Genomic DNA, 72089 nt, shown 5'->3' with positions numbered 1-72089 from the left:
AAATTGAAAATACTTGTCAAAATTAACTATGATGTAAAGGATGTGACATCTCTGGCACTAGCTAGTGCGCCCACTGTGTAAGGGCCACTACTCTGGCATAATGTGTGTAAGGGGAACTATTGTGAAGCATAATGTTAATAAGGGTCTCTAGTGTGTGGTGTATTGTGACTAAAGGACACAACTATGTATTGTAATGTGAGTAAAGGGCGCTACAGACTGGTCGACCCGCCGCCAATACGGCAGACGGGCGACCTGGAGGTGGGTGGGGGAGAGGTGACGGGTGGAGTGAATTTTCTTCACTCCCCCCGTCACCCGGCTCTATAGCAGTGCATGCAAATATAGACGAGCGTCCATATTGGCCTGCATGCACAAGCGACAGAGCACTAACGATGAACGAGCGCGGGGCCGCACATCGTTCATTGTTGGTGCCTCCACACTGAAAAATATGAGTGGTATTTCGTTAATTAATGAACTAGATCGTTCATATCTTTCACTGGTATCGACCAGTGTGTAGGGCCCTTAAGGGGCAATTCTACTGTCTGGCATAATTTGAATTGGTTGTGCTCTTGTGGGGCCATGCCCTTTTCACACAAGACCACACCCCATTTTTAACACGTGCCTTTCCTTTTTCAAATATGACAGGGGGGCAGTCATCTACTGTGCCAGGTGCACTCCAACCTTTACATAATTTTATTTTGTTTCTGAAGATAAAAAGCTTTTTAAAGTGTTAACAGAAGCGGTCTTAAGATGGGAGGCATTTGATATAAATAGCACGGCGAGCGCAGTGAGCCTGCAAGGGACTCTTTTGTGCTCACCCTGTTGCCAGGATCCTGGCGCCGGTATCCAGAGTGTTCGCTTACCGTAGTAGACCCTTTAAGATATTTATCTAGTCTTTAAAAAGGCATAGGTAAATGAATGCATATTTCGATACATATACTAAAGATAGGTTATGTGCACATCTCTTGTGCAATTATAACAAAATTGTGTCTATTACAAAACTTTTTTTTGGAATATGTGACAAAGGAAATAACTGCTGGTTAATGTGGGCATTCACCGGTACAAGTGATCATTATCTGAAACTTGAACCTGACACATACCATCTGTAAATTATGCCGATTTTTGGCCATATATGCCTTATATTCAAGATTCGGAAACACTAGTACAAGAATAAGCCCTTACTGCTCGTGTCCAAGTACCCTTTTTAACACCGTAATTGCCTCTCCAGATGTAAATGTCAAAATGTTACAAATGTGAATATTGTTTTATGAGCAAGTTCTGTGCAAAATCGCACAAGAGATGTTTATGCAAATGTACAGAGTCTGAGTCATTCACTCAAGGGTGTTATGAAACAGACAAGTGTTTATTAAAGCTGATAGGTAGATAATGATATGATACATTTTCAAAAAGTGAATGACTACTTTAAAAAAAAAAATGTGAGGGTTTCGGCCTGTGAAACACATTCACAAATTCTTCAAGATCTCACAACAGTATTTATTAATGTTTTTTTTTTTTTTTAAGGTTCATTGTTTCTAGAGAACAGATACAATATTTGTGGGAACTAGGCTTTTCGTGGATTCGAATAGCAACTTGCTTAAACATCAGTGTTTCAACTTTGTACAGAAGACGACAAGAACTAAACTTGCCTACATCTTCTGACAACAGATTCAGTGATATATGTGATGATGAACTTGATCAGCATATCTTGAGTTTTCTAAATTCCACACCAAATGCTGGAGAAAGTTATATTCAAGGTAGTCTCAGAAGCCGAGCACTGAGAGTACAGAGGTGGAAAATTAGAAGGAGGCTGCAACTTCTGGATCCTGTTGGCCGAGCTGTTCGTAAAAGACGGGCTATTCAGCGTAGAGTTTATAGTGTACCAGGTCCAAATCATTTGTGGTAAGAACATGTTGTTGCAATCGCGCTCCCAGGGCTCGATCCTTCCCGTCAGGATCACAGAATATTATACCCGCTAGGGACACCAACACCTAAATCCTGAACAGGATCAGGACACCAGCGCCGGAATCCCGTCAGGATCCAAATCTCTGGATGCCAGAGGAGGTGAGTATGTAGCCGAGGGTAAGGGGGAGTGTTTAGGCACTTACTGGGGGAGGTTAGTGTTAGGTTGCGGGTTGAGGTGGTAAGGGTTAGGCACTAAGGGGTAGGGTTAGGTTTAGGCTGTGTGGAGGTAAGGTTAGGAACTAGGGGGTGAGGTTAGGGTTAGTCTGTGGGAGAGGAGTGTTAGGCTGCGGAAGGTGGGAGGTTAGGGTTAGGAATTAAGGGAGGAGGGTTAGGTTTAAGCTGCTGGGGTTTAGGGTAAGGCACTATGGGGGAGGATAGTGTTAGGCTGCAGGAGGTATAGGGGGGTAGCATACTTGCTGAGCCCGTCGGGATGCCAGTGTCAGGATATTTACTGCCGGCATCCTGATGGCCAGGATATTGTATATAATCCATTGTAATCAGCTGTGTGCACTTTCATTTAGGCTTAATAATCCAATAAACCAGAACCTATTTTTTTTTTTATCATTTTATTTTTTTGGTCTACTGTACACAATGTAATGGTGTGAATAGTAATTCTACTACTAGTATTATTTTATTGATATAAAAAGGGATTACTAAACTAAAAATATATTATATATCCCACCCATGTAATGTAAACTTTTCTTTTGTACTCGACAAATAAAGCATTAGTTGGTTTGTATATTAACTGTAGTCTGTCAGGGTTTGCTATTGATAATAACTTCAGATGGTAGAAAAAAAAACCTCTCCAAATCTGGTATAGTTGACACATTGTACCTCATTCAGATGTGATTGCTGTTTCTATCCTTTAGCTTTTTCCAATATATGCATATACAGGTTGAGTATCCCTTATCCAAAATGCTTGGGACCAGAGGTATTTTGGATATTGGATTTTTCCGTATGTTGGAATAATTGCATACCATAATGAGATATCATGGTGATGGGACCTAAATCTAAGCACAGAATGCATTTATGTTACATATACACCTTATACACACAGCCTGAAGGTCATTTTTGCCAATATTTTTTATAACTTTGTGCATTAAACAAAGTGTGTCTACATACACACAATTCACATATGTTTCATATACACCTTGTATACACAGCCTGAAGGTCATTTAATACAATATTATTAATAACTTTGTGTATTAAAGTTTGTGTACATTGAGTCATCAAAAAACAAAGATTTCACTATCTCACTCTCACTCAAAAAAAGTCCGTATTTCGGAATATTCCGTATTTCGGAATATATGGATATGGGATACTCAACCTGTACTTGCAAATGTGAACAGCAATCTGAGCATAGATCTGCCCACTGCTGCCTCCTAGCTGGCATACAAATACTGATAAATCAGTACCATAGTTTCATATGGGTGCGTCACAAAGATATAGTGCCTCTGTAGACATGCAGGCTATGCTTCTCTCCCCGAATGCAGCGATCTCTCCAGTAGCAAGGTAATTAATAGCTGATCATTTATGCATGACCAGAAAATGCATTCTGAACATCCATGACTCATGTGTTCACCCAATCACTCCAATTTACCACCACGAACACTGTCTAAATGGTGTTTGCGACTGTTATCATAATTCATGCACTGTGCATGCGCATTGCAGCTCTGAGGTATGCACATTTTGAAAAAAGAGACTGATGTGCCTGCTGCAGCTGTTTTGCAACTAGATAAGAATGAGAGCATTGTTCTTAACGGTATATACTTAAGGATGTATCCTTTGGTTAATTGTTCCACAATATTTAACCTAGTTACAGTATCACCTTTGTGTTAGTAGGTGCTCACAATTATTAAAAGCCCCTCATTTCTTAAGAAACGCATAAACTTAAATTAGACAGTTGTATAATTTTGAGTAGCAATATGTGATTTTGTTGAAAACAAGGTCATCATAATAACCATTATTTTTTTTCCTTTCTTTCAGGCATATTGACAGTAACCACAAGCTAATCTCTTGGAGATTTGTGTTCCATGGTTGCATAGATGGGTTCAGCAGAAATATAATTTATCTTAAAACTGCTACAAACAATAATGCATCAACAACACTGCAATTATTTCAAAAAGGTGTATCAAGGTTTGGATTACCATTACGAGTAAGAGGAGACATGGGTGTTGAAAATATTAACATAGCACGTTACATGATTAACTCAAGAGGACCTAATAGGGGTAGCTTCATAACTGGCCAGAGTGTTCACAATCAACGGATAGAACGCTTATGGGCAGAATTAAACAGAGTTGTCATCTACTACTTTAAAGATTTATTTTTATGGATGGAGCATAGAGGAATACTAAATACTAACAATGAGTGCCATCTCTTTGCTTTGCATTATGTATATCTGAGAAGAATTAATCATGCAGTAACAGAATTTGTTGCACAATGGAATAATCACCTTATGAGCACTGAAAGATACCATTCCCCAATGCAGTTATGGACAGCTGGAATGCTTCATAATCCAATGTTTGACACAGAAGTAAACATCGATGAGTATGGCATAGATAACTATGGCTCTACAGCCACAATAGAAACAAATAATAATGTTGTTGTACCAGACAATACCATTATATTGGATGTAGATGAGATGACAAACCTTTGTCTACAATTTGATCCCACAACAAATGATTTTAACCACGGAGTTGAACATTTTAAGAACACCTGTGATTTTCTTGAACGTCTAAATATAATTGTATAAAGATAATGATTTTTAAAAAAAAATTAAGAACTTTATTTGTTAAACATGATACTGTTACAACATTAAAATAAATTCAATCTCTGGAAGCACTTTATTTGCACTTTTATTCATTTACTAAAAACCTGCTTTATCAAAGGCACGCAATATTTTTTCACCTTGATCCTCTAGAGGACACTGGAGTACATACAGTACACTGGGGTATAGACAGGTGGATAAATATATCCTGACACTTAAAATTTCTTTAAATAAGTTTAGCTCGCTCCTCTCCCTCTATACTCCTCCAAGACCATTTTAGATTAGTGGTTTGAGTGAGCTGGATGTTTCCTGTGCTCCAGCCCCTTTTTATACTTTAATTTTTAATTGCTTCTATCAAGGCTGCAACAGGCAGATTGCAAGCTGCTGCTGTCTGTCTGCACAGTAGGAGCTACAGGCAGGCCCCGCCATGGCTTCCTGAGGACAGCATCCAGGGCCCTGACCACAGGATCACCGGACCCTGGTGACCCACCACAGCTTACAAACCCCTTGGGGGGCACAGACGCGTTCATTTGCCCAGTTAGTAGACACAGATACCGAGTTAGACACAGATACCGACACGGATACTGATTCCTGTGTCGACTATAATGATGCCAGATTGAATCCTAAACTGGCTAAGAATATTCAGTACATGATTGTGGCAATAAAGGAGGACCCTGAAGTTCCTGATACGAGGGTCTGCATGTATAAGTGTAGGAAACCTGAGGTAACGTTCCCTCCCTCTAATGAACTGAATACTCTTTTTTTAAAAGGCTTAGGAAAATCCTGACAGTTTTTGCTTTACAAGAGAATTCTGCTGACTTATCTATTTCCCTCAGGGGACAGGAAAATGTGGGAGTCAACCCCCCTCTGTGGACAAGTCTTTATCCCGTCTGTCCAAAAAGGTAGCTCTTCCGAGTCCGGACACGACAGCCCTGAAGGATCCTGCGGATCGTCGACAGGAAAGCACATTGAAATCGATATGTCTATACGGGGACGCTGCTCAGACCTACCGTGGCGTCGGCATTGGTGAGTAGCGCTATTGAAAAGTGGGCGGATAATTTATCCACTGAAATTGATACCCTGGACAGGGATAGCATTCTCGTAACTTTAAGTTACATAAGGGACGCTGCAGCATATCTGAAAGACGCTGCAAGGGATATTGGCATTTTGGTATCACAGGCCAATGCCATGGCAGTCTCGGCTAGGAGGGCATTGTGGATTCATCAATGTAATGTTGATGCGGACTCAAAGAAAGCTATGGAGACTCTGCCGTATAAAGGTGGTGTCTTGTTTGGTGACGGCCTTGCATACCTGGTATCTACGGCTACTGCGGGTAAATCATCATTTCTACCTTATGTCCCTTCACAGCAGAAGAAAACGCCTCACTATCAGATGCAGACCTTTAGGACCAATAAGTACAAAAGAGGTCGAGGGGGCTCCTTTCTTGCTACTAGAGGTAGGGGAAGGGGTAAAAGATCACTTGCGGTGTCAGGTTCCCAGGAGCAAAAGCCCTCCGCGGCTGCTGCAAAATCCTCCACATGACGCTGGGGCTCCTCTGCATGAGTCCACTCAAGTGGGGGCACGTCTTAGGCTTTTCAGTCAGGTCTGGATTCGATCGGGCCTGGATCCTTGGGTATTAGACATGATAACCCAATGTTACAAACTGGAGTTTCAAAACGTGCCCCCTCAACATTTTTTAAAATCAACCTTGCCAGCGTCTCTCCCGGAAAGGGAGGTAGTATGCGCAGCCATACAAAAGCTGTGTCAACATCAGGTCATTGTCACAGTACCACCGTCACAACAAGGAAAAGGTTTTTTTTCGAGCCTGTTCATGGTATCGAAGCCGGATGGCTCAGTCAGACCGATTCTGAACTTAAGGTCTCTCAATTTCTATCTGAAGAGATTCAAATTCAATGGAATCTTTTTGGGCAGTAATCCCCAGTCTGGAGGGTGGAGATTTTATAGTGTCAGTAGACATAAAGGACGCGTACTTACACGTCCCCATTTGCCCTCCGCATCATGCGTACCTGAGGATTGCGGTTCAGGATTGTCATTACCAATTTCAGATGTTGCCGTTTGAGCTTTCCACGGCTCCAAGGATCTTCACAAAGGTGATGGCGGAAATTATGGTCCTCTTGCGCAAGCAAGGAGTCACAATTATCCCGTACTTGGACGAACTGCTGATAAAGGCAAGATCAAGGTAGAAATTACTAGAACACGTCACACTCTCCCTGAAGATTCGACAGCAACATGGTTGGCTCCTGAATTTGTCAAAATCACAGTTGGTTCCGACAAAGCGGCTGTCGTTCCTGGGCATGATTCTGGACACAGAGTTACAGAGAGTTTTTCTCCCGGTGGAGAAAACTCTGGAAATCCAGAACATGGTAAAAGGGATTCTGAAACCGGCAAGGGTGTCGATTCATCAGTGCACTCAATTGCTAGGAAAGATGGTGTCGGCCTACGAAGCCATTTCCTTTGGCAGGTTTCATGCCGGGGTTTTTCAGTGGGACCTGCTGGACAAGTGGTCTGGGTCTCACCTGCACATGCACCGAAAAATAGGTCTGTCTTCCAGGACCAGAATCTCTCTCCTGTGGTGGCTGCACAGTCCTCATCTTCTAGAGGGATGTAGGTTCGGGATCCAGGATTGGATCCTGGTGACCACGGATGCAAGTCTCCGAGGATGGGGAGCAGTCACACAAGGGGAAAATTTCAAGCGAAAATGGTCAAGTCACGAGGCTTGTCTGCACATTAACATTCTGGAATTGAGGGCCATTTACAACGGTCTTCGGCAAGCGGAGAATCTTCTTCAAGATCTGCACATCTTGATTCAGTCGGACAACAGCAGAGGTGTACATAAACCGCAAAGGCGGAACAAAAAGCAGAGAGACAATGGCAGAGGCCACAAAAGTTCGCAGCTGTGCGGAAAGGCATGTAAGCGCTCTGTCGGCGTTCCTCATTCCAGGAGTGGACAACTGGGAAGCAGAACTTCCTCAGCAGACACGATCTCCATCCAGGGGAGTGGGGTCTTCATCAAGAGGTCTTTGCAGACGTGACATGTCATTGGGGAATTCCTCATGTAGACATGATGGCGTCTCGCCTCAACAAGAAACTTCGGATGTATTGTTCCAGGTCGTGGGACCCTCAAGCAATAGTGTTGGACGCCCTGGTGACTCCGTGGGTGTTTCCGTCGGTCTACGTGTTCCCTCTGCTTCCACTCATCCCGAAGGTGATAAGGATCGTAAGAAGAACAAGAGTTCCGGCGAAACTAATTGTCCCAGACTGGCCAAAGAGGGCCTGGTATCCGGATCTTCACGAGTTGCTCATAGGAGATCCGTAACCTCTTCCTCTACGAGAGGACCTGTTGCAGCAAGGTCTCTGTGCATGTTCCAGGACTTACCGTGGCTGCGTTTGACGGCATGGCGGTTGAACGCCATATTCTAGCCCGGAAGGGGATTCCCAGTGAAGTTATCCCCACTGTACTACAGGCTAGAAAAGAAGTAACAGCGAAGCATTACCACCGTATTTGGTGAAAATATGTGTCTTGGTGTGAATCCAAAAAGGCCCCTACGGAGGAATTGCAACTTGGGCGTTTTCTCCATTTTCTACAAGCTTGTGTGGATGCGGGCCTTAAACTAGGCTCCATTAAGGTACAAATTTCGGCCTTATCAATATTCTTTCAGAAGGAATTGGCCTCCCTCCCTGAGGTTCAGACTTTCATGAATGGGGTGCTGCATATCTAGCCTCCTTTTGTGCCTCCGGTGGCACTGTGGGATCTCAACGTGGTGTTACAGTTCCTGCAATCTCCTTGGTTTGAACCTTTACGGAAGGTTCAGTTAAAATTCCTTACTTGGAAAGTGGTCATGTTATTGGCCTTGGCATCCGCAAGGCGGGTGTCTGAGTTAGTGGCCTTGTCTCACAAGAGCCCCTATTTGATCTTCCATGAAGACAGAGCGGAGTTGAGAACTCGGCAGCAGTTTCTGCCAAAGGTGGTTTCAGCTTTTCACATGACCCAACCTATTGTGGTGCTAGTGGCAACTGGCGCCCTCGTGGACTCAAAGTCTCGGGATGTGGTCAGGGCTTTTAGAATCTATGTAGCCAGAACAGCTCAGATTTGGAAAACAGAGGCTCCGGTTGTCTTATATGCTCCCAACAAGATTGGGACGTCTGCTTCCAAGCAGACTATTGCGCATTGGATCTGTAATATGATTTAACAGGCTCATACTACGGCTGGATTGCCGTTACCGAAATTGGTTAAGGCCCATTCTACCAGGAAAGTGGGCTCATCTTGGGCGGCTGCCCGTGGGGTCTCGGCGTTACAGCTTTGCCGAGCGGCTACTTGGTCGGGTTCAAACACTTTTGCAAAGTTCTACAAGTTTGATACCCTGGCTGATGAGGAACTGTTGTTTGGTCAATCGGTGCTGCAGAGTCATCCGCACTCTCCCGCCCGATCTGAAGCTTTGGTATAAACCCCATGGTCTGTGAAGTGTCCCCAGCATCCTCTAGGACGTAGAAGAAAATAGGATTTTAATACCTACCGGTAAATCCTTTTCTCTTAGTCCGTAGAGGATGCTGGGCACCCGTCCCAGTGCGGACTCTATCTGCAGTAAGTGGTTGTAGTTTTTGCTTGTGTTACACATTGGTTGTGTTTGGTTATAATCAGCCTGTTGCTGGGTTTTTGTTCATGCTGTTGACTGGGTTTGGTTACAAATGCCATGTTGTACGGCGTGTTAGTGGTGTGAGCTGGTATATATCTATGGCGTTAAGTGCACATCTAAGCATGAAATTAGACTTCCTAAACTTAAACGTTTCGGTGGAACCCCTGTAGCTAGGTTTCCTGAAACTGATGTCGAATGTGATCATATAGTGATCACTGTTACCCAAAGTCTCCCCAACTTTAGTATTTGATATAATGTCCACATTATTAGTAATTACTAGATCCAGGGTAGTTTTACCCCTAGCTGGGTCCTGGACTAATTGAGACAAGTAGTGATGCCTAAACGTATTTAAAAACCTGCTGCCCCTCGCTTTAGCACATGAATCGTTACTCTAGTTTATATCCAGGTATTTAAAATCCTCAATCACAAGGATGTCCCCCAATCCCGCAGCCGTTTTGATTTGCTGCAATAGTTGTTCTTCCTCATGTATGCTAATATCCGGCTGGTTGTAGCACGTGCCTATGACTAGTTTTGCATAAATTCCCCCACTTGAGATTTCTTCCCATAGTGACTCTACATTATCGCCAGTTTCCTCATAGATAACCTCCTTTAGGTATGGTTTAACATAAAGACATACACCACCTCCTCTTTTGTTAGCCCTGTCCCTCCTAAAAAGAGAATACCCCTCTAAGTTAGCAACCCAGTCGTGGAGTCGTCCCACCATGTTTCCGTAATACCTGTCATACTCAGCCTTTGATGCTAACAATTCCAATTCCCCCATTTTACCTGCTAGACCAGGCATTTCCAACCACGGTCCTCAAGGCACACCAACCGTGCAGGTTTTAGTGATTTCCAGGCTTCAGCACAGGTGACTTTATTAGTAGCTCAGTTATTTTGATTTAACCATCTGTGCTGCAGCCTGGATATCACTAAAACCTGCACTGTTGGTGTGCCTTGAGGACCGTGGTTGGGAATGCCTGTGCTAGACTATTAGCATCTGCATACAGGTTGCTGAGTATACCACTGCATTGCTGTGCATTACTCTGCTGCATTGTCCCTCTCTAATGTACTGAGGATTTAAAGTTCATAGAAAATTCATCTGTATTACACTAGCATAGAAATGTTGCTGCTTAATATTAGCAAGTTACCGGTGTATCTGCTATATTCTACCCACAATGCACTCCTCTCCAGGTTAGCACAACTTGAAAAAAATTAATCGTTTATTTGTGTTATAACAGTGGGATCCATTCTGATGGTAATCTGGTTCCAAAGCGCAAGGTCACACAGTGTGTGAAACAGGACTTCTGCACTTTGGACACATTCTGTAGCTCCACATTTACTTCTTATACGATGTATTAGAGTTATGACCTGCACCCAGGACCTGACAATTGTATTTCTTGAAAATTTGCTGTACTTACGATGAAACTCCACATTCAGTAAATTACATGCACTGCACAGCTTCCACGGCGACCTTACAATGTATGTTCAGTAATATGTTTACTAGATTATAACACCACGGATAAGTATTTTGGTGAAACCATGGCTACCTTCTGTGGGGTAAATTGACTAAGATGGGGTTTGTTTTTTAGAAACATTGATGTTGCCCATACCAAACAGATTGTAGCTATTATCTTCATGTTACGTAGAATCTGGTTGCTATGGGCAACATCACCAGTTATATAAAATAAATATTAAAACATCTCCCATCTTCATAAATTTAGTCCTTTGCACCTAAATAGTGTAAGGGTTATCATTTAATGCCTCTTGACTCTGAAGTGATAGGGCCATGTGAGAGTAACCTCAACACCTGGGTGTATCAGCATTATTATTAGAATTGTTCTGTATTCCCTATGGAGTAATAAGCTGAGCTCTATCTGTTATAGGACTAAATTACCTTATATTGCGTTTGTGCCTTGACCTGTGGATACAACGTGCACATTCTTCTGTTACAGCGGTGGGTATACCCACCCCCTTGACTAGAAATGGAGGGGTGTTTCTTGCTAAACTTGCGAGTCCTCCATCCCAGTGCAATACTGTTAGGCAGAGGTATCCCACAGACAGCACTGTTATCCAGGTTTTGGATGTTATACTAGTGCAGCGCTGGATTCCCTATGTTGGCTGTAAAATTTCTAGAAAGTCAAATTTAAACTTGGTCCGGGGATAGAGGGTCAAGCTAAGACAGGGCGCAGCCAATCCATCCTGCACCACTGCTCGGATGGCTGTCCTGGGAGGGTTCCTTTGTATATCTGACCTCCCCATTGATACTGCCACCTTCGCTTTTGAAGGACAGCCCTTCACCTCGGGTGTAGTATGGTATGCCGACGATTGGACTCCCGGCGACCAGCATACCGGCGCCAGGAGCCCGACACCGTGCCGAGCGCAAAGGAGCCCCTTGTGGGCTCGCCGTGGGGACGGTGACACGCTATGCGCACAACGCTATTTTATTCTCCCTCCATGGTGGTCGTGGACCCCCACGAGGGAGAATATGTGCCGGTATGTCGGGATTCCATCGCCGGTATACTGTGCGCCGGGATCCCGACATTCGGCAAACTGAAGATCACCCCTTCACCTTATACACTAAGTCACTCCCACATGTGGGTAGCCTCATTTTATACTAGTTCCAGCAGTAGTGCACTGCTCAGCAATAAACTTCAATCTGCTTACCACTGCAGTTCTCAGATACTGTGAGGCAGCAACATATCAACAGTGAGACCTTCCTTGAAGCTCCATATGAAGGGGTCATGAGATGCACTGTGGAGGTCTGGTGGCTGAAGGAGTGTGGGGTATAGCTACTGCATGCGTAGGGCTGGATACACACTGAAAGATCATCTGCAGATGATTTGGCCATACACACTGCCCAACCTTTAATGACTGACTTCACAACTGGGTGTGCATTTACATGCAACCACCCAGTTGCATTGTCAAGCCCTGCCGGACCATATATATATATATATATATATATATATATATATATATACATATATATACATATATATATACATATATACACACACACACGGATATAGCTGCAGATATGAGGCATCTGATGTGCTGCCTGGCTATTGCGATATGTACACCATCATTCTGACATATCAGGGGTACACCAAGTCCGTTGAACCAGCAATATTAATTCAATTGACTGTCCAATAGATTGGCCACTGTGTACCCACCTTGGGACTTACACTGTGTATAAACACTCCCTCTCCCCTCCCCTCCCCCCGTAGCTACTGTATTCTGCCTCCTGTGTGAAATTTTTTTACTATATCGTGTGCCAAAAGCATTTCCATGACACACTAGCTATTTGTTGCTGCAAGCATTCTGCAGTCAGTCCCATTTTGACTTTAAATGTAAATACTTTATTTTTTTTATTTTTTAAGGAAGCACAAACATTACAATATAACAGCAGATGCAATTTGTAGGATGTGATAGAAAGGACACTGAAAAAAAAGCTACATTACAGACCGTACAAGAACTAAAGGAGATAAATGAGAAACATTGTAATGGACACAAATAGAACACCCACAGGAATAAATGTGTGATATACTGTGACAATTTAAATATCAGGCTTGGGTCACAATTTCTAAATTTTTATTACAAAAATATAGGCAAGACCAGCTGGTTTTGCAGTCAACTCCCTCCGTAAATTTTACTCTGCTCTAAATAGTATAAAAACAGAACAAACATTTAACTAAATATGTTGAAAAAACAGCAAGTTTTTAAAGCATCCCCATAATAAAAAAGGGTGGGTTGAAAAGGCTGCACATAGACTCTATGAATCAAATGTTTAAACATAATGAAAACTCCTAGTCACCTCCTCTAAAATGGACACCTGCACACTGAGATATTTTAACTATGAGGAATGGTGGGCTGCACTACTTATACTGTAGGTGAGGCCACCTTTGATATATATAATGCTGGGTACACATTAGTACAGGCATGTCCAAACTGCGGCCCTCCAGCTGTTGTGAAACTACATATCCCAGCATGCCCTGACACAGTTTTGCTGTCAGAGAATGCTAAAGCTGTGTCAGGGCGTGCTGAGATGTGTAGTTTCTCAATAGCTGAAGTGCCGCACTAGTAGATATATCTGCATATATATGTATGGACGGCCGGGCATTGTGTTGAGCAAACACACTGCCTGATCCATCGGGACTGACATCATCAACTGTTTGGGTGTTAACATGTGCCTGCCCATTCATTGACCGCCCATAGACACAGCGATGCACCAATAAAATCGACAGATATATTGGTAGTCGGCTGTACTGCAGGGCCAACGGACAGCATTCACAGATATATCGTTCGTACACACTGGCTGACTGACCCACAATATATGGGCCATTCAACAGAACGGCTGATATATCAGCCAGTGTGTACCCAGCATAAGAAGACATAAGTTAACTGAGCTCAAACCACTGGAGTTTGTGTTTTAGTGTATGTATATTTGGATACAAATACTATACATAGGTTGTGTGTCTCAATGTTAGTGTCAGTAGTAGCATAGTGTTATGCGGTGTGTTAGATGATTTGGGCAGAGAGATGTGACACTGAACATATATATATATATATATACTTTTTTCCATCAGCATCTAGCCCAGTTTTGGACAATACAAAACTATCCAGAAACTACATTATACAGAGGGATGGTCCTTTAAGTGTCATAGTCAACATCTATGTTCCAACTTCAAGAAACGTTACAAACGGTAAAGATGTAAAAAAAACAAAACATACTATGGTCGGCCAAAACCAGGTGAATTCAGAATACCAAATTCTAAGTTTTCTTTGAATTCTTTGTAACCTTTGGAAAATGGAAGTCTAAGCACATTGCCACAAGTGTTAGCCTCTGGATAGTTTGACGATCCATCAATAAATTCAATGGATGGCTGTGGGTCAAGTCCTATTGGTGGAATATGGTTTACGCCAGTCACAAACAACAGTATATCTTGTAGCTTGGTTCTGCATTCTCTCTCTGAAATAGTGAAACCAAATAAAAGCAAATGTTATCATCAACTTAAAAATCATTAGTACCGGCATTTGCACTTTTGCATATATGTAAGCATGTGAAAATAAAAGTATACTAACCTTCACAATCCAGAATAAAGTCTCGCCAGTAGCAAATAATTCTCTCTTCACGAATCCTTGCATTACTACCCACTGGACTATAGGATATTTTGAAGAGATGAGACACGACATCGGATGTCATAACATCCTTTTTCCATATAAATGCTTTTTTAAATAAATCCGGATGCGCATTCATTGCGTCAAGCACACCCAATGTCTTCAGTCCCTCTTTAAATCTAAAATTAAAACATTTAAATCAATAGAATATTGGGACATTAACAAATCGCTACAGATAAACTATAGGTAGTCCTTCTGGACTCCGGAAGGATGAAATGAAAGATCTAGGGGCAGTTGTGGAGGCTGCTGCAGGTGCCAAAATGCTGCTGAGCCCGCTCTAATGTAGCTCCGACCCCCACCATGGCAACGGAGCTACTGCTGTATGTTTATACTGGCCATGTTTCCCTGCATCTAAAAACCTCACATAAATGCTTGGTTTACCTTTTATTTAGCCAGTCTCACGCGGGGGCCATAGCGGGACCCCACAGGAGGGTTCTGCCCTCCACACTATGCTGTCAGCTGCACAGTAAACCAGGGGGTCACTCCTAGCTGGGCCCCCGGTTGGTACTCACCACTGACGATCACCCTCTGATGCTAAACTAACGCTGCCTGTTTACTTAGGTAAAATCTACACAAAATTGTGTGTGAAGTCTAAAACAAATCGCTGGACAAGCAGTGTGTTTTATGGTATCTTCAGTTTCTGGTGTCCAGTTTTAGTCAATTACATTGAGATTCCCTTATTTATGGGAGACATCAGTCAAATAGAGACAGATTATAAGGACGGCATAGCTCAATATCTGTGCATGCTTTGGTATATTATAGAATAAAGAGTTAAATTTAAACAAAATAAAAAATTGCGTGATTAACCCATCCTACAAAGTTTCTGAGCCCATTCTGGTTAATCAAAATTAGGAGAAAAATGGTGTGGGTACCAGTCTTATTTCTTTACAGTGATACTAGAGATTACAGCAATCCTACACCAGCAGCTTTGAACTTTTAGAACCACAAGGGCCAGCATGTAATGGGCCTATGGTACCTGTACCCAGACTCTAAAGTACTAGTCTAAAATTAAAATAAAAAAAAGATTTGAAATTGATTGAGGATTTAGTAAATATGTGATTTGTAAAATAACACTCAAATTTTTGAAACACTCCAAAAACAAATTGATATTTAGTAAATTTCTCTTACATCCTAGAGGATGCTGGGGTCCATATTAGTACCTTTAAGACTTTAATAGTGTGGGCTGGCTCCTCCCTCTATGTCCCTCCTACCAGACTCCGTTTAGAAAATTTGCCCGGAGGAGCCGTTCACACCTAGGGGAGCTCTATAGAGTTTTTCTAGTAAAGTTACTTTTTAGAGTTTGTTTTTGTACAGGAGGCTGTTGGCAACAGCCTGCCAGCAGGGGGGGAATAACGGGGGAGGAGTGTCCGCCCTGCGGGGTCTGAGCCACTGTCTCCACTGACTGGACATTGAGCTCCAGAGGGTATAGATCGCTCCCCGCCGCAGGGGAATGCTCACCCCAGCAGCAGGCCACCACCCCCTTGCAGAGCTGAAGTGTGGCGAGGGAGTCACCGCCACCACCTAACAAGCAGGGGGACGGTGTGAAGATGGCGGCTTCAGGGTAGGAGCGCAGTATTAAGTGCGCTCCCGGACGGCTCAGCGGTACTTTACTGCAGCGCTGTGAGGAGCATCCTGAACGCTCTCACTCTTCGGGAGGACCTTCTGGAACAGGGTCCATTCACTTATCAAGACTTACCACGACTACGTTTAACGACATGGAGGTTGAACACCAGATATGAGCTCGTAAAAGGCATTCCGAACAAGTTTATTCCTACCCTGATACAGGCTAGGAAAGGAGAAACGTCTAAACATTACCATTGCATTTGGAAAAAGTATGTATCTTGGTGTGAATGCAAGAAGTTTCCTACAGTGGAATTTCAACTGGAACGGTTTCTCCTCTTCCTGCAAGCAGGTGTGGATATGGTCCTGAGTTTGGGATCCATAAAGGTCCAGATTTTGGCCTTATCCATTTTCTTCCAGAAACTGGCTTCCCTCCCTGAGGAACAGACTTTCTTGAAAGGAGTTCTGCACATCCAGACTCCCTTTGTGCCACCTATGTCACCATGGGATCTTAATGTGGTGTTACAGTTCCTCCAATCGGATTGGTTCGAGCCTCTACAGGAGTTTGAAGTCAAGTTTCTCACGTGGAAGGCTGTCACTTTGTTGGCCTTAGCTTTTGCTAGACGTGTGTCGGAGTTGGGGGCTTTGTCTTGTTAAAGCCCCTTACTTAATCTTCCGTGAAGATAGAGCTGAGCTCCGGACACATCAGCAGTTCCTTCTAAAGGTTGTGTAGGCTTTTTGTATCAACCAACCTATTGTGGTACCAGTCGCTACTACTGACTCCTCTATTTCGTCATAGTCCTTAGATGTTTCAAGGTCTCTGAAAATCTATGTGAAGAGGACTGCTCGTCACAGAAAATCGGACTCTGTTCTGTATGATCCCAAGAAAATTGGGTGTACTGCTTCTAAGCAGACGATCTCTCACTGGATCAGAGTCACTATCCAGCATGCATATTCTACTGCAGGATTGCAGTGTCCCAAATCTGTTAAAGCCCACTCTACTCTAAGGTGGGTTCTTTCTGGGTGGCTGCTCGGGGTGTCTAGGCTTTACAACTTTGCCGAGCAGCTACTTAGTCTGGGTCTAACATGTTTGCTACGTTTACAAGTTCGATACTTTGGACAGTGAGGGCCTAAAGTTTGGTCAATCAGTTCTGCAGGTCCTCCGCGCTCTCCCTCCCGTTCGGTGAGCTTTGGTACATCACCATGGTACAAATATGGACCCCAGCATCCTGTAGGACGTAAGAGAAAAATAGGATTTTAATACCTACCGGTAAATCATTTTCTATTAGTCCGTAGAGGATGCTGGGGACTCCAAAAGAACCATGGGGTAAAGACGGGATACGCAGGAGGCATGGGCACACTATAAGAGACTTTGAATGGGTGTGAACTGGCTCCTCCCTCTATGCCCCTCCTCCAGACTCCAGTTATAGAACTGTGCCCAGGGAGACGGACATTTTGAGGAAAGAATTTACTGTTTAAACACGGTGAGCGTCATACCAGCTCACACCTCAAACATGCCGCAGAACGTGGCATTCAATAGAACACCAGCTGACGGCATGAAAAATATACAGCAATATGCTGACCGAAAATGTAACAACCTGTGTAAACACAAACAAAAATAGCATACCGCATGCCATGGCATGAATAACATCAGCAACGGACTGACTGAAAAGAAAAACAACATGAGTGTAACCATAACCGATAACTGCAGATACAGTACGCACTGGGACGGGCGCCCAGCATCCTGTACGGACTAAGAGAAAAGGATTTACCGGTAGGTAATTAAAATCCTGTTTTACCCTCTAGAGCCGTGGTACCCAACCGCGGTCTCAAGTACCCCCAACAGTTAATATTTTCCAGGTCCCCTCACAGGATTGCAAGTGAAATAATTTGGTCCACCTGTGGGTCTTTTAAAATGTGTCAGTGAGTAATGAATACACCTGTTCAACTGCTTGGTGACCTGGAAAACACGAACTGTTGAGGTTACTTGGGGACAGAGCTTGGGAACCACTGCTCTAGAGGGACTTTTGTTCATTGCAATTTACCAACACTAAATTTTAATATACATTTTTTCTACATTTTGCACACATTTAAATAGTTACGCTGTTTATCTCCAAAAAAAAAAAAAGAAAAAAAAAAAAAAAAAGGTATTTTCTTTTATGCAGCTAATCTTTATAGCATACAGAAGCAACTGGTTATGCATTCTACTCAACACTAAAGTATTCTATAAAGTCAGTATAATCCGACTGGAAAATCCAACAATTAAATAAACGTGGCATTATTTAAACTTTAAATGTAATAACCTCTCTTCAGAATGCATTGTTCTATCCCGTAGATACCAATGCAAGTAGTCTTGGACAATTTGGTGTTTGTCGTCAACTGTTTTAATTACACGGAGACAGCCAGCAAGATTAAGGAGCAGGTTATTTTCATACAACACGTCTTGAAGATTCTCAACTGAAGTAGCATTCATAATCTGAAATTTAAAAAAATATAAATGGGTAAATCTATAGGTCAACATGACATTACTAAATGTGAGATAATGAAATCACGACTCAAAATGAATATACAAAAAATAAAAATAAAATCATTGACACATAATTAAAAATAAATGCAGTAATTAAATTAACATTATGTATATACCTTCTGCATAATTTCTTTTGCTTCCACATCTACAAGATCTTGTAATACAAGTGGAGTATTTTTCCAGCCATATGTTAGAGCATTGTATAAGACAGGAGAAAAAAAATTTGGAGCGGGTCCACCGTGCACCAGTGATAGTGAAATGGATAAACCAGCCAGATAATACTCATCATTCCGCAAAGCTGAAAAACATTAAAAAAGTGCATAAAAAAAAAATAAATAAAAAAAAAAAAAAACCACACATACACACCAAAAAAATACACGTGATTTTGGTACTTACCGGTAAATCCTTTTCTTGAAGTCCGTAGGGGATACTGGGATGGCGAATTACAGCGGGGTATAGATGGTTCTATTTGAGGTGGTGCACTTTAAATTTTTTCAACCTAGTGTGTGCTGGCTCCTCCCCTCTATGCCCCCTTTCATCAGACCAGTCTCCATAACTGTGCCCGAAGGAGACGGAACATGCCTCAAGGAGGAGGAAAAAACAGAATAGAAGAACAGGAGAAACTGAGCAACATAACTTAAAAAGTAAAACAAAAAAATAGCGAAAGCAACGCGCATACGCTGATGCACAACAACACAAACAATATGCAGAAAAGAAAGCACAGAGGTGGGCGGCCTGTATCCCCTATGGTCTTGGAGAAAAGCATTTACCAGTAAGTACCAAAATCCAGTTTTAACTAGCATCCATAGAGTATACTGGGATGGTGAATTACAGTGGGGACATGCCAGAGCTCTCATTACGGGTGGGTGTGTGCCGAGATCCATGCAAAACCAAACTGAGCGCCCGACGCCAAGGTATCAAAACAATAGAATTTAACAAAAGTGTGGGCACTGGACCAGGTAGCAGCCCTACGCAACTGCAAGGCAGAGACTCCACGAGCAGCCGCCCAGGAATATCTCACCGACCTAGTGGAATGGGCGGTGACAGACTGTGGCAAAGGTAAGGACACAAATGAATAAGCCTGTTGGATAGTGAGTTTTATCCAATGGTTTGCTTCGAAGCAGGACAACCAATCTTGGTGGCCTCATACAAAACAAAGGAGTATCTGACTTCCGGGTACGAGCCATTCCGTTGACATAAATGCACAACGCTTGCACCATATCCAAACTACGAGGCGTGGAGGAATCGGTTACTACCTGAACTACAATAGGTGGATTTATGTGAAATGCCGAGACAACCTACAAGTCCTGAGTTCTGCACGATCTTCGTGAAACCCAAGATTTTCAGGACAAGGCCCCCCAATTCAGAGAGTCGCCGCGCAGAAGCAAGAGCCAACAAGGTGAGAGTCTTCCAAGCAAATACTTGGACTCCGCCTGCTGCAATGGTTGTAGAAAATCCAACACCAACTGTGAGATCCCAAGGGGTCGTAGGATATACAAAAGGTGGTTGCAAGTGGAGCACACCCTTAAGAAAGGTCTGAACCTCCGAGATCTAGGCCAACCATTTTTGTTAAAAGACTGACAAGGCAAAACGACCCAATTTGAAAACCGCTGGCAGATAACGATGACTGACACCAGGAGACATACATCTTCCATAGCCGATGGTAGTGCCGTGATGTGACATCTTTCCTAGCATGGAGCAGTCGGGATAACGGCCTCTGGAATGCCCTTCCTGGCTAAAATCTCCCTCTCAACTTCCACCCCGTCAAACATAGCCGCTGTAAGTTTGGATAGACGAATGGGCCTTGCTGAAGATCTTATCTCAGCGTCAATGGCCAGGGGTTGGCTACCAACAGGGAGAAGAGATCTGCGTACCAGGCCCGCCAAGGAGATTAAAATTGCCTGAACCTTTTCCCTCTAAGATTCGTGGTACTAGAGTGAATGGAGGGAACAGATAGATCGTCTAAAAGGTCCAGGGCGTAAAAAATGCATCTACAGCTGTCGCCTGTGGGTCCCTTGTCCTTGAGCAGTAACACTGAAGATGCGTGTTGTGTCGGGATGCCATCAGATCTGAGGCCAACCCCATAGGGATACTATCTGACAGAAGAATTGAGGGTGGCGACCCCACTCTCTCCGGGTGGAGATCTTGCCGACTGAGGAAATCTGGCTCCCAGTTGTCCACTCCCAGAATGAATATGGCAGACAGTGCCGTGGCATGTCACTCTGCCCAAAGGAGGATATTGGTGACTTCTCATAGCCACCTTGCCTTTGGTTCCGCCTTGTCGATTGATGTAGCCCACCGTGGTGGCATTGTCTGCTTGTACTTGAGTGGCGTGATTTTGTAACAGGTGGAAGGCCTGAAAAAGGACATTGTTAATCGTCCTTAGTTCAAAGATGTTTATGGGGAGGATGGTTTCGTATGGTAACCACTTTCCCTGAAACTGAGCCACCTGAGTCACTGCTCAACAGCCCAGTCATGCAGCAGGCTTGGCCAATTTGGAAGCAGGCTGACGGGCAGCCCAAGAAAGTTTTGGTTTTGACTTTGAGGATTTGGAAGCGCGAGCTTGTCTCGGGTACGCCTGACCATTTTCTTTACCTGGAGGTCGAAAGGATCGCAAAGTTTTACTCTTAGCCTTCGGAGCCGAAGGATTAGTACTTTGGAGACTTGCAGTCTTGGCAGACACCAAGTCAGTCACAATCTTGTTCCAATCTTACACAAATATTATAACCTCCCTTAATAAGGGAGCACCTCAAAGGTCTTCTTAGAGTACAGGTGCACCCACAAGGACCGTAAACACCGAATCCGGTGAGCCAGTATGGACGTGGTAGACGCTTTGGCCGCCATAACACCTGCATCAGAGGCTGCCTCATGAATGTAATGGGAGGCTCTGATAATACATGATAGACATTGTCTGGCATTATCTGGAAAATTCTGAGGTAGCTCTGCCTCAACTGCTTGAACCCAGGCTTCAATACCTTTTGCAGCCCGAGAGGCTGACAAAGTGGGACTATGTACAGCACCAGCAAGAGAGTGTAAATAGACTTAAAGCAGCCCTCCACACACTTATCCGTCAGTTCCTTCAGAGAGGTGACAGTAGTGACAGGCAGAGTAGATGACACAAGACGGGCCACATGCGAGTCCACTGGTGGAGGTGTTTCCCACTTGGTACTTAACTCTGCGGAGATAGGATAATGAGCTAGCATCTTTTTAGACAGGGAAAATTTCTTTCCTGGAGACTCCCAGGATTCCTGACGTATGTCAATTAAATGGTCAGAATGTGGCAAGACTAATTTAGTAACCTTCCGACGTTTGAACTTATCAGGTTGCTTAGACGTATCTGGAGGGTCAGTCTCATCATCAATCTGAAGAATCAGTTTGATAGCCTCCACTATATCAGGAACATCAACCTGCGTCACAGATTCCACATCAGAATCAGCTGTATTAGTGTCTAAGGGATCAGTATATTCCCCAACCCCATCGGATGAAGTATCCGAAACATGAGTAGATTGTGAGGAAGAAATGGCCCACTTAGATGACCCTTTGGTACCAGTAGGGCAAGGGTTAAGCTTTTAACAAAGGACTGATTTAATTGCTGTAAATGAGTAGACAGTATCTGCCCATGGCGAACTAACTACAGGGACAATATGTGGCTGTAATGGCACAGGAGGTCCCACAGGGGGTGTAAGTCGTGTTACAAGCGTAGTCAGCAAATTTGAAAAATCAGCCCAAGGTGATTCTTGGTGTGCCACCGGTGCTGCAGGCTGACTGGGGGATGCAGAACACCCAATACCTGAACCCTCAGCTGATATATTTTCCTCAGGTAAAACCATGGCGTCAGCACTGCCTGATGCATGAGCGTACGCGGAGTTCCCGCACTGTGCAGCAGACATTGAGAATGTAGCCATAGGGCGTGACAGAACAATATAGAAAGACAAGCACAATACCCGACAAAAACCACCTATGGTATGTGACTGCAAATGCTGAGCACAAACAGAGGATTTAAGAGGTATGAGGTGACTGAAATACACAGATAAAAATACAAAAAACAGTATATCCTGTGGAATACTATATGGTATACGAGACCCTGATGCACTTAGCCCCCCCAGGGTACAGAATATAGTGATAGCAATATGTGCGACATACACAGAATGGAAACCACACAGCAGCTATAGGCACACACAGTCACATGTACAATGTAGAAATTATTACATAACAATAAAACTGCACTGGATTAGTAATAGTACATATACATGTATGAATACAGATATAACAATGCACAGTAAACAATGGATGTATATCACAGGATACTTGTACTAAATATTCATACTAAACGACATGTAGAATACTTAAGTGTCCCGTAAATGCACAGCGCTCATGAGACAGGCGGCTTTACAGAGGAGACAGTGCCAAGCAGTCCCAGAATCAGCGCAGCTCTGTGAAATGGTGCCCAAACGCTGACAGGGAGTGAAGGAGAGATGCAGCTTCAGGGCGAGAACACCTGCTGTAGATGGCGCCTGGAGCTGGGGGATGGGCTACAGGTCAGTGCCTTATGCACTCTGCAGGACTTTACCACCGGGTACTATGGATCCTATAATAAACTGATTTTAGTAAATCCAACATGTGCTCCTTGCCCTGGTGGATATAGTGGGGTCCCTGCACGGCCAGAGTGACCACGCCGGAAGCATGGTCCATCTGCTGGGACCGCATCTGGATCACGATTTCAGTGGGTCCCACCTGGGGAACCCTCTTCCCTCCTTCATGAAGTGCGGCCACGTGATCCAAGAGAGCAGCAGCGGTGATGTGTACCTTATGGGAACCAGAGCGCTTCCGCTGCAAGTACCCGGCAACCAGGGCACAGGAGTATGCAGCGCCGCTGGGGGAGGTGATTGAGCCGTAGCTCGGAATGTCAGTGATATCCATGGCATCTAGTGCCTGTGCTGCGGCCCTTGAAGTCTTCTTTCTTCTTAGAAAAGCTCTTATTAGGGCTGCCTAATGCAGCCCATCCTGTTAGCAGCATGCACTGCAGGCACCAACTTACAAACTGAGCTCCAGTGCCTGGAAGCGGGGATATACAGGCGGCGGTGCAGTGCATCCTGGGAACAGTCAAAGCGGTGCCTCGTATCAAGATCCAACTCTACACCCCCTATGTTATTCCCTGTGGAATACCAGTGTACCCCCCTGCAGAAACAGTTTCTAGTGTTGCTTCAATCTTATGGTGTGAGGAGTCTTTTAAAGAAGTAGCCCCCGGGAGTGGAAGTGCAATCTTTAGAGAGACGAGAAACTGAAGAGTCAACCGTGGGTGGATTTTCCCAAAGCTTCCTGTCTTCAGGAGGAAAGAGAAAAGACAAAAACCTTTTAAGAATCTGGAATTTTTTTAACAGAATGCAATCAAGCTTCCTTAAATTAGGCATTTCGTTCAGAAGACAGAAGACGTTAACACTAGACTTTTGTGGTTTACTGAAATATACAGGTTCTACCAGAGTGTCTTTTTCACGTATTTCCATAACCTCAGTATTGCACAAATGAGTGACTCAACCCCTTGAGAAGGGTCCCCAATTTCCTCCTCCATTCTTAATCCATATCCTCTATATCTGGCATGTCTTCCCCCGTGTCATTCAACTGCAGGACCTGTGGGAACATGCATTTTTGGTGCATTTAGTCTGGGCGGATGAGTAGAGGATTTAATCCACCACTTTTTAGAGACCAATTCCTCCACAGACTGTCTAAGAGCTTGTCTGTTGTGGCCAGGAGCATCCAGTTCTGAGGAAATATCTGTCATGACACCTGTTAAAGTGTACAGCCACACTGGTGTAGACTCTTGTGACCTGCCGTCAGATTATTACCCAGACTCCGTACACTGGTCAAAAATATGTGATCCTTCAGATGTCTGTGTAAACTTATTAGAGCAGTCTTTACAGAATACTTTTCCCTGTCATTCTTACACAGTATAGATGACACACACACACACACAGGAAAAAGTACAGTGTGTCACCCCTGCAAGCAGTAGTAAATAAAACAGCCAACAGGAGAAAGCACATAGTGGGAGAAACCAGCACACTATGAGCTGTGTATAATATAGCCAGGCAGTACTGATTCCGGAGTCACTTAATAGCAACCCCAAGTGTAACCTGCTCCTCCCAACAATTAGCCCCCACTGCATACCACAGTCCCGGGAGACTTGTGAGGTCCGCGCTGGCTCTGGCGTCGCTGTAGCTGAACTCTGTACACGCGGTATGTATAATGGCGCTTGCTGTCCTGCTCTGTAAGCTCTGCCCCTCTGCTATGGTGCGCCTACAGCGGAATCTACACACAGTCTAATAAGGCATAGTAGCTCTATTAGAGAAGTGTGCCTGATCAATGATTTGACGCCTTGTGAACCGGGTATCCCGCTATTCGTGAACCAGTGCATGCTCAACAGTCTTGCATAACTTCAGCTGTTCGGGGGTGTCGGCAGGTTCTGAGGATCCAGCACCAGCCCTCCATACGGCTGCGGTGAGAGATCACCCCATGGCCGATGTCATGGTTACTAGGTATCCGGGGCCATACCTCTCTATAAGGTCTGGACGGGTCCACCCCTCCCCCTAAGTCCCTCGATGCAGACAGGCGCTTGTCTGAAAAATTAGAGAAATATAAAATATTTAAAGGAAAAACAACCCAAAAAACAAACACTGGAGCCCTACAGCATGTGACAAGTTCTGAGGGCATAGTTTTCTAAACTGGTCTGATGGGAGGAGGCATAGAGGGGAGGAGCCAGCACACACTAGGTTGAAGAAATTTAAAGTGCACCTGCTCCAATGGACCCATCTATACCCCACTGTAATTTACCATCCCAGTATACCCTATGCATGCTAGAGAAATTATAATTAATATGAGTAAACCAATTTGAATTTAACGAAAACACCATGTAAAAGTCTAACAATAAAAACCAAAGTAAAGCAATTAGGAGCCTCAAGCAGATATAACAATATACCTGTACCATGAATAGCATATTGGCACATTGTGCTTGACCCAGCGGATGCACATGCCTAGCATTAAAATTGTGTACATACTATCTACAGTTCCTTGAGTAGTATCTTAGGATACGGTGATACCCCTTTTCCACTAGAAGTCTCGGGTCTGACCCCGGGATTTGGAACACGGTTCCAAGCCAGGTCAGACACGAGAAGGACCCCTTTTCCACTATGGGAGCGAACCCGGGAATATCCCGTGTAGGCGCCGTTTACACTGCACCCGGATACAGTTTCTTCTGCCTGGCGATTGGAGATGAAGTTATCTCCAAGCGCCGGGAAAACCGGTAGATCAGGACCCCCGGGACATGGCCTCGTACCCGTTAGGCCACACCACCAATTCCATGCTGCCCACTGTCTTGCTGGGGGCAAGCCCGGCACTCTGGAAGCTGCTGAGCTGCCCCCAGCCTCCGGCACACAATTTCTCTGCCAGCGCTGCTGTCTGCATAGCAGGAGAGACAGCATGCGCTGCCCCCCCCCCCAACCTCGAGACTGCCCGCGAAAACCTGCGGTCAGGGAGGTATGGGATCTTCACATGCTGTAAACGGGTCCCGTGTCGACTGACATGGGTAACTTGTTTACACTACACCTTACACGGGTCATTCCCGCGTCCTACCCTGGTAGGATTCCCAGATCACTTGACCCGGGTTTTTTCAGAGGGAGACGTTTCCACTAGCCAAAAAACACGTGTAAATGCACACACCCGTGCAAAAACCCATGTTTTTGGACGAGGTGGAAAAGGGGTATAAGTAGCACAGTACAGGGAACACGTACAGAATTTAAACACGTAAATGGATTAGTAGAGGCAAACTTTCTTGAAACCTATACATAGTTTTTCTTAAAATTTTGTATTCCTGTATATTAGGGAGAAACATAATTAAAAACATACACTATAGGACTGCACAGTATGTGATATGGATATATAACTAGTGATATTGTTTATTAGTCTTCTACATTACTCCTCAATCATACCTAGATGCATTTAAAGCCTGGAATATGGTTTTCAATTAGCATTCTTTATATATATTGTATATATGATACAACTGATTTTTTTCTTCTTCCAAACATAAAGCAAGGAAATAACTAACCAATTAAGTTTGACGATCTAAACCAGGGCTCGACAAATCCCAGGGGCCAGGTAGCCATGGCCCCTAGCTTTTGCTGCCTGGCTACCAAATTATGCAAGGAGGGAGAGAGCGAGCAGATTCGTGGGCATGGCTTTATTGCGGCTGCCATTTCATGCACTGGAGTGCATGTGCTGAGTGATCGTCCCAGCCTATGCTGTGTGCAGTTTTCAAACTCCAGCTGCATATAGCTATCCAATAGGGGGGTCTATGTGTGGCCAGGGATTGTGCTTCGAAGGGGGCAGTGATATGGCCAAAAAGCGGAGGATTGTTTACTCGGGGGATTGATTCAGAGGGCTGGTTTGCCTGGGGGGCCCCCTTAGTTGTGTGGGAGGGGAGGTGGTGGCAACAGTAGTGGTATGGCTCCTACACTTTCATCTTTGCTCCTAGTATCTAGAAAAAAAATTGTCAAGTCCAGATGTAAACTTACCAAAAAAAAAAAAAAAAAAGAACATAATGATAATAACAGAGAAAACAAATGGAGAAACCAAAACAAATATAAAAATACCTTGAGCATCACAAGACAATGTCTTTGAATTTTCTGGTCCTTCAAATAATCTGCTGATTTGCAAAAACTGTAGAAGAAGTCTAAAAAATTCCCTCGTTGGGCCACCAAAATCTACAGCTCCTTCTGTATTCCCAAAGGAATCAGTGAAAATTACAGAAAGGCGATTTTCAGGCCTAAATGTTTGCCGCTTTAGTCCACGACATGCTCCGTCCCAGACTTCTCTGCGGTTTATGTTAAACTTTGAAATGCTTTCAGTATCAATCTGTACTGCCAGATTTGACAGAATATCCTTTAGATTGATATCACTACAACACAAAATGTAGATTTAAAATAATTTAGAAGGTCAATTACTAATATCAATATATTTGGCATTCATGAATTACCTTGTACACATACATTAATGTAAAATTACTATCTATCCACACACATGCACGTGATCAGCTTCATTGTAGGCATTGCAGTAACGTGATTGCAAACAGTGTGACCTCATTTGGATGTGCTGGTGCTATCACACATAATTCATGGTGCCTATGAATCCATTACTTTGTGAGCACAGACAAAAATACAGTAGTCAGTCAAATGCCGTGATGCAGCAAAGAGGAGGCTGAGCACACTGGAAACGTGTACCCGATAGGATATTCTAATGCTGAAAGACTTGAGAAAGGTCAACTGAATGGCATAAATTTCTACTTTTAAAAAGGATATATTTGGGTAAGTCTGGTGTGTGTCATCTTCTTACTACTTTTCACATGGACATATATTAAAAATAAAATATAAAACTTACAAAAATATATAATATACATGATATAGCAAGCAGGTTTTAAATGTACAAGAATAAAAACATAAAAGCTTATCTGTCCATCAGAATAATATAATATAATATAATATATATATATATATATATATATATATATATATATATATTGACCAGCACCTATTAGTCAACAGGTATTCAAAAATTCAAAGAAAAATAAATATTGGGTACACATCAAAGACTTAATAAGATCTTCGTGCATACGACCCGCAGTACTTCATGGTAACAAGAAATGGAAAATAAAAAAATGGTGAAAAAAAAGTGTGAATTCTTTTTTCAACACAAACCTATCAATACTGTGCTATTAGGAGTTTTTTTAGGTGCTGCAGTGAGTTCCAAATATAACACTCCTGAGTTTTATAAAAAAAAAATAAAAAAAAATAATACTACGAGCCCAGCAGGGTCCTAGTACATGGAAGCGTGTGGTGGCACTCTACATGACTGGATACAAAACAAAAAAAGGCCCGTTGTGATCAACATTTCAAAGCTGTATTTGTGCATTCTTTTGTCTTGTATCCAGTCGTCTAGAGTGTCGCTGCGAGATAGAGATAGAGATAGAGATATAACTGCAGGGGGTACCTTCAATTATTGTCCATAAAGAAGGAAACCAGGCGGCACTCCAAGGATTTGTTGCAGGCAAAATACTTTATATTAAAGTGACAGTGCAAAATAAATTAGTACAGCATAGTGCAAGGTGGCTTGCACTATGCTGTACTAATTTATTTTGCACTGTCACTTTAATATAAAGTATTTTGCCTGCAACAAATCCTTGGAGTGCCGCCTGGTTTCCTTCTTTATGGACAATAATTGAAGGTACCCCCTGCAGTTCTATATCGTTTGGAGGAGGGCCCCCAGGTGGATGACAGTATGATTGGGAGTGCCATAAAAATCTAAGGATAGATATATATATAGATAAAAAGGGGGAGATTATTGCGCCACTTGTGTACAATTTGTAGTCAAAATAAATAACACTCCCTATGGGTTAATACAGGGCGTCAGCTGTCCCCCAAAACACAGGGATGGTAGTTCCCTGTAGCAAAGGATTAATAACACACGGGGGGTGGGGGATAAAGCGACCGATGGTGTCTTAAAATATTTCAATAAAAGTGGATCTAGGAGATATATAAAAATATGTACTATATTTATAAAGTAATGAGTAACCAGATCGAGTGGATCTATAAAAAGTTAATTAATACATTAAAACAGACAGTTATTAAACAGCTAGACTAAAATATGAGCAGCAAATTTCTTAAAAAAATTGGGATAAAAACAACAGACACTATGCAAAATTAATACCAGTTAAAAATTAGGTCACTGCCAGGTAGCCCAAAGCGTTTCGTCATTCAGACTTCATCAAGGGGTGATGAAGTCTGAATGACGAAACGCGTTGGGCTACCTGGCAGTGACCTCATACCAAGTTAAGTTAAAATTGTTTTACATATTTTAACATACATTTTAATTTGGTATTAATTTGCATTGTGTCTGTTTTACTTTTTATCCCAATTTTTTTAAGAAATTTGCTGCTCAAATTTTAGTCTAGCTGTTTAATAACTGTCTGTTTTAATGTATTAATAAATTAACTTTTTATAGATCCACTCGATCTGGTTACTCATTACTTTATAAATATAGTACATATTTTTATATATCTCCTAGATCCACTTTTATTGAAATATTTTAAGACACCATCAGTCGCTTTATCCCCCACCGTGTGCATATATATATATATATATATATATATATATTTATTAATTATATATATATTAATTATATATATATATATATATTAATTATATATATATATATATATATATATATATATATATATATATTATATATATATATATTAATTATATATATATATATATATATATATACACACACATACACAATTTATTACCAGTTATTTATAAAGCGCACACATATTCCACAGCGCTTTACAGAGAATATTCACATCAGTCCCTGCCCCAGTGGAGTTTACAATCTTTATTCCCTACCACATGTACACGCACACACATTCATGCTAGGGTTACTTTTGTTGGAAGCCAATTAACCTACAGTAAATTTTTGGATTGTGTTAGGAAACCGGAGAAACAGAGGGAAACCCAAGCAAGCAAGGGGCGAATACACAAACTCCACACAGTTAGGGCCATGGTGGGAATATAAACCATGACCTCAGTGCTGTGGGAGGCAGTAATGCTAACCACTACACCATCCATGCTGATCTATATTATACATACATACACAACTGTACATACATATATAAAAAGACACATAATAAAAAACGTTTTGCTTGTTTCGGAAAGAACGCTAAAGAAAAATGTTACCTGTTCCACTCTGTATTTTGATTGTGATCTAGACTTTCTTCAGTGCATGCGATGTCTTCATCAGAATGCGGAAGGACATCGTTAAAAAGTTCTGTGTAATGTCTGCAAGAGGTAAATTTTATCACACTGCAAATGTAACAAATATAATAGAAAAATAAAACAAAATACAAAGCATGGTGAGCCTACAATAAGTACTCTATTTTATCAGCAAACATCAATAGTCTACATTGCCTCACAAAATAAAGGCATAACGCAGACTAAAAAACTACATGCAAAGATTTAAATACGATACAGATTGATTTAGATTTTTTTTTTTTTACATTTATTAGCTATTAGATAGCTGATTTTTGAATTGAGATTTGGGTTCAGACATCAAACAGTTCTGAATATGTGAATTGACTATAATACAGACTGTAACTAGCTGTTTTATGTAGGATTTCTCTGTAACCCCCACTGTCCCATGTGTCTCGCTAACCTTCCTCCATTTATCTTTTCCTGTGTCTTCCACTCCCTGTGGCTTCACAGTACCGGCCTAGCAGTAGGACGGTCTGTTTATCTGTCTTCTGCAGTCTTTAGATGTGCTCTGTCACCCCTGCAGTAAAGGCAACTGACAAGCCTCTGAGGTAAGGGCTCAACAAAGTATATGAATAGGTTTAAAAATAACAAAAAAAACTGCCAGCTTCACATACTATCATGTTGAACACTTACCTCTGAGGATTATCAGTTGATGTTACTGCAGGGAAGACTGAGTGCATTGGAAAATGGCAGGCAGTAGATGAACAGACTGTGCCAAGCCAGCACTGTGGTATCTTTAAAAGGAAAATTAAAGCACTTCACCTCACACCACCCCCATCCTTGCACCATGGGTTGGGGCCACCAGACACTGCCCTCCCTGGGAAGAATGACTAATTGTACATAAACAAGTGAAAAGGTTTAATTAAAAAAAATAATTATATATATATATATATATATATATATATATAATATATATATATATATATATATTTATAATAATAATAGAGTTTGTCATGTTTTTAAAACAACATTGCCTTCAGTACTACTACTATCCAATAAATGGATGCTTACCTGTAATTCTCTTCAAATGTTGATGGCACTAAATGGCTGACTGTGTTTTCATTGTCTTGGTAAACAATATTTTGAGTACCCTGGGTGGTCACACTGTTTGCCAAATTAGATGGCTCATAAGGAGTGTTGTGGGAGAGGACACTCTTCTCCAATTCTTCCACGGAGGATAAAACTTGGTCCTCAGGGGAAACGGTTTGGTTAATAAATTGCAGTATGGAGTCTTCATTTACAAATGTTTCACAGTTCTTTGCAGTATCTTCAGGCAATTTTTCACTTTGCTCAATTGAGCTTCTATCCTAAAATATAATTAATAAAGTAATGCAACATATCACATATCCCACACTTAGACAATAGGCATGCTTTAAATAAAAACTTACAAGTCAAATAACTTACATTGTCTTGATCTGAATTTTCAGTGTATATAAGTTCTTTGGAAGGCTGGATATAAACAGATTTCTGCTTGAAAATTTTGGAAATCATTAGACCTGTCAAACGCTGATTTTCCATTAGTAGTGGCTTAACAAGTTTGTTGTGGCAAGGCATCAGCATGTGTATTCTAAAAGACAATATTTACAATTAAAGTAAAACTACACATACAGAATGTTAATATTTTTATAATCTTCTCAAATTTAAAAGGATTATAATTTTCAAGCTCAAAAGGGTAAATTAAATGCATAATCATAAATATAATTAAACTAAAATCAAATATAACAAAATAAAAATATATAATATATATATAATATATATATATATATATATATATAAAATCTCATATATAGAGATCTGAATATCTCTTAAAGCCTGACGATAAGTTTGAAAAATATCAAAAATTATGTGTAATAAATGAAGTTTTTATATATTGAACTATCAGAAAGCAAAGGTGTTATTAGCTCAGTGTAGCTTAAAGAATTCTGTATTTCAGATTATTTGGAGTTATTTTTTTATATAAAAGACTCAACCTTTATTTGTATTTAATGCATGAGTTATTTGATTACCATTTAATATGGGATCAAAAAATATCTCCTATATAATAGCCCAGATCTGAGATCTTGTGATTCATTTGCTAACGCTTGGCGGAGTCACAACAGTGGGCGGAGTTAGTCAAATGAGTCACAGATCTGGCCAAATCTATAGGACACTAGGAGCAGCTGCAGAAGCAGATAGTATGGACATGGCACAGGCAGGGTGCATACCTCCCAGCTTTCACACACACACACAGCGAAAAGGGGGCGTGGCTTTGCGGGAGGGCCCCGTTTTCGTCAGTGAGGGGGCATGCCCAGCGCTCTGTGAGCTGCTGGCATGCCCCCAGGGGCTGATTATGAGTCCGGGGGGCACAGGGTACTTGAGACAGGGGAGCCCTATCTCATTGCTGTGCATGCTGTGGGTTGGGGCGTGGCCTAATCGTGGGACGCGAGGCCACGCCCCATTATGCAAATTCCGTTTTGTTTTTTAAATGGGATTTTGGCCCCTCAGCTAGGGGTAAATCCAGAGGAGGTGGTCGCTCCCCCTACACACCCGCCCATGCAGAAGAAAGCAGGGAGACTGCTGCCTCCCTGTAACACCACAGACCTGCCAATACGCAGCAGCGTGTGCTGACTGTAGCTCAATGCTGCCGTTGTTGCTGGCAGGACGGGGGAGCTTCTGAGCTGGGACAGAGCTACTCGAGCCGGGGGGGGGCCCCTACAACTGTGGGGCCAACGGTACGTACCGCCTGCCCCCCCCCCCCTTAATCCGGCTCTGCTGCTGGAACCCCCCCTTAATCCGTACCCCCTGATGCCCCCTCTCCCTCTGTTTCCACTATTCACCGCTGCTCTGCTAAGCAGAACAGCGAGTACAGGAGCTTTCCAACTGCCCCCCCCCCCCACCGCAGGACACTGCGACCCGCGGGTGGGACAGCGGGACAGACCCCAAAAAATGGGACTGTCCCGCGAAAATTGGGACATTTGGGAGGTATGGGGGTATGCCATACTTGACCCCCACATCAGCATACTCAGCAGGGTCTCTCTGGCGGGGAGGAGCGTCACATTCTGGCACACTCCACGCTTCTTAGCTGTAGTTTTGTGGTTCACCAGCCGCTGTGCACTTTCCGTACTGCCTGTTATCTCCAGCCCCTGCGACCCCACCGCTAGCTGCAGCACTGCCACCCGCAGTGAGTTGCGCCCAGCTCCTTCACACACTTTAGCCGGCGGGTAGCGCTGCAGAAGTCCGCGCTGCTTGCAGGCTCTGACTCCCTCCTCCCTCCAGATCAGCGTCTCCTGGGAGCTAACCAGTCACTCCCAGTCTCCCCTTACCATAGTGCCCAGCAGCCATGAGGTCCACGCCACGTGCATGCTATGACCCCCTCCTCCCTCCAGCCGCAGCATCTCCTGGGGGCTAAACAGTCACTCCCAGTCTCACCTTACCACAGTGCCCGGCAGCTGCGCGAGGTCTGCGGTGTGTGACTGAGGAGGGGGGGGGGGGGGAAGTGATGCGGACGGGCAGCAGCAGTGACTCCGGTAAGACACATCTGTCTGTCACCACTGTTCTGTCCCTAATACCAATCGCTCCCGTGCCCTGTGTTCTGTCATGTCCCTGTCACCCCTGGCCTTGACCTGCCACCCTTATCCTGGCCCTTTCACCCTTATCCTGGCCCTTTCACCCTTATCCTGGCCCTGCTACCCCTATCCTGGCCCTGTCACCCCTGTGCTTGCCCTGTCAACCCTATACTGGCCCTGTCACCCCTGTCCTGGTCCTGCCGCCTCTACACTGACCCTGTCACCCCTATCCTGTCCCTGTCATTTCTGTCCTGGCCCCGTCACCCCTGTCCTGGCCCCGTCACCCCTGTCCTGGCCCTGTCACCCCTGTCCTGGCCCCGTCACCCCTGTCCTGGCCCCGTCACCCCTGTCCTGACCCCGTCACCCCTGTCCTGGCCCTGTTACTGCATACCCTCCAACTACCTTTTTGGCAGGTACAGTACCCGCAGCACCTCCAGACTTCTCCCCAATGCACCACACCTCCGCACCTTCCCCTCCACCACATGCGGCACTCCACCCCTCCCCCACATGCTGTGCCTCCAGACACCCTACACCACCCGCGGCTCCCACTCCTCCGCCCCTTCACCACCCCCAGCAATCTCCAAGCCCCCTCCACCATTCACACCCCTTATATGTCTCCCCCACACCTGCCCTCCTCCACCCGCAGCATCTGCAGACACCCTCCTCCATCCGTGGTCCCCCCCTCACCCACCCCTCCCTCACCAATGGCACCCCCGCACCTGCCCCACCACCACCTGCAGCACTTCCGGACCTCCTTCCCCATCTGCCGCAACACCCGTACCTGCCCCTCCCCTACCCATGGCGCCTACGGACCCCTACCCCACCAGCAGCACTCCCGCCCCTTCCCATCCCACAGCACCTCCGGAACCCTTCACCCATCTGCAACATCCCCACACCTGCCCCTCCCCCACCCATGGCACCCCTGCCCCTCCCCCACCTGCAGTGCCTCCGGACCCCTCCCCCATCTGCATCCCCCACCCGCAGCACCTCCCAACCCTTCCCCATCCGGGCCCCACCCCCACTTCCGCCCCCCCTCCATCTGCAGCATCTACAGACACCATCCGCAGTACCCCCCGCACCCGCTACATTCTGTACATTGTGGCCTGCAGGTGCTGTTCACGCCATCGCAAGGGGCTGCGCCTCCTTCACCATCGCACACCCTTTCATTGTGCAATATTTAACCACTAACAAAGGAATGCAGGTAATAGTCCATATAACACAAATATTAAACCCCAGAAAGGCATGCAAGGGTTAAGGGGGCGTAGCCCCTTGCGACGGTGTGTGTGATGAAGCACCTAGTGTGTGTGTGTGTGTGTGTGTGTGTGTGTGTGTGTGTGTGTGTGTGTATATATATATATATATATATATATATATATATATATATATTTATTTTTTAGTATGTACACAAACTTTAAATCATGCCCAAAATATTAAAAAAAAAACATGTTAAATTAACTTCTGGCTTGCATAACTATGTATAAGAAACACATGCATTATGTGTTTAGACTTGCGTCCCACCAACAGATCTATGGTCAAAAATTTGGAAAAAAATAAATGCTACATCCAAAATACTTCTGGTCTCAAACTTTTGGGATATGGGAGACTCAACCTGTAATGTACTGTCATATATAAATTAAAACTTTTTACCTGGGAAATTAAAAAAAAACAAAACAAAAACACATACTCTATGTCGTCTTCAAGTTTCATGGAGAACGCCTTCCTCACGTTCTCATATACTTCTTCTTCACTCCAATACTTGTTGAATTCAAAAGCGTTTACTATGTGCCCCACTTCATGCAGTTCTTGTTTTTTTCCTTGCTTTAAAACATTATCGATATTGGGTCCAGAAAGCAGAATAAGCTCTTTGATGAATGTTAGTGGACCCCTGACATTGCTATTAAAAAAAACAACAAAAAAAAACACAAATGTTGATTTTCCAATTAACAATTTTTTAAACTTTAAAAACACAAACACTTAAAACTAACCTTTGCGTTGCTTTTGCAGGATAAGCATTTCTTTTCCTCACAGAACTTCTTGTATAATGAAATTGTGGACTTTTCCTTGAAAATAGACTTCTCACTTCATTTTCTACTCCATGTGACCTAGTTGAACTAGTGGGAAATAAATCTGCCCTAGGGACAGGCATTTCTGGTCTCTGGTTTCCTGTTTCAGACTGCCTTCCAGAATCCAGCATTTGCCCCAGCTCATTAACCTGATCAGGTTTTGACAGCAAAGCATGTATGATGTCACACACTGCCTTTGAATGATTATTCATTTTTGTACCTGTAAATATATGAAACATGCAGTAGTTGTCACAGAGTTGGCAACAGAGACCTTGGGGCACAGTACATGGCTATGTCTGGGCCCACCACACCTCAATCCATGCACCCACAAATACCTCCCCTGGCAGTGAGAGAGAAATGGTATCTGGGTAAGAGAAAACGTGAGAAAGAGGGAAAGGAGTGGGTCAGGGAGAAATAGAGAGGGTGTCAGAGCAATGGGGAGAGGGGTTAATGGAAAAAGGAAGAGTGAGAGAGGGTGTCGGGGGGGGGGGGGGGGGGGGGGGAGAGAGGGAAACAGTGTCAGGGAGAGAAATTCATTGAGGGAGAGAGAGGGAGATATTACCTAACTATTATAGCACACATCTCTCACAGGGATGTGCTTTTTGGCATGAAGCCCCTCTCAATAAACACATGCTCTGCCACAGTAATAAAACACCATGGTAATCAGTAAGGGTTGTGGGGGCATTGATAACTTTTTTTTTACCTCTGAACCTTTGAAACACACAGGTAATTGTGCCTGAGTTATCAGCTAATTCACAAGTTTTTCAACTATCAATAAAGTTGGAAGCACAATATACAATGATCAGCCTGGTATACTGTGCATGCACAGATGGGTGCTGATTATTGGTCACATGGTATAATCACGTTGGCTGTGCTTCATAAAGATATAATAATGTATTTGATCTAGTGTGTATGCTGTTTTGAACATGTGACCCAGGTTTTAGCCTGATATTTGCTTGCTATGTAGCAAAAGAAAGTCCACAGAACAAGTGGTGCAGGGTCTACACAATGTTCCCACTAACAGAAATATACGTTATGGTAAGAACTTACCGCTGATAACGGTATTTCTCCTAAATCCACAGGATAACATTGGATATGATGGAGTGACAGCGGATTGGCACCAAACGATCACTAGCTTTCAGGCCTGCCAGAATGCACCGGGCTCGTCCATATAATCCTGACCACCGACTCAGTCAAATCAGTTGTTTACAAAGCGTATACAGAAGCATTATGTAGAACCCTATTCAAGCAAAAAAAACCACATGCACACTCTTCCATGCAATAGGGAAGAGTTTAGTGAGTATACAGATTCTCAAATCAGGTGCGTCAGGGTGGGATCACTGTGGAAACCTGTGGACTTAGGAGAAATAACGTCATCAACGGTAAATTCTTACCAGAACGTACATTTCTCCGGCAGGGTTCACAGGTAATCCACAGGATAACATTGGGACTTACCAAAGTAATTTTTAGTGGTGGGGACACTCCAGGTTTAATAGGAGAACCATACGCCCGAATTGAGCATCATGAGAGGCAGAGATATCCCAGGCATAATGTCTGATTGATTGTGTTTATTGGAAGCCGTGTAGCTACCTTACATATCTGTTCTGCTCAAGCACAATATTGTGCTACCCATGAAAGACCTTCCTTACATGTAAAGTAAGCAGAGACATTAGCCGGGACAGGGAGATCAGCTTAAGAATATGCTTCTGAAATAGTCATTCGAAGCCATCTTGATAGCGTCTGTTTAGTAACAGGCCATCTCCTCTTGTGAAAACCGTAGAGGATGAAAAGAATTTGTCTTTCTAATGGCACTGGTACAATCCATGTAGGTACTTAATGTCCAGCGACTCATCTCCCGCAGAAAATCCAGATTCCTGAAAAACAGGGACCATATTATCTTTAAGGTGGAATATAGATCACTCCTTAGGAAGATACCCAGACCCAGTTCTGAGAACTACTTTATCTGGATATTATCAGAATAGATTAGCATGAAAAGTGCTCCTAAATCTGAATCTCTTCTAGCTGATGCCATAGTCACCTGAACGAGAACTTTAGCGGTCAACCATTTAAAATCAACTTCTCTTAGTGGTTTAAACAGAGCAACTTGACAGGCTTTTGAGGACTAGATTTAGATTCCCTGACCCTGTAGTAGGAAAAGGGGAAGGTTGAATGCGCAGCATTCCCTGGGAAAAAGTGCAAACATTCTGCAATTTTGAATTTTTCTTTTCGGAACCATAGAGTCAAATGCTGACACTTGTATTCCCAAGGAAGCCACCGCTAAACATTTATCTATTCCTGTTTGAAGGAATGGAAAAAACCCTTGAAAATCTGCAAGATTTCGGGTCCATACCTCTTATTGCACCAATGCATATAAGCTTGTCACATTTGGTGATAAATAAGAGTTAATTAAGTTTTTCCTTGCTCTGAGCATTTGTGAGAATCCTCTGGACCTCAGTATTTAGATTTCAAAAGCCACGCCATCAAAATGGTTGATCCAGATATTTGTGATAATCAAGGACCCTGTCTTAGTCTGGCCGTAGAAGAAACAGTAAAAGGTATTCAACATTTTCTGCGGATATGTGTACGAAGACCTTCTGGGCCAAGCCGGGGCTTATTAGGATCCCGGCATCTTTATTGCGTTTTCCTCACTATTCTGAGTAACAGGATGATTTGAGAAACACATAAGAGAAATAAATTTCCATTAAAAAAATATCCACAAAGATCACTGTTTTGTTACTGAAAAGATTATGGCTTTTGTTCAGATGGGACACCATGAGAATTATCTCTGGACAAGCCCATTTGTCTACCCCAGTCTAAAATGACTTTAGGGTGCAAAGCCCATTCATTTACCTGAATGGTGTGTTGACTGAGAAATCAGCTCTGTAGTTTAGGACTCTCTGAACAAACCCTGAGGACAAGGCTGGAAGATGGAGTTCTGCACATTATAGTATGTGATTTAACTCCTTCCTCGATATTTATCTCCGTGTTCCTGTCTAAAAGTTAAGGTACACTACTGCCATTTCCTAATACTTGCAGATCTGGACCAATCTTCCTTTAGGAATATCTCGTACCTAAGACAGGACACAGTATATGGCCTGAAGTGCTAATAAAATTATTAGCAGGCACCTTTTTTATGGTCCATAATCCAGAGAATCATAATTTTACAGAGAAATTACCTCCTTAGTCGAGAAGACTTGTATTTGTTGTCAGGATTTCTCCACCTGATACCAAAAAGAAAAAGGTATCCTCTCATCTAGATGGAATGTCTGTAGCCCCCAGGCTACTACTTACCTTTTTTTGCCAGTAACAGTACTTGTTTGTATACTGTCCATCTAGCCCGTCTACACCACCTGGTATTCAGACGGTCTTGCACACGGTGAATTTAACCAGGTACAACACTGCTTAATTTACAACACCATTGAGATTGGACATATTCAGTGTGATGCGGCCTTAGATGGAGGAGATACTGGAAAAGTCTTGAGTGGAATTATGACCACGGCCTCATGTGTATTGTTAACACCATCAAACCCATAATTCGCATTGCTGCGCAAATCAATATTGTTTGACATTGTAACCACTCTCCTAGTTTTTCCTTGGATATCTTGTTCCGAGGTAACTATTTTCTGCAAACTCAAATTCAGTATAGCCCCACCGTGAGTTATGTTATGGAACCAGAGATGATCCCAATTACAAATCACACATGTCTCAGCAGACAAGTTATTTGTATGTTGTAGATGACACAGAACCTTTCCTGTATTTGTGTCAGGATAGGAAGGTGGTCAAGGTATGGAAATTTTTCTTAACCTCTACTAACGGAGATAAATTGCCATAATCATTTTGGTACTCTTGGACTGTGGCTAACCCAAAAGGTTTTTGCTGAAGGATGGTAAACCTTGAGATAACACTAATGGACAGCGTTATAGGAGCCTGAAGGTAAAATTCATGACTTATCCAGGAATACCATGTATTATATTGGCTCCTCACCAAACTATGGAGTTGCCTCCACGTGAACCGTGTTACCCAAATTTCTCTGTTTTTGAAATTGATAATGGGGCGAGGGATTGTTTTGGACCCAGGTGGGAATAAACCCTCCATTGTGCATGGGTTACTGGAATGACAATTCCCGACAAAACGTTTTCTGAATTGCTTAATGCAAAACCCTCGCCTAAGCCTCTACCCGAGATGGGCTGAAACCGATTACCTTTTAGGAGAATGGTTCCAGAAGTGAAAATATAACCTTAGAGATACTGCTTCTTTTACCCAGGCATCTACTTGTAGACTGCTATCAATCTGTGCAAACGGAAGAAGTCGGCCCCTTATACTTCTGGAATCAGCCAGAAGGAGACCTGCGCCAACATACTGATGGCCTCTGGTTTGGAAACTGGCCTCTGGTTGCCTTTGCTTCTCTGCCTTACCAAACTTATAGTATTAAGGCTGTTACGTTCCTTTATTACAGACAAGGCCGGACCAGACCCGATTTTGGGGTTATATGTGGAAGGCAGAGAGTTGCTGGAGCGGCTCTTTCCAATATGCGTGTAAGACGCTGTTAGGAAAGATCACTCAAAAAAGCAGACTATTGCTCGCTGGATTTGTAGCACAATTCAGCTAGCGCATTCTGCGGCTGGTCTGCCGCAGCCTAAATCTGTAAAAGCCCATTCCACAAGGAAGGTGGGCTCTTCTTGGGCGGCTGCCCGAGGGGTCTCGGCTTTACAACTTTGCCGAGCTGCTACTTGGTCAGGGGCAAACACGTTTGCAAAATTCTACAAATTTGATACCCTGGCTGAGGAGGACCTGGAGTTCTCTCATTCGGTGCTGCAGAGTCATCCGCACCGTTTGGGAGCTTTGGTATAATCCCCATGGTCCTTACGGAGTTCTCAGCATCCACTAGGACGTCACAGAAAATAAGATTTTACTCACCGGTAAATCTATTTCTCGTAGTCAGTAGTGGATGCTGGGCGCCCGTCCCAAGTGCGGATTGTCTGCAATACTTGTACATAGTTATTGTAAACTAAAGGGTTATTGTTGAGCCATCTGTTGAGAGGCTCAGTTATATTTCATACTGTTAACTGGGTATATTATCACGAGTTATACGGTGTGATTGGTGTGGCTGGTATGAGTCTTACCCGGGATTCAAAATCCTTCCTTATTGTGTCAGCTCTTCCGGGCACAGTATCCTAACTGAGGTCTGGAGGAGGGTCATAGTGGGAGGAGCCAGTGCACACCAGGTAGTACTAAAGCTTTGTTAATTGTGCCCAGTCTCCTGCGGAGCCGCTATTCCCCATGGTCCTTACGGAGTTCCCAGCATCCACTAGGACGTCAGAGAAAATACAGTTCCCCAATATCCAATGGGACTTAAGAGAAAAGTGAAACCACATGGGTGAAAAGGATTTTGGAAACGCACGCAATTGAATACAGATGGTCGAATAGTGCAGCTTTTTTGGCTAGCTGAAAAACTCTGCACTAATTGAATACCCCTTACAGGCCACACCTCCCCCATATTACCCCCAGAAAAGCCCAAATTACAGTCTCCCCTCCCTATTCCTCTGCACACACACAGCCCCCCATTCATCTGCACACACAGCCCCCCTCCTCCCCATTCATCTGCACACACAGCCCCCCTCCTCCCTATTCCTCTGCACACACACACAGCCCCCCTCCCTATTCCTCTGCACACACACACAGCTCCCCTCCCTATTCCTCTGCACACACACACAGCCCCCCTCCCTATTCCTCTGCACAACCACAGCCTGCCCCCTCCCTATTCCTCTGCGCACACACACACAGCCCCCCCCTCCCTATTCCTCTGTGCACACACACAGCCCCCCTCCCTATTCCTCTGTGCACACACACAGCCCCCCTCCCTATTCCTCTGTGCACACACACAGCCCCCCCTCCCTATTCCTCTGTGCACACACACAGCCCCCCCTCCCTATTCCTCTGTGCACACACACAGCCCCCCCTCCCTATTCCTCTGTGCACACACACAGCCCCCCCTCCCTATTCCTCTGTGCACACACACAGCCCCCCCCCCCCCCTATTCCTCTGTACACACACAGCCCCCCCCCCCCCTATTCCTCTGTACACACACACACCCCCCCCCCCCCCCCCCTCCCTCCCTCGTTATTCCAATCCTCAGTACACTTCCTCCCTATTGTACCTGGCTTTCCTGTTTGTTTCTTACAGAGGGAGCCAGCACACACCACGTGGAGCCAGCCAGTGACTCAGGCGATGGGCACTTGAGCAGGCAGAGGAGGACAGGGCTTTTACCTCACAGCAGCTCACTCTATGATCGGCTGGCTCAGTCTGGGGCCAGACACTGAATGTTAAGCAGAGCCAGCACGAGTGTTCTGCCTTAGTTCAGGGGCGGGACACAGACAGCTGCACCACAACTTATCCTGCCTTCCACATGAGCAAGGTCTAAACGCTGCCAGACACTCTCAGGAGGATCACTAGTCACCACTCACCTCACTTGCAGCTGCTGCGCTTTGTGTATGCTGTTGCAACATCACATGGCGCGCAGAAATCGCGCCAAGACACTGGGGCAGGTTAACCACTTCCTCTACCAGACCATAGCCTGATCTACAATGAGGGGGCGTGGCAAGGGGCGGAGCTTCCAACGGCCGCTATTACTGCAGACTGCTATGCTATCCCACTGCTGAAACTAAGGCAGCTTCTGTACCTCGGCTGATGGCCAGTCTGCCCTGCGGATGTCTCCCCAACCCATGAGTGCTGGCACTGGAAGCTTGTCACTCATGCATACAGCTTCCCCCTCCCCTATACTCAGTGTCTGTCCTCCTGTGAGTGCTGCACATTACATTTTCCCACACTCTGCCCTGCAAACCACAACTATTAGCTGAGCTGATCTGCAAATGCTTAGCTGCTCATTGTGTGTCATGTGTCTGCACCCCTGGTCTCCCCCTCAGCCCCTCTTCGGGTAGTGTTTGTCACCAGACATTCCCACCTGCACACACCCCAATGGTACAGTACCTAGAAAGGGGTCAGGCAGCCTGAGGCAGGAGATGAGCTGCTCTGCAATGTGCCTCAGTAACACTTCTCTGCTGCTGACAATGCCACCTAGAGAGAGATCCACTTCACAGCTCTTCCACACTATACTGATCCTCCTCCCAGCCAGCACCACTGCTTATATAGGAGAGCTGTGATTGGCTGGCTGCATCATGTGCTTTTCTCAGTGTATGTCATATCCCCACATCTCACCATAGTCCATAGCCATCTCAGTGTATGTCATATCCCCATCTCACCATATGTCATATCCATCTCACCATATGTTATATCCATCTCACCATATGTCATATCCATCTCACCATATGTCATATCCATCTCACCATATGTCATATCCATCTCACCATATGTTATATCCATCTCACCATATGTCATATCCATCTCACCATATGTTATATCCATCTCAGCATAATCCATAGCCATCTCACCATATGTCATATCCATCTCACCATATGTCATATCCATCTCACCATATGTTATATCCATCTCACCATATGTCATATCCATCTCACCATATGTTATATCCATCTCACCATATGTCATATCCATCTCACCATATGTCATATCCATCTCACCATACATCATATCCATCTCACCATATGTCATATCCATCTCACCATATGTCATATGCATTTCAGCATAATCCATATCCATCTCAGCATATGTCATATCCATCTCAGCATACATCATATTCATCTCAACAGATGTCATATCCATCTCAGCATATGTCATATCCATCTCGGCATATGTCATATCCATCTCACCATATGTCATATCCATCTCAGCATAGTCCATATCCATCTTGTCATATGTCATATCCATCTCAGCATATGTCATATCCCATATCTATCTCAGCATACGTCATATCCATCTCAGCATACGTCATATCCATCTTGGCATACGTCATATCCATCTCGGCATATGTCATATCCATCTCAGCACATATCATATCCATCTCGGCATATGTCATATCCATCTTGGCATATGTCATATCCATCTCGGCATATGTCATATCCATCTCAGAATACGTCATATCCATCTCAGCACACATCATATCCATCTCGGCATATGTCATATCCATCTCAGTACACGTCATATCCATCTCAGCATACATCATATCCATCTCAGCATACGGCATATCCATCTCAGCATACGGCATATCCATCTCAGCATACATCATATCCATAAAGCAAAAATTAGCTATATGTTATATCCAGAAAGCTGTAATTTTGACTTGAACGGCCCCTCATAGAATTGCAGACAAGTCGTCTGTAATTACACCCACATTGTGTGCACAGAATCTGTCTGGTTGGTTTCATAGCAGTCATCATTATCACTGTGCACTTGCCCTATACTTGGTGCAGGAGATCACCTGAAAACAGACTCAGCATAGCCTGTGACTACTGTACATGCTCATTTTCAACACAACTTATGTGTGAACACAACCGTTACAGCCCAGGTGCACCCATTCAGCCACAAGTGTAAATGTGACTGAGTTGTGAATGACTCTGAATGTGTACACTTGGCTAGAGAGCATGTGCAATGGAAAAACACCTAAGGTGCTGTACAACCGCAAAGCTGGCTTGTGTGCAACTCTGTGCAGAGTACAATGACTTTGTTTTGCACCCATTGTATACAGTGCACATCTCTAGTAAGAAGTTCATCTAGGGGCTGACTCATGTGACAAAATCTGAAGAGGTGTAATGTCACCATAAAATCCCAATCTCTTGCCACCTTCTATAGCACTGTGGGGGTAACATACATGTAACTATCGGTCTGAACATACTTAGCTCATTATAGTGGCGAAGCGGGTCCAGACACTACCTGCATGTGTGACCCGGAGGGAGAGTGTTAACGCCATACTTGCCTACTTTTGAAAACTAAAATCAGGGAGATTACAGTAGCATGTGCCGTGCAAAGCGCGGTGTGCCGCCATGGGGGCGTGTCAAACTCTACCCAAAGGGCGTGTCTGGTTCCACAAATAGGCGTGCCTATTCTTAAATGCTTGTTGTTGCAAGATATTTCTATATAACATTAGTAACAATATAATTTGGGAAGTTTTGCAAGTATTAATACTAACATTACTGCCTGAAATACAGGGTTTCTTATTTGCAATATGTTTTCGCTGTGATATTTCTTTTCTTCTCACTCAGCACAATATGCATGGTAAATGTGATGCCTACTGTATGCAATAAATTCCAAATGCAAGTTGACCGTGTGTGAATTCATCCCTAAACATATAAGTAAATGATGATTTTGGTGTTGTAGATGTTATTTTTATTGTGAACACTGGATTGTCTGCATCTTGTAGGCACGACCTATATTTATTGGATGTGCTATTTTCCATTCCATTGCAGCATTAACCAAATCATTACAGATACCAGCTGCTCTAATTAAACAAATGTGTTTAACTACAGAAAGATTACTAACAACAATTCTTACACCACCAGCAGCAGCAGCAGCAGCAGCAGAGGCATGCTATGGGTCAGTGCACACCAGCACAGATAAGAGGAGTGTGTGATCAGGTACTGCTATCTCTCTCTCTCTCTCAGGGGATACACAAGGGGGGTAATGAGAGCCGTCAGCAGTGATTCCTGAGCAACTACAGCAACTCGCTGTTCTTGCAAAGAAACTCCTTAGTGTCACCCCTGACAGAATCTGAAGAATCCGGGAGAATTGACCTATAAAGCAGGGGATCAGGAGATTTATGGCTGAAACGGGAGGCTCCCGCAGGATGCGGGAGGGTAGGCAACTATGCATCTGTACGGCAATTTCCACTCTCCCTTTGTCGGCTGCCGCTGCTGTGGAGACCGGTGCTTTCATACATTCTGCGCATGTACCAGTCATTTTCTCCCAGTGGCACCTTCCACTTTCTAGGATAAAAAAAATTCTCTTACGTCCTAGAGGATACTGGGAATCCATTTAGTACCATGGGGTATAGACGGCTCCACTAGGAACCTTGGGCACTTTAAGAATTTGATAGTTTGCTCTGACTTCTCCCTCTATGCCCCTCCTACCAGACTCAGTTTAGAAAATGTGCCCGGAGGAGCCGGTCACGTCTCAGGACTCCTGAAGAGTATTCTACATTTACTCTATATGTGTATTATTTTCAGGCAGGACTGGATGGCATCAGCCTGCCTGCTTCGTGGGACTTAGGTGGGGTGGAAGCATGGCCCAACCTCTTGAATGGTTAATGGTCCCGTACTCCGCTGACAGGACACTAGCTCCTGGGGGATCTATTCGCAAGCCCCACCACGGCGAGCGTACATTCCCGAAGCACGCCACCACCCCTAACAGAGCCAGAAGAAAAAAGAGTGGTGAGTTCTAAGCCAGCGTCCCGGTTAGCGGGTCGCCGGCCATCATGGCGGCATGAGGGTACGGTGACGCATGGCTTTTGAACGGGGCGGACTGCGTCTCCCGCTGTGTAAGGACACAGACGCTGAACAGCGGACATAGTACCCAGACTGGCAACAAAGCCATAAAAGGAGTCTGTCTCCATTTTATGCAAACAGCCAGTATAAAAAAGTGGGGAAGACTGTGTGGCATTGGAGGGGCGGTGCTTCACTCTGAGTGGATCCAGCAGCTCACCAGCGCCATTTTCCCTCAGACGCTGACTGATAGGGATGCGCAGCTTCTCCGGAGAGACTCCAGATTACCCCAGCGGCACCAGGGGGTCATAGCAGGGGGATAGCGGTTAATAGCTTACTAAGGGGGTCATTCCGACCCGATCGCTCACTGCAGATTCTCGCACTGATTGGATCACAAACTGGCACTTGATTTGACAGACACGCCGCTGCCGCAGGAGACCCAGGAGGGACACACAGGAGAGGCGCGAGCTGTGCCCTCTGTGTCCTTCCCAAAACGCACAGCAGCGGGGGAGCCCAAGGAAGGGGGGGGGGAGTGTACCTGGCACTGAGGGAGCATATTTGGCACTGGGGGAGCAAATGTGGCACTGGGAGTGGCATATATAGCACTGGGGGAGCATATTTGGCACTGGGGGGGCATATTTTGCACGGGGGGCATATTTGGCATTGGGGGGTATATGTGTACCTGGCACTGGGGGGGGGGCAGATTTGGCACTGGGAGTATATGTGTACTCTGCACTGGGGGGGGGGCATATTTGGCACTGGGGGTATATGTGTACCTGGCACTGGGGGGGCATATTGGGCACTGGGGGCATATGTGTACCTGGCACTTTGGTTGAATATCTGGCACTGGGGGCATATGTGGCACTGGGAGTACAGCCCTAGCAACAAGCATTACCCCCTGGTTACAAGCACAACATCCAACTCATGAAATCCCTGGCAACAAGTATTACCCCCTAGCAACGAGCATAACACCCAGTGCATGAAACCCCTGGCACCAAATATTACCAGCACTTTGGTTGAATATCTGGCACTGGGGGCATATGTGGCACTGGGAGTACAGCCCTAGCAACAATCATTACCCCCTGGTTACAAGCACAACATCCAACTCATGAAATCCCTGGCAACAAGCATTACCCCCTAGCAACGAGCATAACACCTCTGGAAACGAGCATAACACCTCTGGCAACAAGCCTCTGGCAACAAGCATAACACCTGCCTCATGAAACCCCTGGCAACGAGCATGACACCCTGAGCATGCAAACCCCTGGCACCATGCATGGAACCAAGAGCATGAAACCCCTGGCAACGAGCAGGTAATTTAAAAGTAATTAGAAGCCTTACTATAAGACTTAATGTGTAATGGGCATTGCAGTGTGTGGCATAATGTATCACGGACATTGCGGTGTGTGTCATAATGTGTCACAGGCATTACGGTGTGTGGCATAATGTGTCGTGGGCATTATGGTGTGTGGCATATTGTGTCATGGGCGTTAATGTGTGTGGCATAATGTCTAAGGGCCATTGCAGTATGTGGCATAATGTGTACTGGGCATTACTATAATGAGGAAAAATTACAAATAATGTAAGGGGCATGAATCAGGATTTTTTTTTTTCCTGTGGCCAATGTCTGGGGGTGCAGGATGCAAAACTAGGGTATAAGGTAGTCTTTTCCTTCAATACTACGCCCCTTCATGCAAAGTCACGCCCATTTCAGCAAGGCCACGCCCCCTTTTGCACGCGCAGATTCATCACTTTACTAGTGGCAATTATAGGGGGGTGCCAGAGAATGTTTTGGCTTGTGAGAGAAACATTTCTAGTTACGCCACTGCTACACCATACACTCAGAGGTTGCCCTTACCCACCTATCGCCATTTCCAGGCGTAGTAAACATGATAACTCACAAAAATTGCCAGGTGTAGTAAGGGTAGTCCCCATATCACATGCTATATGTACTGAAAATAAAATATGTTCAATATAATAAGCCACCAAAACAATTGTGTCTTCTGCATTGTGAATGCTTAATCATGAGAGAAGGGAATAATACAGATAGAATTGAATGATGATTATGGGGAGCATTTTATTCAATAACAGTTTACTTCATTTCTGGCAGCTGAACCCTGGTGTCCGTGTTAAGGCAAACCAAGGACTGGGCTACTCTGAATACTGCTTTCCCTTTGAAACAGGACTGTTGCTAGTCTAAGGTGCGACTTATTTTTTTGGAAGTGACCAGAACGATGAGACTTATTTTGCGCCTTAAAAAAAGCAAGTGACTAAACCAAGTTTTTATGCAAGGGGAGCAAACACGTTTATATTTTTTTCTGTGCAGGGTAAATACTGGCTGCTTTTGCATGTAGCCCACAAATATTAGACAGCTTTATTTTTACACTGCAATTTAGATTTCAGTTTGAACACACCAAACCCAAATCTTAATCTCTCTGCACATTATATCTGCCCCAACTGCAGTGCAACATGGTGGTGTTTTGCTTTGCTTACAAACATGAATCAGGCCACTGGCGTATCTATAATGGGTGCAGTGTGTGCGGTGCACACGGGCCCCTGGGTCCAGAGAGGGCCCCACCGCACACACTGCACCCATTTCTTCTATACTTACCTTTCCGGCGTCCATCCGCGACTGTGTGTGGGCCCCCTCCTCTCCCGTAGCCGTCACCGCCGCTGAAAGCGCACTGAGCGCTAGAGACTCTGGCACTGTGCCAGAGTCTCAGCGCTGAGAGAGCTAGCAGCGGCGGTGACGGCTACAGGAGAGGAGGGGGCCCACACACGGAGTCTGCACACGGGTCCCCTCCTCACTAGAAACGCCGCTGGATCAGGCCCATATACATGAACATTTTAATATTGAAAATAGTCTGGACCTGCATACACCTACAAGCACGTATGCATACATTTAGATGCACTTAGAGGGAAGATCTAGATAATTCCTTAATACGCTGAATGTCCACTCAGTCATTAACATACAGTAGGCAACTTGTGTTTTTTCTTTTCTGGGAACAAAGTAAAAATGGTAAAATTACGCAAGCACTACCCATTTAAGGTATAAACGAGAGGAGTCATTGTTGCGACAGATCTGAACAATAGCTGTACTTAGTCTGGAATTTTCTGTAATTCGAGATTTCAAAGGTGTAATTAATGTGAAGGGCTATTTTTATTGAAGACGTTTATTTGCTTTATATAAGGTTTCAGTTGTACTGCACCTTAAATACAGATTGACTATGTTGTGACATTTCCAATGTTCTGATTAGCTAGTATACATAAATATTATGCTAGGATATATTTACTTATTTATCTATTCTATGTGTATACACCTAAATGCGTGCTAGTGATCTCCATACCTATATATGCAAGTAAGGAGACAGGATACAGTAAATAGTGATGTATTGTATATAGATACTTAGGGATTGATTCAAAGATGTTCACAAACCATTTTTTTTGCAGTTGAGTGGTTATGGTCAGCCGCGCAGCGTGTACTTTGCAATGGTCCTGTGACGATGGTCGCAGAGAGGTTTTATTTGCAAAGTGATTGGCAGTCAGAGAGCATTTGGGTGAGGTAACGGGGAAGTTGCAGCATAAACACAGGGTATTGCGACAGTTTTGTCAGCACGTTTGAGGCTGTGATTGCAATTCCATATGCAGCTACATTGTCTCCGGCGTCTTACTTCCTGCAGCATAGGGCAACTCACAACTTCGATAATCGACTGATCTGCATTGGATGTTGTGTTGAACACAGGCCCTGGGACTCACAAAGCTGGAGGTGGGCGTCCAATACAAATCCAAACGGCAGAAACATTTGCATATTTTTGCACAGCAGCTGTGTACAAATTTGCTGCTGCGAATGCATCTGCGTACATTTTTGAGTCAGGCCCTTATATGCCATCATAGTTTAAAATATTTTTAAAACTACTTTTATCCATGCATCATGCTATGTGTATAACCTACTTGTTATTGTAGGTTGTTCTAGGAGACTAAAAGTGTACTCAGGAATACTGGATATTTACAGTATCTTCTGTTATACAGTATTTCTGCGGTGTGGGTATGGGATCCTGACAGTGAGGATGCTGGCAATCATAAAACCGACAGCGGCATCCAGACGATGAGAATTCCAACACATTTTAGTAAGTCTGCTAACCCTCCTCCTTACCTTTCCCCTAACCCTCCCTGCCTGGAGCCTAACCCTAACCCCCTCCCCCTCCCACAGCCTTATGCTAACCTTCCCCTCCTGCAGCCTAACCCTACTCCTCCTATCCCGCAGCCTAACCCTAACCCTCCCCTCCCACAGTCTTACACTAACCTTCCCCTCCTGCAGCCTAACCCTACTCCTCCTATCTCGCAGCCTAACCCTAACCCTCCCCTCCCACAGACTTACACTAACCTTCCCCTCCTGCAGCCTAACCCTACTCCTCCTATCCCGCAGCCTAACCCTTACCCTCCCCTCCCACAGACTTACGCTAACCTTCCCCTCCTGCAGCCTAACCCTACTCCTCCTATCCTCCTATCCCGCAGCCTAACCCTAACCCTCCCCTCCCACAGACTTACGCTAACCTTCCCCTCCTGCAGCCTAACCCTACTCCTCCTATCCCGCAGCCTAACCCTAACCCTCCCCTCCCACAGACTTATGCTAACCTTCCCCTCCTGCAGCCTAACCCTACTCCTCCTATCCTGCAGCCTAACCCTAACCCTCCCCTCCTTCAGCCTAATGCTACCCTTCCCCTCCTGCAGCCTAACCCTACTCCTCCTATCCCGCAGCCTAACCCTAACCCTCCCCTCCCACAGACTTACGCTAACCTTCCCCTCCTGCAGCCTAACCCTACTCCTCCTATCCCGCAGCCTAACCCTAACCCTCCCCTCCCACAGACTTATGCTAACCTTCCCCTCCTGCAGCCTAACCCTACTCCTCCTATCCTGCAGCCTAACCCTAACCCTCCCCTCCTTCAGCCTAATGCTACCCTTCCCCTCCTGCAGCCTAACCCTACTCCAACTATCCCGCAGCCTAACCCTAACCCTTCCTTACCACAGCCTAGCTCTCACCCTAGTGCCTAACTCTCCCCTCCCGCAGCTTAACACTAACCCTTACTACCCACAACCTAGCCCTCTCCTCCCACAGCCTAACCCTAACTCTCATCTCCTGCAGCCTAAACCTAACTCTCACCTCCTGCAGCCTAACACTAATCTTCCCCTCCCGCAGCCTAACCCTCCTATCCCGCAGCCTAACTCTAACCTTCCCCTACTGCAGCCTAGCCCTCCTAGTGCCTAGTCCTAACCCCCCTCTCGCAGCCTAACCCTTCCTCCCCACAGCCTAACCTTCTCCTCCCACAGCCTTTCCATAACCCTCCCCTCCCACAGCCTAATGCTAACCCTCCTATCCCGCAGCCCAACCCTCTCCTCCTGCACCCTAGACCTCCCCCTAGTGCCTAACCATAACCTCCCCTCCCCTCCCCCAGAGCCTAATCCTTCCCGGCATACTTACATTCGGGATGCTAACTGTTGGGATTTCAGCGTCAGTATTTTCAGCGGTGTTGGGATTCCAGTGCTGGTCTTTTGACCACCAGCATCCTAACCGTCAGGATGACAACTGCATCCCATTAACGCTCATGAATAGATACGTTTAACTTTTCGCTGTAATACTGTAAAACACAGTTTTGGGACCATAAACTTTAAGTACCTAAACAACTCTTGATACAACACAAGTAATAATTTTACTTGCCACAATAGGCCTGATTCTACCTATCTTCCCCAGATTTGTCACCATCGGTATTGGGCCGTGTCACTGAATACCTTTCTACCATTTCATATTGGATGGCATCTCACCACCTCAAACTTAATATTTCCAAAACAGAATTAATTATATATCCACCGGCCAATAATAGTGACCAATCTGATATCTTTTTTATTGATAACTCAACAATCAACCCTACCCCACAAGCTCGAAGCCTAGGTGTCATTCTTGACTCTGAACTGTCATGTTACATACATCTAAGAAACATATCCAAAATATGACCATGTGCTGGATGTAATGACGCACAAGTTCGGCATCCGTGCAGGATGCTGGCCGAACTCAGACATTTTTTCAAACCATGCCTTGTAAGTGATTGCCCCTTTAAAAAAACATCCGAGTTCAGCCAGCATCCTGCAAAGTCGCTGAAGTATGGCGGCATTACATCCGGCATTATATCTTACACAAGACACTGCAAAAACTCTAATCCATGCACTCTTCCGCATTGATTATTGTAATAGTCTCCTTACTGGTCTTCCCAAAACTAGACTCTCACCACAGCAATCCATTTTGAATGCAATTGCAAGGCTGATTTTCTCACTAGACGTTCATCGTCTGCAGATCCGCTCTGTCAGTCCCTCCATTGGTTACAGGTATTCTACAGTATTCAATATAAAATACTGGTTACACCTAACCTGGTACAGATTAGGGTTAGGGCAGGGGCGCTTTAAGCGAGGAGGAGGCCCGTGTTCAGCCTCCTCCGTTCAGGCCCCCTCCTCTCTGCCGGCAGCGCTGAGAGTCTGAGCACTAGAGGGCTCAGACTCTACTGCACATGCACAGATCTCCGGGAAAATGGTGCTGCGGCCACTTTCCCTGAGATTTCTCTACTGCGCATGCACAGAACTCAGTGAAAATGGCTGATGAGTTTTAATAGCGCTGCAGATGCCGGTGCTGGACTTTGGAGGGGTGAGTATTTTAAAAATGGGTGCAGTGTGTGCGGTGGGGCCCCCTCTGGACTCAGGGTCCCGTGTGCACCGCACACACTGCACCCATTATAGAAACGCCAGTGGGTTAGGGAAAGGGTTAGCCGAAGATTACTTACCAAGAAATTGCCACCATATTCACTGTCAGGATCCCGCTTCTGACATTCTGACCATCTGTATTCTGACTGACGAGATTCCATACACAACCCACTCCAGGCACCCATGCCAAATTCAGGTGCCATGGGACATTGACACACTGGATGACAGTACTGCTTGCACACCACTAGTTATGGCCTTGCATAGACAATGATACATTGAAATTGGTCAATTAATTTCTAACTGACAGCAAGTGTTAGAAAGGAAGAAATGATCTACTAACTGGTTTCCAGCACAGTAAATTGTGCTGTGTTATTCAATAATATGTTAACTGACATTACATATTCTTTCTGAATTCCATTTAGCTGACATTTAAGAAACCTGAAGGCTATTGTAATATTTTGTTACATACAGAAGATTTGATCTATTGATGGAAAAGGTTACATACCCTACAGTAAGAACTTAAATAAGCCCCAGATGCCTGGATCCACTAAATAAGGCTGTATACTGTTTACTGCATAACAGAGAAATCTGTGCATAAAATCTTCCTTTCTATTGGAGGAAGAGACTACAATCATACAGTAAGCCATAAGTACTTATAAGGTCTAAAGATTTTGTGCTGTTGTATTGTGAGAAATATATCTCTTATTCCATGCGTTACCTCTGTTAATGCATTGCATAGTACACAGTCCAAGGGGCGGGAATTGTGTGTCAATTGTCCGCCGGTCAGTATCCCGGCAATCAGGATACTGACGCCGGAATCCCGACACCAGCTGAAATACCGGTGTTCGGACCGCCGGCTGGTTTGCCCACTTGGGTGGTGGTCCATGCCACCACCCGAGGGGGAATAGAACCCTGTGGCATTCGAAGGTGGCCAATGGGCCCAAAGCGTAGTGAGTGCAGTGAGCCCATGAGGGGACACGCTGCACTCGCCGCTGGGATTCCACCAGGTGGGATCTCATGTTGATCCCAAAGGGCATATCTATAAATGTTTGCTGCCAGTCCCTGATATTAAAGATTCCTGTGTGGAATATGTAATCTTTATTAGCAGGAATTTATTGCTCCGGTCTCTGAAAGTAGCCTGTCCCAGAAATCAGCAAAAAAGTAAGGTTAACTTCCTGCCTCTGCCTCCTGTACCAGTACTGTGCTTACATCCTATGGATCCCACTCTTGGTAAACTCTTAGGACTGTATCCTATAGGGCCGAGAGCTACTCATCGCTCCCCGGCCCGCAGCGGCTGCATGTGACTTCACGCAGCCGCTGCGGCACGCCCCCCTTTCGGCCTGGCTACGCCTGCGTTGGCTGGTCCACTCCCACAAAACTGCGGCCAAACGCAGCCGTTCCGCCCCCTCCCTCCCAGCGATCGCCTCTGTCAATCAGGCAGAGGCGATCGCAGCCCTGCTACGGCCTTCAGCCATTTGGCATGCGCCCGCGCCATAGTGCACCATGCGCAGTAGGGACCCGTTCGCTCAGCTGCGACAAAAAGCAGCGAGCGAACGGGTCAGAATGTCCCCCCCTTGTGCAACCAGATCAGATAAGGCATTTACTGGTGTGGTCGCATCTGATGCAACCATGCCAAGCAAGTGATTAAGTAGCCCACATAGAATCCTCTGGGAGCTGCTTGTTTTTGCAACTGAAAACAGGGGATCGGAGATATCTGCTGCAGTCCGCAGTAAATACATCCAGGGAATATTTGAATATTTGTGGGTAACCCCTCCAAATAAAATCCCCAAAATATTACTTGATAAATAGGCCTGTAAAATATTGTAATTGTACTTTCAGGACTTCATTGGCTGTGCCCACACAGTTGTTTTGGGTTTTTTTTTGCTTCGGAGGCGCTGTGTTGTCAAACAATGCTAGAGAGAGAGAGAGAGAGAGAGAGAGAGAGAGAGAGAGAGAGAGAGAGAGAGAGAGAGAGAGAGAGGGTGTGCTTTCAATAGTTGCCAAGTACATGAAAACATGTCCTTTTCGTTGATATGCATTTCACTTGTTGCATGTGCGCCATCTTGTGGTTACACCGGATATTAAAACATAGATGTTAATATAGCAACTTTGACCTGCTTCATACAAAAAACCTCATTACGATTTTTTTTCCCTACTGCGTTTTTTTTTTGCTCTTGGAGGGAGCAGCCAGAAAGTTGGCAACCCTGATGCACAGCAGTCAGTATATTGCAAGCAAAGATACATAGTGAAATGTACCAGTAACACATAAGCCATTCTTCAAAATGAAGACAGCATGCAGTAATAATAATAATAATAATAATAATAATAATAGTCAGTGTTAAGCAGTGCTTAAAGTGGTCCTAGAGAGGTGGTGGAACTCACCCCCCTTCCCACGGTGACAACGCAACAAAGGTATTGCGCGCGCTGTAGGCGCGCGCCGCAAAAAGGGGCGTGGTCTCAAAAAAGGGGCGTGTTACACAATAGTAATAACGCCCACAGTAGTAGCACCCCATAATACACATAATGCCTACAGCAGTAGCACCTCTTATACAATGCCCACAGTGGTAGCGCCCCTTATATAGAGCCCATAGTAGTGGTGCCCCTTATGCAATGCTCGCAATAGCAGTGCCCCTTATGACCCCAGGATTGATGCCCCTTATGAAGTGCCCCCTTTACAATGCCCTCATTAGTAGTGCCCCCAGTAGTAATGCCCTTAATGGTAATGCCCCCAGTCGTTTAGCCCCTGTAGTTATGCCCCCTTGTAGTTTAGCCCCCAGTAGTAATGCCTCCAAGTAGTAATGCCCCCAGTAGTTTAACCCCTGTAGTTACGCCCCCAGTAGTAATGCCACTGTAGTTATGCCCCAAGTAGTAATGCCCTCCTGTAGTTTGCCCCCTGTAGTTTGCACCCAGTAGTAATGTCTCCCAGTAGTAATGCCCCCAGTAGATGCCCCTCTGTAGTTTGCCCCCCAGTAGTAATGCCCCCCCAGTAGTAATACCCTCCTGTAGTAATGTCCCCCAGTAGTAATGCCCCCCAGTAGTAATGTCCCCCAGTAAATGCCCCCCAGTAGATGCCCCTCAGTAGTAATGCCCTCCTGTAGTTTGTCCCCTTGTAGTAATGTCCCCCAGTAGTACTGCCCCTCAGTAGTCTGTCCCCCAGTAGTAATGCCCTTCTGTAGTAATGTCCCCCAGTAGTAATGCCCCCCAGTAAATGCCCCCCAGTAGATGCCTCTCAGTAGCTTGCCCCCCAGTAGTAATGCCCTCCTGTAGTTTGCCCCCTTGTAGTAATGTCCCCCAGTAGTACTGCCCCTCAGTAGTCTGTCCCACAGTAGTAATGCCCTTCTATAGTTTGCCCCCTGTAGTTTGCTCCCAGTAGTAATGTCCCCCAGTAAATGCCCCCCAGTAGTAATGATGCCCCTCTGTAGTTTGCCCACCAGTAGTAATACCCTCCTGTAGTAATGTCCCCCAGTAGTAATGCCCCCCAGTAGTAATGTCCCCCAGTAAATGCCCCCCAGTAGATGCCCCTCAGTAGTAATGCCCTCCTGTAGTTTGCCCCCTTATAGTAATGTCCCTCAGTAGTACTGCCCCTCAGTAGTCTGTCCCCCAGTAGTAATGCCCTTCTGTAGTAATGTCCCCCAGTAGTAATGCCCCCCAGTAAATGCCCCCCAGTAGATGCCCCTCAGTAGCTTGCCCCCCAGTAGTAATGCCCTCCTGTAGTTTGCCCCCTTGTAGTAATGTCCCCCAGTAGTACTGCCCCTCAGTAGTCTGTCCCCCAGTAGTAATGCCCTTCTGTAGTTTGCCCCCTGTAGTTTGCTCCCAGTAGTAATTTCCCCCAGTAAATGCCCCCCAGTAGTAATGACCCCAGTAGATGCCCCTCAGTAGTTTTCCCCCCCAGTAATAATGCCCCCGTAGTAATGACCTCTCAGTAGTTTGCCCCCCAGCTGCTACACAAATAAAAAAAATAAAAAAACACAGCACACACCATACTTACCAAGCCCCGCTCCGTGTCCGGCCGCTGCAGTCCTCTCGTCGCCCGCTCCTCTGCACTATGAGAGAGACGTCATGACGTCTCTCCCATAGCGCGCACTGATTGAGCCGGAAGGCGGAGCTCAGTACTGAGCTCCTGCCTCCGGCTGCCGCTGTGCGGGAAGACGGGCGCCGCGGGCGCCCGTCATCTCCCTGCAGCGACGGGGGACACATCGCCGGGTTAGGTGAGCCAGAGGAGGCGGAACTGCGTTCCGTCTCCAAGTGGAACTGACGGAACGCAGTTCCGCCCCGTTCCGGCTCACTTTAACCCCTGGTGTTAAGCAACACTGTGTCAGATTACCAGGTGAGCTTGCGGGGTGGGGGGTAGAATGGAGTAGAAGCATACAGGAGTTGTAATTCTTGAAATCTTGTGTGTGTGTGTGGGGTGGGGGGGGGTTGAGAGCAGGCAAAATCCAGGGTAAACTCCAGTCTTAGTGGGAGATGTACTAAGCAGTGAAAAGAGTGGGGAAGTGAGCCAGTGGAGAAGTTGCCCAACCAATCAGCTGCTCTGTATAATGGTGCGATAGGTGACGTGCCCATTACGTGATTACCATGTGATCTATCACATGATCGCATGGTAATCACTTTAGCAGTTCAGGCACGATTTCATCCGGTGCGATGCCCCGTGATGTCATGTCGCGGGGCATCGCACAAGTGTATGGGCACCATAACAGTCCAAGTTTTAGTGATATCCATTCTTGAGCACAGATGGTTAAATCAAAATAACTGAGGTACTTCTTGTGCTCATGTCTGGCCATCCTTAAAACCTGGACTATTAGCGAGCCTTGGGGATCCTGCTATAAAGTCTAATGAAAGTAAGAGTTCCTTTTGTTTCTATATTAATGTACTGTAATCCTGGCAGATTATGACATACTTGTTCTTGTTTATTGAATTGTGTAGTAATTTCAACATTAAAGACACACATGTAGACATTGGTCTAAAAATTATGCTTCGTATTTATTTTACATCCAAAATTAATTTTATGTAAAACAGCAAAAGTTTTTTCCCCGCAAGCAACCACCTGTTGACAACAACTAGGAGGCTCTTGTCATGTTAAATACAGAAAGGAGGATCACAAATTATATGTGATCTAAGGTGTGGTGATTACCTGCAGGAATAATCACCAATAATGTTTTCAAGTGACTGTATATATATATATATATATATATATATATCATTTTGTATTCTTTCAGCCTAGATGTGACAAAATGGCTGACAGGCAATGTCCTGCATTTAACCTCCATAGATCCAGGCTGGGGGAGATCTGCAGACCATTAAGTATGCCATGTGCAATGACCAGACCAGAGGTTATAAGTACTGATAAGAGGGAGAATTGTATATTGTCCAAAATATAAATTATCTGTGGCCTGGATCCTGACATGACCATTGTAAGAGGGATTACCTTTCTACATCAACAGCAAATATTGCCAAGCTTTGGACATTGAGGGCTGATAAGGCCAATTAATTTGTTATGTCAACAGAGGGGCTGTAAACAGACCAGGGAACTGTGTCTAAATGTCCTGATTGGAATGCAGGGATCCTATTTCCTGGCTAATGTCATAAACCTCACTCTCTTTTAAAGAGATTCATACAGTACACCTTTGGGCTACACCCCTTACCTCCCGCCTTGGCTGTTGCTAAGCACCAAGTATGTAAAACTGGTGTATGGGTAGTGTCCAGCAGGGAAGTAGTTAAAAATCCCAAGGGAGGGGGCTGGATAAAGCTGGAGACTATATATGTCTCCCTCATGAAAACAGAAAGTGTGATCTCTTGGGGACTCAGCAATGTTGGAGATGACCTGAGTTATTCTGTGAAATCCCCCACAGTAGAAATACCTAAAATTCGTTTGCATAAGTGAATTAGGGTTTCTGCAGTTTTTATTTATTTTCATTTATTGAGATTGCTGTATTCTGTGTGTGTTTTTAAAATATTCTTAATAATCTTTGTAACCTTTTTGTAACTAAAGCTCTGAAGTATTCTTGAAATTCAAATTCAAATTTTTGTTTTAATTCTGTGATTCTTATGAACTCAGGGCCTGTATGGCTCACGTCTACCTATTTTTCTAAGTATTGCAGTGTGTGTGTGACAGGTAAAGCTAAAGACACCTGCAACGTCCGTAATACATTGAAAAGTCTTTGCTGGTGGCAGCTGAAAGTATTTAAGTAATCCCGTGCGTCAAAAGTGACCCTTCATGTCGCATGTGGCAATTCTCAAATTGGCATATTTGTGGAATTGGCCGGCAGCGTCGTCACACCTACCCTCTGTCCAAGTATTGTACCTGTCCAGAGCTAAGAAGCGTGCAGGGAGGATTGCAGGGGATCAGTTACACCCTGGCCACGACTTGCTCAAATTGCTACCATCAGGTAGGCAATATAGGGCGCTACCTGCAAAGTCAGCTAGAAGCTTAACATTTTTTTTCCCGCAAGCAACCACCTGTTGAACAACAACGAGGAGGCTCTATCTAAATCTCCTTCTAATGTAATGTAATATTGCACTGTATTGCTGCTGGATAGCAGACACTTCCATTTTATGGTATTGTAGTCTTTCGTGATTGGTATTGTATTTACAGTATAACTGTATTTTACTGCACTGTGTACCACATGTATGTCGTGTGTGTTTACCCTTTCTATGTTAATACCTGGCTGATGCTTTGGAAACCAGAAACAAATTCCTAGTATACGTTTGTATCCCTGGCCAATAAAGTTGATTCTGATTCTGATTATTATTATTATTATTATTATAACTGTGGACAACATTGCTGTGTAACCATATTATACAGCCCACCTTTGCAATCTGGTGGACCATTATGCATTAGATAGCACCTATCCTTATGTATCAATGCCTATTTCCCTATAGATTGTAAGTGTGTGAGCAGGGTCTTCCTACCTCTATGTCTGTCTGTTATTACCCAGTTTTGTTTTATCACTTGTTTCAAAAGGTTTTGTTTTATTTAATCACTGTTGTTTTCATTTGTAAAGTGCAACGGAATTTGCTGCGCTATACAAGAAATAAATAACTAACTAACTAACTACTGTGCCACTATCATGCTACTATAAAAATATCCATTTCTGTAATACTGTATACACAGGAGTGTATACACAGAGATGTACGCTAATGCATTGCAGCTGTGAATTTGTACGCAGCTAATCTGCGAAAATATGCTAATGCTGTAGCCACCTGGAAATGTAGTGAGACGCCCACAGGCGGCTTTGTAGTTCCAAGCAGCTGCGCACAAATACGCAGCAGTAGTTGCAGATCCTTCTATTGGGACTCCCTGAATAACCCTATGATCACGTCAGGCATAATAGCCACGGGAACTGAGATGCTGAGGCCATGTTTTCTGCGTACGTTATTGCAGTTGCAACCTGAGGCATACCGCAAAAATGGTTACGGCATGCCTGCATTTTTGCTGCCACTTCCCGTTACCTCCCTCAACCAGTCCCTGACTGTCACTTTACAAATAAATCCTCGCTGCGAGCGACATCATTAAGGTATCTTGGCACTTGCGTGACTTAGACGCCTGCACAGTTTACCCATAACTTGTTCAACACCATGAAATATCGGCACTGCGTGTAACTCTGAATCAGGCCACAGTATCTATTAGGGCTTTTTGGAATCTTCTGTGAGTCTCATGGTATCCACTGATTTCTAGAAGCAATTTAGCAATATGAGAGCACTAAAGTATAAAATGACAGACATGAATTGCTGCTAACCTGACGACTGTTGGCATATTGGGGGTCATTCCGAGTTGATCGCTAGCTGCCGTTGTTCGCAGTGCAGCGATCAGGCTAAAAATTGGCATTTCTGCACATGCGTATGCGGCGCAATGCGCACGCGCGACGTACTTTCACAAAAGCCGATGTAGTTTCACACAAGGTCTAGCGACGCTTTTCAGTCGCACTGTTCGCCGCAGAGTGATTGACAGGAAGTGAGTGTTTCTGGGAGGTAACTGACCATTTTTTCGGTGAGTGTGTGTAAAAACGCAGGCGTGTCAGATACAAATGAGGGCGTGCCTGGGGAAACGTGACGTCAAAACAGGAACTAAACAGACTGAAGTGATCGCTAGCTAGGAGTAAGTCTCGAGCTGCTCAGAAACTGCACAATCTTTTTTTGTAGCAGCGCTGCGATCCTTTCGGTCGCACTTCTGCTAAGCTAAGATACACTCCCAGAGGACGGCGGCCTAGCGTGTGCCCTGCTGCTAAAAACAGCTAGCGAGCGATCAACTCGGAATGAGGGCCATTGTGTGCTAGGCTGTTTAGTAATTCACTAGTGATTGGAAAAAGGAACAGGCAACTGACGTGACAGTTATCTCTAAGGATTAGTAGTGTGATTTCTTACTATACAAGGCGACGCCACATCACATCAGTTCATATTCATTATACAAAACATTATACAAAACAAAAACAAGCACTGCTCTGATTGTAAGACTCTGGGAATATGATGTTATAGCGAGGATCGTTCTATTTTGCCTTGTATTTAAATAAAAACAATGGGTCTGATTCAGGAGTGGATGCAAAGTCAATATTTGTGCAGTCAGTCAATGGCCCTCATTCCGAGTTGTTCGCTCGCAAGGCGAATGTAGCAGAGTTACACACGCTAAGCCGCCGCCTACTGGGAGTGAATCTTAGCTTCTTAAAATTGCGACCGACGTACGCGCAATATTGCGATTACAAACGAGTTAGCAGTTTCAGAGTAGCTCCAGACTTACTCTGCCTGTGCGATCATTTCAGTGCTTGTCGTTCCTGGTTGACGTCACAAACACACCCAGCGTTCGCCCAGGCACTCCCACCGTTTCCCCGGCCACTCCTGCGTTTTTTCCGGAAACGGTAGCGTTTTCAGCCACACGCCCCTGAAACGCCGTGTATCCGCCCAGTAACACCCATTTCCTGTCAATCACATTACGATCGCCGGAGCGAAGAAAAAGCCGTGAGTAAAAATACTTTCTTCATAGTAAAGTTACTTGGCGCAGTCGCAGTGCGAACATTGCGCATGCGTACTAAGCGGATTTTCACTGCGATGCGATGAAAAATACCGAGCGAACAACTCGGAATGAGGGCCAATGTTCTTGATACTGCACGTGTCAGTCGCACTGCCGTGATTTCGCTCATAGTGTGATCGTTAGATAATGTCTATTATGGAAGGTAATGTGTGGTGACTTGAACGCAGGCGTGTAGCGACCATTTTGGGGGCATGTCATAGCCAGCGTCTGCTTCTTTATAAGCAGTGGTTTTGGCCACATTATTTTACTTACGACAGACATGAGAGATCCAGTGTTGTTATGAATGTTTGTCTGATGTTGTGTCTTCGTGTGCATGTGGTGGATCTGAGAAGAGGGGTGTAGATGTGTATCCTGCTAGGACCCTGCAGGATGGGACTCTACCTGTGGCTATGCATGATGGGAGGGAGTTTCCTGTTTGATAGTCAGTTCAGTTCCTGATGTGAAACCAAGTAAATGTGTTATTCAGCACTCCAGAGTCCATGAGTCTTACCTAAATTACAGTACATCTACATGGTGATAGAAGTGGGATACCATGGCTAAAGGACTTTGCAGCACTGACCCCCTTATGTTTGATGAAAACATCGCTGACAGATGGGTGCAGTTCAGTAGATAATGGGCCGTGTACCACATTGCTGGACTGTCTGACAAATCAAATAAGGTACAAGCCTACACACTGCTAAACTTGGCAGGGGCAGAATCAGTTATTAAAGCAGACACATTTACATATGCACAGGGGGAAGACAAGGAAGACCCAGATATATAACTTGCAAAGTTTGAAGATATTTGGATACCTGTTAAAAACATTATCATAGACAGACATACATTTAATTCTATGAATCAGAAAACTGGGGAAAAGGAGTTACAGAGGGAAGCTGAAATATGCAGTCTGCAACGCCGCAGCGCACAAAAACGCAGCACAGGCCATGTTATAACTGTGGGGGATGCCATGCATTTGCACAGGAGACCTGCCCTACTTTTAACAAACACTGCAACCACTGCAACAAGCTCAACCACTGTGCAAATTGCAGATCCAGGCATACCATGACACACATTGAGCCACATATGACACAGGGAGAAAGACAAATGCATAAAGTCAATCACATGGGCACAGAGTCCACACCACACACCGCTGAGACCATATATTGTTAAAGCCTAGATCTAATTGCAAAACAAGGAGAGATTTTCACTGACCTGTGTGATAAAAACAGTGGCAATACCTTGTAGATTAAAATTGACACTGGTGACAAATGCAATATAATGTCCAGGACCCTGCTGCACCAAACTAGCCCTCAGGCAACAATAGACTACATAGCACTATAAATTTAGTGTCAGATGGAGGTCAAATTATCAAAACCGTAGGTACCGCCACTATCGAATACACATGTGCACCATGGCTTTTCCACATAGTAGACAGTGATGTTAGACCACTGCTCGGACTGACTGACAGTATTCGTCTTGGGTTGATACATCTGGGACCGGAAGTACACCTGACACAGCAAAATACCCCAGAGTTCCGTGACTTTAAGGACTTATTCTTATGTGACACCATTGGCAAGCTACCTGTCTTCTACCACATGCGCTTGGATGAATTTGTTATCCCTACGGTGTGTGCACCTTGGTGGGTTCCAATTGCTACGAAAGACAAAGTCCTAGCTGAGCTGGAGCGCATGACCGCACTTGGCATCATAATCCCTATTGAAGAAGCAACCCAGTGGGTATCTGCAATGGTAGCTGCTGTCAAAAAAGACGGGACAGTAAGGATCTGCATAGACCCCGTGCACCTCAATAAAGCGTTACTAAGACCCCGTCACCCATTGAGAACTGTAGAACAAGTCATTGCTGACATGCCGGAAGTCAAGGCCTTCAGCACATTAGATGCCAAATGTGGGTTTTGGAAATTCCGTTCGACAAAGAATCATCACTTCTCACTGCTTTTATGACACCAGCTGGGAGATATGCCTTCTTACGCATGCCATACGCCTGACTACTGGCAGTGAGGTGTTTCAAAGGTTTATGGAAGAATTCTTTGCAGGATACTCCTGTGAGATTATAGTCGACAACATCCTCATCTGGGGCCGTAATATGCAAGAGCATGATGAGCGTCTCCGCCAGGTATCGGAAAGAATACGAGTATTCAACTTAAAGCTCAACCCAGATAAGTGCAGATTCAGAGTGGCTGAAGTTCCGTACGTTGGTCACTTCCTCACAGACCAAGGTGTTAAACCTGACCCTGACAAAATGGTGGCCATCCAGCACATGCCTTTGCCGGAGGTAATCTCAGCTGATGCCTCACAGGACAGATTGGGTGCAGTCTGCCTCCAAGTGAATAAACCAATTGCTTTTCATTCCAGGGCACTGACGGAAACAGATTCCCATTATGCGCAGATTAAAAAAGAGCTGCTGGTGCTGGTTTTTGCTTGCACAAATTCCATGACTTCATCTATGGCCGGCCAGTCACTGTCGAAACTGACCACCAACCGCTCATCACCATCATGAGAAAGCCTCTGCACAATGCATCTGGCCGTATCCAGAGGATGATGCTCAAATTACAGAGGTACCACCTAGACATCATCTACAAGCGTGGCAAAGAAATGTTTGTGGCTGATGCCCTCCCCAGAGCATTCCTTCCCCATTCTGCTCCTCTACAGGTTGACGATGAGTATGATGTGATGTCTGTGTAAATCCTGTCCTCTGCCCGCCTGGAGGAGCTGCGAAGAGAATCTCTGGCAGATGATTTGTGTCAACGTCTATCTCAGGTTGTCCTGCAAGGCTGGCCTCAGTCCTCCAAGGAACTTCCCCAAGACTTACGCCCATTCTTTGCCAGGCAAGGTGAGTTATCTCTGTCAGACAGGACAAACTTGAGAGGGAAGAGATTTGTTATACCCTACACCTTACAAAAGTACTACACCAAGCAACTGCACCAAGGACATCCCAGCCTGAAGGCCACCAAGCGCAGGGCCAGGGAACTGCTCTATTGGGCCACCATGTTCAATGACCTTGAGAGGGAGGTCTCTGTGACCCATGTGCGGCTCTTAATGTACACCAACCACATGAGCCTCTGCATCCATATGACATCCCATATCTTCCATAGTCCATCACTGCAGCTGATGTTTTTGTATGAAGGGGTAAGGAGTACCTAGTTCTTGTAGACTCTTACTCAGGGTGGTTCGAGATTGATCATTTGCCAACTCTTACAAGCACCACCATTATTACCAAGCTCAAAGGATATTTTGCTACACATGGAATACCTCAGAAACTTATCACAGACAATGCCACACAGTTCATCAGCAATGAGTTTAAGATGTTTGCTCGCACTTGGGATTTCACACACATCTCCAGCAGTCCACTATATCCACAATTCAATGGGCTTGCAGAGAGAGCTGTCCGCTCAGCCAAACATCTATTGGAGAAATGCACACGAGACCAGACTGACATCTTTTTAGCACTCTTAAACCTAAGCAACACACCACGGAATGGACTACCATCCCCTGCCCAACGGTTATTATCACGTCGCACCAGAACCCAAATTCCAATTACTAAACATCAATTACAACCTCAATTACAGATGCAAGTGCAGATGGCGCTTTCCTCTAAGTGCATGTCTAATAAAAGAAATTGCTTCCAGGACAAGCTGTTCGAATACAGACCACTCGAGGATATGACAAGGCTGCCACCATCTTAAAGGAAGCCAGCCGGCCCAACAGTCATGTTGTTCGGGCAGATGGAACTGTGTATGAGCGTAATCGTCGCCACCTGTTGAGTTTACCTGAGGAGACTATTACTGCGCCAAGTGTAATAGTGGATGTCAGAGACCCTCGTCACACCACATTCTGGGTTGTCAGCTATGTCTTCCTCAGTCAATAGTGAAACACCGTCTGACTCAATGGCACCTCCAGTCATTACTCTCAATGAACAGCCATCCATGACGCACCTGTATACCACCAAGTCAGGACGATTATGCAAACCTAATTCCCGATTCCAGGGACTATGTTACATAAATTCCCCTCACCCATTCTCTTCCTCTTCATTATTCCCCTTACACTTTGTTACCCTTTTACTATGTTCTTGAAGGGAGGGATGTAGATGTGTATCCTGCTAGGACCCTGCAGGATGGGACTCTACCTGGGGCTATCAGGGCCGGCAACAGAAATCTTGGGGCCCGGTACATTGATTTCCCTGGGGCCCCCTCAGATCATTTATACAGTTGTGCTCATAAGTTTACATACCCTAGCAGAATTTGTGATTTTCTGGCCATTTGTCAGAGAATATAAATGATAACTCACAAACTTTTCTTTCACTCATGGTTAGTGGTTGGGTGAAGCCATTTATTGTCAAACAACTGTGTGACACAGATGGGGTAGACCGAGCATGGGACAGAGGGTTAGGATGAGATTTGGCTGGGTTTGGAAAATTTCTGATTTCTTATATCTACTGATTTCTGATATCCACTTTGTCACGAACACTGGCCGATTCTCCAGATACACCAATCCGAGAATCGCAGTGCGTGACTACTGGATTACTTTAAACCTGAAATTGCCACCAGCAATAAGTTTTGGCTACTAAACGCAAGGCCGTCTTTGCTTTGGCCTACACACACAATCATTAATACGTCACAAAATTATAGCATGGACCATGAGGCTTTTGGGCATTAGAACACAGACCAGAACTAAAAATTAGATGTTTAATTTCAAGAATATCTTCAGAGCTTCAGTTACAAAAAAGATTTAGAAAGATTATGAGAAATATTTGAAAGTACACACCGATTAGGATACAATTTCAAATAAACAAAAGAGGATAATAGTTTCAGAAAACCTAACTTACTTAACACAGACTGCTCAGCACACATCTCTCCCCCCGCTGAGCACAGCGCAATGTGTGCTGAGTGAGGGGGACGGGACGGGGGGCCGCTCACTTCACATCGCTGGGGAGCATACACATGACAGATCCGTGCTTAAAATCTAAACAATCTAGTCAGATTGCTTAGATTTTAAACACAGATCTCCGTGTGTACCCCCCTTAAGGCTTCTGTGTGGAGGGATTTCACAATGTAAGTTAAATGGTGCATCCCCAGCTCTTGGCTGTGAGAATAGATTAAGGCGCATTGTACAGAACCCCTTTAATCCCATTTATAGCTATCAGTGGCTGCATATCTGGGGATGATTTATGACAGGGCCGAAACTAGGATTTCCGGCATCCGGGGCAAGGCAGTAATTAACACCCCCCACACACACACCCCCACACACAAAATAAAATGAATAACATTACAAAAAAATAAAAAATTCCAAATTACGCTACACAGTAGTGCACCCTTAATCTCATTACACTGCACAATAGTACCCTTCATGTCGAAGTCAGAAAATATTACAGTACACACATCACATACAAACACCACACAGATGGCCTCCGTGCACGTACTTATTCTGCCGTGCGTGCACATATTCACAAATTGCGTATGATCACACACGCGGTCGTGCGTGTTAGCGCGTGGTATGAGTAATTACGGTAGCATTTTTACTCGCATGGAAAAGCCACAAAGACATATCATATATTTAATACATATAATGCATAAATCACCCACTGTCTGCTCATCCTTCTAATAGCAAGAAGATGGTTCACACATAAATTATCCTTCTAGAAACTCTAATACAATGTATCAGACGGCCTTGTTTACGCAAAGCTTTGAAATCCTATGCAGAAGGCAAATACCTTTGGTTACCCCCATTGTTCTAGAGTTGTCCAGTATCTGTCGAAGACAATAAATACTGGATTGTCATTGTCTTATCTGAAGACAGGACAAACAAAAAGACAATATCCAGGTACCTAGTTTGACTGAAGAGAAACTCAATTAGCAATAGCTGACAAATTACAAACCAGACATTTAGAATCTGAGGTAATAACATTCATAGTCTAAACTCTTGGAGATATGTGCATATATATATATATATATATTTGTATATGTGTGTATATATATATATATATATATTTCCTAACAAATTGTAATAGCAGGAATGTGTGTATGTGTATATATATATATATATATATATATATATGAAAAAAACAAATGAAAATAGGTGCCTCCTAGTGTAATATTGTCAAATCTTAGGTACCCTTCACCAATAGCCACACTCTAGTGAATTGAAGGAGTACCGAATCTGTTATCTCCCTTGGTATCAGTATCGTTTAAAAACACATTTATTGAAACAAAATTCCTAGGTATGTAGTTGCCCGTACCATATGTGTACACTCCTGAGGAAGTCCAGCTACATGCATCGGACGAAATGCGTTGAGTGAGGTTTATCCTGTGGACTGAGACTACATTTTACAGATAAGCTGATTTTATTATTTCATATGGTACGGGCAACTACATACCTAGGAATTTTGTTTCAATAAATGTGTTTTTAAACGTATTACACTATTGGTGCTCCTGCTTTTTATCTTTTATGCATGAGACTGGTCATATGTCAGAACACCACCAAGTTATTTCCTGCCTAGACAATACTGATACCAAGGGAGATAACAGATTCGTGACAGAGTGATACACAACTTATCATCAGGTGGTTGGAATTCCACCTAATACGGTACTCCTTCAATTCACTAGAGTGTGGCTATTGGTGAAGGGTACCTAAGATTTGACAATATTACACTAGGAGGCGCCTATTTTCATTTGTTTTTTTTCAGAAATTTGGAGGAACTGTCTGAACAACATACCTATTGGAAAAAAGGCGGCCACCCCTAAAAAGGATAGGGGGAGTGTTTTCAAGAATTTCAACATTTACGATATACTAAAAGGGATTATCCATATACAGAGAAAGGAGTAGCGCCTACTGTCACCCACCCCAGATATATATATATATATATATATATATATATATATATATATATATGTGTATATGGATATATGTATATCTTGAGGATGGAAATAAATAATCATATCATGTGTGGGATCATATTGTTCAGGGTCACGTAAACATTAATCTGGTGGGTATAAGAATATTGTCACATATTGCAACAATAAGTTATTAATAATACCAGATTTATGTATGATTAATGTGAGGGGTTTAACTGGTCATGGGGTGGGAACTCAGATGCAAACAACAGAAATCACATCTCAAGTCTTAGCCATCGCCCACCGCTTGAGCTGACCAATGATCCCCGGTGCACAGGATATGTCCCACCGCCGAACCAATGGAAGAAGAGCACACAGTGTCTATTGTATTATGTTTTGATCAACTGTATAAAAAGCCAAGCTGCCTAGCCGGTCGGTAATCTCTCTCTCTGAAGGGTCATCATGCCTGATTGATCTGAGCACAGGGACCACGTGGCACTGGCGAAACCAAACATAAGTACCATTGTATTGTAGCCTCTTTTCTCTTATTGTAATTGTATATTTGTTGTAACCCCTTTTATCAATTATATGTTGGCGGGTCGGATCCCAACTTCTTAAATACAAATTGTGTCGTGTCTCTTTCTCTGCTAGATTTGTAAGTGTATCTCAGACACACGTGAAGCTGCATAGTGCTCACGGTGTGTCGTTCCGTGTGTATGCACCGCGTGTACTTTGTACATCCGTCGCGGCGTTAGTATGCAAAGTGCGTACACGGTACGGGATTTTGTACGCTAACTGTGTAATAAGTACGTAGGTTAAGGATTACATACAGCGGCTGCAGCGACTCGATTTTAAAGTGTATTGAGTGTGTTTTAAAGTATTGCTTTTAGTCCTCTAAGTCAATCAGCATTTACAATTGGGGACTCGATCCGGTTTTTCACATGCTCACAGGCTAGCGGATCATAGCAGACTTTAAACTATCAGAAGGGTGAAAATACATCTCCACGTTAAAACTTTTTCTGGATGCTAAATGTTTTAAAACTCTATTTTTGTGCTGTTAGATTGCGTCTGCTCTGTCTGGTCTACAGAGGTGCTAATAGAGCCCGGAGGTAAACAGGAAAAAAGCTATTTAAAAAAAAATCTGTGTAATTTTTCTTGGCGAAAAAGTGTACACAGGGCGTACCTATACTTTGCATACCCTCTCACATATTGTGGCCACAAGGTATAGGTTTTTAAATCAGTTTAGATCTGTGTGAAATCGGATACATTTGTTTGCTATATAGATAAATTTGAATATAGTGTGTTAAGGGAGTAATTATAAAGAAACAAAACGCAGTTCTGGCCTGGTTGTAAAGGTTTATACAGAACAAGTGTGGGTTGTGTTAAGTGAGCGATTATAGTTTGTATTGCTCACATTTATAGAGATTGTGTGGGTTGTATTATTGCGGACGCACATTTGTACACGTGGTCCGGACAAAGTACAGGACCGCGCACGCGGCGTAAAAGGCACGCACGGTCGCGTGATTACGCAAAGTTGCATAAGAGTGCAGACGCTAAGTACAAATTACACGATAATTTGTTCAATTAAAAGGTGGGATAGTATACCTTATATACAATAGCACATAACTATCCGATTTCAAAAGCAGATTAGTGTAAGACTTTTTGTCTAAACTGTAAGTGCCTCTGGGGTAAAGGTGCCAATCAGAATGAGTGGAAATTTTCTGTACAGAAAAACGCTGTGTATTAGTGTGAGCTGAAAGCGGAGTGAGTGGATTTGAACCCCGGAAATTCAGGTCCCGTGGGTACACCAAGTAAGCAGAGACTTGGTGGCGTGAGGCGGCTGACTCACGTTAATAAAGGTAGAGATAATACGCAAATCGTGAGGCGATTTGTAGAGGAGCGTGATATAGAATTGTGCATTGTGCAGAAGCATAGAAATTGTGAATTGAAGTTTAAAGGTTTTGTATCATGCTCCGGCTGAGGATCGCAGCTTGTATATTCGATTCCAGTGGTCGTAGGGCGGATAGGTAACAAGTACCTATACGCTGTGCGATTGGACCGCATGTTTGTGGGTGCGATACATAGTGCAACTTGATATCCCTTTTACGAGATTTTGCGTAAAATCGCGGTATCATTAGCGCTGTGTAGAGCATACGCAAGCGTGATTTGTGTAAGTCAAAAAGGGAAGTTTTCGCTGGTCTCTCTCAGGAAAATCTTCAACGGTAGATATTCACTGGAAAAGGTAAGTTACTCCTAAAACTTCCAGTGAATAGAAGCCAGTTAGGGCCTCACTGGGTACGCGGTGGTCACTATTGGAGGGAGTCGTGGTACGTCAGCGGAGAAGGAGCGAGTGAAAGCGCTAGGTGTCTTTCACAGCCTCTTTGTGTTGTGCATTTGGGGATTGTGTTTATAGGCAAAAAGTCCACGATGGGATCCAATTGCACAAGCAGTGGGCATTTGGTAGCTAGGGTTCAGGCTGAAGAGTTGGGACCGAGAAGGTCAGAAATGCGGCTGAGAGGGTCAGCAAGGTTTATTATGTGTGAGAAATATGGTTCACACACGGAGGCTTTTTGCAATGAATGGGTACGTATGACTGCGGAAGATAGGGTATCATTCCCTAGGATGGGCAGCTTTGAGCCAGAGGTACTGCAGAATGTAGGTATTAGAATATGTCTGATCAAATCTAGAAAACAAAGGATCAGACATAACGATTGTTTAAATTTGTGGCAACAAGAGGGGAAGGTGCAAAGGGAACAAACTCACAAAGCAAGTTCCAAACCTAGCAGGAATGAGGGCACGAACACACCATTACCGACACAAGTCGAAGGGAAGGAAGTGGCTACAATCAATGGTATATCTGTAAATTATAGAAAAATGCAGAATCAATGTGTTAACCTTAACCCTTGCAAGTTGTATTCTGTTTTGAACTCTCTCCAAGGTCATAGGTCAGAGGAAAATTATGCATCCATCCCACTCTCAGCCCTCATCCAGGCAGTCGCCTTA

The 72089-nt window shown here is 44.4% G+C and overlaps 2 protein-coding genes across 6 annotated transcripts in view; one reads left to right on the top strand and one right to left on the bottom strand.

The window, feature by feature from the left end:
- LOC134893508 (uncharacterized) overlaps nucleotides 1-4797 on the top strand; it is a 17442-nt gene extending 12645 nt beyond the window's left edge. For 3 of the 4 annotated variants that reach the window (XM_063913692.1, XM_063913691.1, XM_063913693.1), the window contains exons 3-4: nucleotides 1519-1896; nucleotides 3946-4797. In XM_063913692.1, coding sequence (XP_063769762.1) covers nucleotides 1519-1896; nucleotides 3946-4711 — 1144 coding nt within the window. In that variant the 3' untranslated portion in view covers nucleotides 4712-4797. Of the gene's footprint in view, nucleotides 1-1518; nucleotides 2059-3945 lie in introns of all 4 variants that reach the window. The other variant, XR_010171687.1, reaches the window with a different exon arrangement.
- Nucleotides 4798-13011: 8214 nt separating this feature from the next.
- On the bottom strand, nucleotides 13012-42488 carry LOC134903597 (uncharacterized). 2 transcript variants are annotated; one of them, XM_063914489.1, is made up of 11 exons: nucleotides 42261-42488; nucleotides 36026-36323; nucleotides 35725-35934; nucleotides 31900-32062; nucleotides 31507-31802; nucleotides 30421-30522; nucleotides 27283-27587; nucleotides 18760-18941; nucleotides 18420-18592; nucleotides 14461-14675; nucleotides 13012-14347 (listed from the first exon to the last, which is right to left on the bottom strand). In XM_063914489.1, exons 2-11 carry the CDS (start codon nucleotides 36313-36315, stop codon nucleotides 14109-14111), a joined length of 2175 nt encoding a protein of 724 aa, XP_063770559.1. In that variant the 5' UTR covers nucleotides 36316-36323; nucleotides 42261-42488; the 3' UTR covers nucleotides 13012-14108. The 2 variants fall into 2 exon arrangements, with proteins under 2 accessions (XP_063770559.1, XP_063770550.1); XM_063914480.1 differs by lacking the exon at nucleotides 42261-42488 and having other exon boundaries at nucleotides 36026-36405.
- Nucleotides 42489-72089: the final 29601 nt, after the last annotated feature.

Source organism: Pseudophryne corroboree, chromosome 1, assembly GCF_028390025.1.
Source record: "Pseudophryne corroboree isolate aPseCor3 chromosome 1, aPseCor3.hap2, whole genome shotgun sequence".
Lineage (NCBI taxonomy): Eukaryota > Metazoa > Chordata > Amphibia > Anura > Myobatrachidae > Pseudophryne > Pseudophryne corroboree.
Note: the sequence above shows the minus strand (reverse complement) of the source record. Positions and strands in the feature narration are given on the sequence as shown.

Excerpts from the sequence above, each read along its gene's own strand:
- LOC134903597 (XM_063914480.1), bottom strand. The coding sequence starts at position 36,342 with ATGTTTCATATATTTACAGGTACAAAAATGAATAATCATTCAAAGGCA. Across the intron at positions 31,803-31,899 it reads AAAATTCAGATCAAGACAAT|GATAGAAGCTCAATTGAGCA; the intron begins GTAAGTTATTTG and ends ATTATATTTTAG. Across the intron at positions 30,523-31,506 it reads ACATTTGAAGAGAATTACAG|ACATTACACAGAACTTTTTA; the intron begins GTAAGCATCCAT and ends TACCTCTTGCAG.